Raw genomic sequence first — 72,089 nt, 5'->3', positions numbered from 1 at the left:
TACTTCAGTGCTTTTCGTTTGAAGTTTCCTGTCTACTAAGTAGGCTAAAAGGGCATGCTACCCTTCACATGGGTACTTATGAAGTTTTGAAATGAGGGACAACCTAAGGGTTTGCGTTATGGATTGGAAGAATTTCATCTTACTGCTGATTAAGGAAAAAGTTCTCTTACACAACATAAGAATTTTCACATGGTAAGGGCTAGGCCAAACCATGTCGAATGAGGATGTCGGAATTTTCTTAACGAAATAGATATTAAGTCGTTTTGGGAGGAATGATTACTAGAATGATATCCTATGTCCCTAAGTTTTAAGTGCTTCTAGTTACGAATCCCCTTTTAGATTTGAAATTGGCGGGTACTACCAATACGAGTTCTGATAATTTGAAATTATGAACTTTCATGAAATGATCCTTACTAGGTCTCTCTATAATCGCTTGGGGTATATGAGTCATGTATAATTAAGATTGGTAAGACCTTTGACTGAGCAACCCTACCCTAAATCCACAACCAAACAAGGAACATGAAATGAGGCGGGATTACTCACTCTAAGTTTACAAATCTTAATTATAACTGACCCTTATGTATACACTAAGTCATCATAGCTTACCTGTTAGGGTTTCAAAATTTATATAGATGTTGTGATTTAATTTGAACGAGAGAGTACTCATAATTATAGATAATTATCGGGGATTGCAAGCGTACCAAAATATAGAAGGGTTCTTTGATGCCTTCCCATGTATTGGGGTCAAACTCCTCCTGCTCTACCGTCGTTCTTCTCTGTTGGACAGTCCCTCTTGTAATGTCCTATTTCACCACAAAGGTGACATATGGGAATGGTTTCGACATTGGTAGTTGAAGTGATGAACTCCACCGGAGTTCTACAGATGCGGGCGGTATGCCCTTTCAGATTGCATCTATTGCAATGCAGCTCTCGGCAAACTCCATGATGATGGTAGTTGCACTTGCTGCAGTGTGGGAGGTTTCCTAAGTATGACGTGGTCGGTGCTAGAATAACAGGGCTGATGGGGGTATTGACTGCCCCAGTTTGTTGCCCTCTATTAGGTTCTAGAGTGGAACAACTCCCTTTCCTGTTCTCGAACTTTCGTTTAAGGATACTAGGCCTAATGTTCGAAATGTCCTTACAAATAGGTACTCGGTGTTGTACTTGGTCATCACCATGATCGGGGTTACCGATGCCATTACTACTAACATTTGTATTGTTAGCATTAAGGTGTGCCATGACAGCTGCTACAACTGTTGTGACTGCAGCTTGAAACGTAGCCGCATCTATTTGAAGGATTGGTGTTTTGCTGGTGGGTTGGTTACGTTCCTTCGGAGGCATGATTTTGTTTCATGATAAGAAAATGAGCTCGTGAGCGACTATCGTTGTCTCTAGATGTATTCTAACCATTTGTATCTATGTATAAATCTTTCGTTTTGTTATATTGTTCTCAATGATTCGACCTGCATCCCTATGATGCAGTCCTGGTAAGGAACAAAAACAAGTTTCTAGAATGGTTATGAACCGGGTATCATTCGAACTAAGTTACCTTCGATTGGTGGATATCGTTTTCAAACTTTCGAAAATATTCGAAACCAATTCATAACAGTGTCTACATAAAACAGACTTATGAATTTGAGAAGTAATCACCATCAATTAAGATTTCGTGATCTGATTTATTGTTATTAGCTGTGACAGGAAAAGAGGATAAGCTCAAAACCTAATGTGAGTAATGTAATCACTAACTCACTAGGTTGAATCGATTTACTAGTTATTACTTAGATAAAAAGGTGCTCAAACACTTCACATGAATCACACGTGGTTTTCTTTTGTTCTCTGTTCTATTCTGGGTGGTAATGATTTGTTCTCTCCTAGTATCTATAGGGTGTCATTCTCTTCCGTAAGTATATTGAATTCCTGAGCTGTCTTACTTCCGATTCTGACACTGATCCCCATTACTTCGTAATGAATATTTTGAATCTCGGAAGTTCATGTGAATCTCTCATTGGTGTCCTTAATAGGGTAAGGGCACTAAATGATTTCTAAAGTTTATTTACTTATCATTTATTTCTTTCTCGGAATTCTCCTAATGAAATTTTTTTGGATCCTCCTTGACTCTTCTATTGATTGCTGGAGTAACTACATATATCTAAGGGGTATACAAGAGAATGGGAATGTCTAAAGAATCTATGAGAAAATTTAAATTCTCACGAAGGTGATCCTTTCTGGTCCTTCTATAATCACATGATGTGTACCGATTATATATGATCTAGATCAAATAGACCTTCGAATAAGTAATCCTACTCTAAAACCACATCCAAACAAGGAAAAGGAAGTAGAGTGAAAATCACATATTCTAAGTCTATAAAATCTCAACTATATATAACCTTACCATATCCATTTAGTAATTATAGACCTATCAGAAAAGATCTTTGTAACATTTCCCCAAAGTTATTTATGGTATTTAAAATACCTCCATGGTATTTTAATTATAAGTTTGATTCTCGGACTTCTAGATATAAGAAGTTGATAAGTTTTCAGTTTTCTTGGTATAGCATCCTAAAATACTCCAATAGTATTTTAACCTTTATGTTTGGTTCTAGCATTATTCTGGTACTTAGGTAAGTTTTAGACCTGTTGCAACACTACAATCACTCCCCAAACACATGTTGGTCATATCTCAAATGAATATAGTTGATCAGGCTATATTGATCCCAGATATGATTACGTCACTGTCTAGGTTTAACTGTAATGTCCAACATCCAAATACTTTTGTTTTGTTCTTCTTGTGATACTCATTCTAGTATATATATTCTGCATGTACTTATACTTTTATAAAATATGGTTATATTTTTAAAGTATAACTCTTGGTCAGAGTGTTTTTATCCCATTGGGTTTATAGTTGTATATCTTTTATGACTGATATACTGAGTTCACTATAAACACTGCTCTCATACCAATCTGTCACACCCCCAAACCAGAACGGCGGAAATGTTCGGGGGCGGAGGACTTCAGGTAAGTATCACAACACATGCAATATAGTAATCAAAGTACAAACAACCATTGCATTAATAAGTATAAGTTTTACATAAGTGTTTAAACATTACATATTCAAACACCAAAGTAGGTACAGTAGAAGACTAGAGTCGCGATACGGTACTAGGTAGTCTTCTCAAAAGCTTTGGGAGTGTACCTGTCTACTGGATTCCTGAGAATACAAGTTATTTGGAAAGAGTAGATTAACATTTAAGTTGGTGAGTTCATAATTATTTTAGTTATGTTAAGTATACTCTAAGTTCTTTGGAAAAGTTCACTGATTCCTCCAGAAAATCCTATATTTCCTGAGGTGATTAACTGATAACCTCAATAGTTTCCCTCTGTAATTACTTAGTTTATACTAATTATATATAACGTAATATCGAATGGACAGTTAAATGGGTGTATCTGCCCTAAGCCCACAACCAAACAAGGAACAGTGTGACAACCCGAAATTTCTTTTCGGTACAACCATTCACTTCAATAGAAGTCAGAACTTTTTCTGCTAACTTTCAAGCTTTTAGGAATCAGTTTGAGTGTTTTAAAGTTAGTACTTCAAGAGATAACTGGAGAGAGGATGCCCTAGGATTTATTGTGCAACAATAAAGTCCCAAAACTTCAAGAGTTTGGAGTTTACGGCCCAAATGGTATTAGGGCCGTAAACCCTAATGACTATATAAATGACATAAGTAACATTTTGAAAGATGTTTATAACAAACATTTACACAATTATCATTGTGTTCAACTTATATCCCCCCCCCCCTTTAAAACAGTTAAAACAGTTAAAAGATTCATTACGGGGTATGAACTCACCTGATGTGGGTGATTCAAACGAGTATGCGTGTAAGGATTAGAAGTTCCACGAATGGTGTCCCGAGACACAATAGGTCCTAAATGACATATGAGGACACATATTGACATGAATATAGTGTTTATAAACAACTATATGAAAGGAAACACCTTCCGGGACTAGGAAACACCTTGATTCGAGTGTTATAAGTACTAAGGATTGCATCTAAGGGTTGTAGGACCTTGTATTTGAGTTTAGAGTTCAAGGGGACACTGTTTTGGAGCTTACGGTTTTGTGACCATCACCTTGGAGTTTATGGTCGTAAACCCATGAGCTTACGGCCGTAAACTCATGGTAAGTCCACCATTTTGTGTTTTGAAGTCCTAAAAGTCATAATGAAGCATTCCTTCTTCAAGTCTAAGCCTTAGGAAGTGATTGTGGCATCATTTCACCCCTTTAGGGAGTTTACGGACCATGGACCATTTCTCCATGTGTTTACGGCCGTAACCTCTAATGGTTCATGATCTTTTTGATGTTTAAGGTCCTAAGTACTTAAAGGATGGGTTCTGGGTCACTTGCCTTGCATCCTATAGGGTTTATAGCCCTAATGGCCACCAAAATGGGGTTTACGGTCTTGGTTGTTTACGGTCGTAAACTCCCTTTGATCTTGTGTTCTTTGCGTTTTCTAGATGATAACGAAGTGTAACAAGCCTCATATCACGCTAGGGTAAGAGTACTTACAATAAAGGAGCTTGAAAGGGTGTTAAAAGTCCAAGAACACTAGTGTGTGTTCTTGGTGAAACTAAGAACACTTGAAGATCTACACAAATGGTATGATTCACGGATGAAATCATGTAAGATCACTAGATTAAGCAAGAGATCAACAAAACAAGGAAGAAAACACTTACTTTCTTGAAGATTTGGAAGAAACTTTGGATGATACTTGAGAGAGAAATGGTTTTAGACTTGAAAGTGTGAAAAGAACTTAAAATTAACTAAGTGCCACTTATATAGTAATTAGGGTTTACGGCCCTAATACCATTTGGGCCGTAAACTCCAAACTCTTGAAGTTTTGGGACTTTATTGTTGCACAATAAATCCTAGGGCATCCTCTCTCCAGTTATCTCTTGAAGTACTAACTTTAAAACACTCAAACTGATTCCTAAAAGCTTGAAAGTTAGCAGAAACAGTTCTGACTTCTATTGAAGTGAATGGTTGTACAGAAAAGAAATTTATGGTTGTCACATCATCCCCCCGTTAGAAGGAATTTCGTCCCGAAATTAGCTTTCTTAGCATTACTTTTGGGGTTGCTCTCTTCTGATTGGCAGAATACCCACTCGTAGACTTGGCATCTTTGCCCTTCTGTTCATGATAGGATTCATACTTGGTCCATCTATCATTACCTCGTGTATACAAGTCGTATATAATAGGGTTAGTAAGACGGTCGGATGTGTGACTCTGCCCCAGGTCCACAACCAAACAAGGAACAGGAGATAGGGCGGAAACACACATACTAAATCTGCGTAATCATAATCATATACCACCCTCGTGTATACACTGAATAGTAATAGGTGGGCTGTATTCGTCCTTAGCCTCTGTGCTCGAACTTGGTTTGCTGGACGAGCGGTATTTCATGACGGTCTGCGGATATCTGACGATAAGGCTTCGGAGGGCAAAGTACTCTTCGCACGAGTACTTCGGGTTTTAGAATACGAAAGATAAAATTTAGGTTTAGGTCGGACTTTCGATACGAAAGACGAAATTTTTGAGAATTTGCCGATCGAGGCGATAGAAACATATGAACTTAGTATGGTGAGGACCACACCAACTCATGACGACTGAAAGCAACAGACTCTTTACCGAAAAAAGTTTTGGTGAAACGGAAGAAACGTCTGATATACGACGATGTATCCCTTGTATGTTCGCTACTGTACTCCTAGTATGTTCGACAATGTACTCTTTGTAATGTTCCCGTGTTTCCTGTTTTCTCTTTGAATTTAACACTCCTACGTATCGTACCGCTATGTGCGCATACATACGAATAAAAGTGCCTTTCTACTGGTGGGGATACTTTATTACATAAACCTCGTTGGTACCACTACCATCGCCTGCCATATACAAGTTATGAATATTTAAGATGAACCAGGCAGTGGACTGAGTAACTCTGCCTCAAATCCCCCAACCAATTAAAGGATGGGGACCTAAGCGGAGTCACTCACTCTTAGTCTGCAGCATCTTAGTTGTGCACAACCTTGGTGTATATGGTAAGCCATAATAGCTTCTCTAAACGGATCTTTTAGTTCTCTTGAATACTGTGACCTATTTCGACCTGTGAGTTGTTATAGTTACTTTTAAGTGTTATCCCCCTAAATTTTAATCTTATAAGAATATAAATAAAATTTTTAAAAGTAATTACCACTTCGAAAAACGTACCGCTACTCGTCGACGACTCCGGGGTAGATTCTCCTGCGGTGATCATCAGAATGCGTCCATTCGCTCCTGAGTTCCTTATTATTGGGCAGTCCCTCTGACGGTGTCTAGTCTCACCACAGCCATGGCAGGCTTGGTTTTCTTCAGCTCCGAGGACTTGGGAGATCGGTTGATCCGGTGCCCTGCAGAAACGGACCGTGTGTCCCTTTCCGTGGCAGTTCAGACACTGCATTTCCTGGCATACTCCGGTGTGGTGAAAATTGCACTTTCCACACTTCGGAAGGTTTCCAGCATATCGACTGGCAGGGGCTGAAGCAGTAGGCGTCGTAGCGGCGTACATAGTACTCGCTCGTTGCTCTTGTGGGGTGTCCTGTGTTGTTTGCTCTTTCTTTCTCTTGTTCCCCGACTTCGGATTATAGTCCTCTTCCCTTGGCGGCTCGGGAATAGGGACTTTTACACCATGGCGGACTCCGTGGTCGAGGAGTCGCTGAGCCAGGCATTTAGCACTATCAAACGTGGCTGGGCTAGAAGACAACACATTTCTTTGGGTCGGAGCAGTCAGACCCCAAATTTATCTTTCTATCTTCTTGCTCTCCGAGGTAATCATCCCGGGGCATAGAGTTGCTAGTTCGCTGAACCGGTCAGTGTAGGTCACTATGTCTGAGCCGACCATAGTGAGATCCCACAGTTCTTGTTCCAGTTTTTGAATTTCGCCTAACGGGCAGTATTCCTCCCGCATTAACTCTTTTAGGTTTTCCCAGCCTATTAAATTAGCCACTGATAGGGTCAGTGACTTAACATGGCTGTTCCACCATGTTAGGGCCTTGCCAGAGAAGGTGCAGGCAGCAAACTTCACCTGGCTTCCTTCTGGGCATAAACAGATTTCGAATATCGACTCTGTTTTCTCGAACCATTGCATGAGGGCAATGACTCCTTCAGTCCCATCAAAGGACAATGGCTGGCATTTGGTGAAGTCCTTGTACGAGAACTCTCTCGAGCGCATGAGGACCTCACCTCGAGTAGAATCAGTAGGCATTTCACCTCCGCTGGTACTGATGGGGTGATATTGAGCCATGGCTGTTGCCACAGCCGCAGCCACTGCAGCGTTTATAGCTACCATATCGATTTGCGAAGGAGGCGGTATTGGAGTTATCGGAGTAGTGCGTCTGATAGATCTGCGAGGAGGCATCTTTGCTAAAAGAACACAAAGATGAGACAGAATAAGTCTAAAGCAAGGAACACAAGCCAAAAGCTGAAAAGACAAGGTTATCCTAGTTCTGGATGTATCGGTTCCTGACTTCCACATGGTTCTAGAAACAATTCATAAAAGAGTCTATACCTAATAAACTCTATGAATTTGAAATAACTATCCCCGAATGAATATCTGTTTTCCTGAATAACTGTTACCAGCTGCATGTAAGAAAATAATCCATAACATATAATGTGAGCAGTGTTTTCACTCGCTCATTTAACAAGATTATTATTTATTAGTGTGACGTGTAAGACGTTTTTGGTTACTTCGGTTGATCCCTATTTGAAAACTTCTCATGTACTTGTTCTTGTTCCTCCTGGACTCTTCTGTTGTCTACTATGAGGAAGTGGTTACATCTATCTGGGCTTGTCGTGCGAGAATGAAAGTGACTAAAGAATCTATGAGCTTTAAGGTAACTTTTATGGGGTGATCCTTACGGAGTCTTCCTATAATTGTACAAGGTACACAAGTTTGTATATAATTGAAGATTAAATAGACCTTCGAATAAGTGATACTACTCCAAAACTACACCCTTAAGAGGAATGGATAGCGAAGCGTAGACCACAGATTCTAAGTCTATAAGATCTTGATTATATATATATATATATATATATATATATATATAACTTTAGGAATATACCTTGCAAGATTATAGACCTATCCGTAAGGGTCTTTTAAGTTATCACATGGTTATTTATATGGACTAAAATACTCCTATAGTATTCTAACGTAATGTACTTGTTCTGGTGCTCAGGTAAGTTTTAACATTGTTGCAACACCACATCATTCCCAAACACATGTCGGTCACATCTCGAATGAATGTAGTTGATCAGGCTATATTGATCCTAGCTATGATTACATAAGTGTTCAGGTTGACGACAGTGCCCAACCTTTAAATACTTTTAGTTCTGTTCTCCTCGTGACACTAGTTCTATTATGCACATGTATAAGCAAGTAGGTATATTTTTATAACTTGTGGTTATACTCTAAAAATATATCATTATCCAGAGCACTTAAGCCCCATTGTATTTATAGTTGTATATCTTTTATCGGTTGATATACTTAGTTCACTATAAACAATGCTCTGATACCAATCTGTCACACCCAAAAACCGGAACGGCGGAATCGTTCGGGGGTGGAGGACGTCATGTTTAGTATCACGAGATATGTATATGGTAAGCAAGTAATGAACAACCATTTCATTTCGAAAGAAATTGTTTACAATGTGTGTGTTCACAAAACATGGAATTCATACACAAATAACAAATCAAGACTTAAAGCTACAATGCTCCATCTTCTGAATCCCCAGCACGAGCACCTGCCTAATAGTCTCCTGAGAATACAAGTTATTTGAAAGAGTTTATCAGCAATTAAGCTGGTGAGTACATAAGATTTTAGTGATGTGAGTAGGTTGTAAGGTGTTGTTGAAAATGTATATGTAAAAATGGTGTAAGTTGTAAGTTCTATTTTGAAAAGTTCGCCTGTTCCTCTAGAAAATCATATATTTCCTACTTTGATGGAAGTTTAAGTAAAATGACACTACAACCCATTCTATGGGTACTAAGTGGGTACAAGTTATATAAGACTCAGAGTAAACAAAAAATCGATTGTGCGCATCTGCCTCAAGCTCACAACCAAACGAGGAACAGAAATTAAGGCGGATAGCACACATCCCATTGTTTGTTAGATCGTCATCATATATAACCCTGGTGTATTCACTTGTTACTCATGGAGTTAGTCGTGATGGTTCCTTTGTATCTAATGAAAAGTTCTTTAAGAAAACCCTTATTTCTTATAAATATAATGGTGACCACAATGACTACTTTTATAATAGCTTAGTTTATACTGATATATATAATCTAATATCGGATAGAAAGTTAATTGAGTGAATCTGCCCTAAGCCCACAACCAAACAAGGAACAGGAAGTAAGGCGGAAAGCACACATCCAACTACCTATTGGATATTAATTTTATATATAAACATGATGTATAAACTAAGGTATTATAGATTTACTCCCCCTTGAACCCTAAACTCAAATACAAGGTCCTACAACCCTTAGATGCAATCCTTAGTACTTATAACACTCGAATCAAGGTGTTTCCTAGTCCCGGAAGGTGTTTCCTTTCATATAGTTGTTTATAAACACTATATTCATGTCAATATGTGTCCTCATATGTCATTTAGGACCTATTGTGTCTCGGGACTTCATTCGTGGAACTTCTAATCCTTACACGCATACCCGTTTGAATCACCCACATCAGGTGAGTTCATACCCCGTAATGAATCTTTTAACTGTTTTAACTATTTTAAAGGGGGGGATACAAGTTGAACACACTGATAATTGTGTAAATGTTTGTTGTAAACATCTTTCAAAATGTTACTTATGGCATTTATAAGTTGTCAAAACATTTCAAAACTCTTTTAAAGTTATGTTATTTGATAGTTAGACAAAACTCTGTATTTAAAGTACAAGCATAGCTTAGTATATAAATGAGTCTTTTCAATAACAGTCCAAATAGAACATTAGTAAGCTATAATAGGTATAGTTTAGGAGAATACTTTTCATTACTTCTAGTACAATGAAGTACAGAAACAAACAATACCATACAGAGAGAACACACAATTATGAGAAACAAACAGAATGTACAATATACAATACAAACAAACAATTTAGGTTGCTATAGCATGAGAACACATAGAGGATCTAATTCTACCAATGAATCACTAACTCATTGTTTTAAACAAAAGGTGATAGTTATATTGGGTATACATGATCATATACTTTTAATGTGAATTACATGGCTTGCAAGAATTTGCAGAGGTCGTGTTTAGTTCCCCTAATCTCCTGACAGGGAGAGCGTATAGTAAGGGTTCTAGCCTTCACATTATAACCGTAATAAAAAAATACGTTTTTAGGTTATTAGTACATCCGCATGTCATTATAAATGACAACTGTGTACTTACATTTCCCATTACTTTCATAAAGTGACAGTACCACTTGAAAGTCAAACTCAAACTATTTTCGAGTCAAGATAGTTATAAAATAGGGAAAATATACATGTTTACAATCGACTAACGGAACAGTCGAGTCTAGCACGTAACAGAAGATGCCTTGGTAGAAGGCTACGTTTAAAAGATAGGACCATAATGCAAGCCTTATGATTCCTTAATGTATACACCACATGATATATATATACTAATAGGGTCCGACAGGTAATAGGATGTGTGCTCTCCGCTTCATTTCCTGTTCCTTGTTTGGTTGTGGGCTTGGAACGAATTCACCCAATCTATTATCTACCCGATTCTATATATATCTATGCTTAGTATACATCAAGTCATCATAAGGGTACCAGGTATGGGTCAGGTTATAGGACACAGAGTCAAAGCACAGTTTTTCTAGTACAAAACATACTTTCCAAAATCAGTACTTTTGGTATACAAAACTAGAAACCTCACAGTAAAGGGTTTAATTCATTTTATTAAACCAGTACAATTTAAAGGACCTTAGGTGAGAAACTCTATAATACCTTAGTTTATACATCATGTTTATATATAAAATTAATACCCAATAGGTAGTTGGATGTGTGCTTTCCGACTTACTTCCTGTTCCTTGTTTGGTTGTGGGCTTAGGGTAGATTCACTCAATTAACTTTCTATCTGATATTAGATTATATATATCAGTATAAACCAAGCTATTATAAAAGTAGTCATTGTGGTCACCATTTTATTTATAAGAAATAAGGGTTTTCTTAAAGAACTTTTCATTAGATACAAAGGAACCATCACGACTAACTCCACGAGTAACAAGTGAATACACTAGGGTTATATATGACGACGATCTAACAAACAATGGGATGTGTGCTATCCGCCTTAATTTCTGTTCCTCGTTTGGTTGTGAGCTTGAGGCAGATGCGCACAATCGATTGTTTGTTTACTCTGAGTCTTATATAACTTGTACCCACTTAGTACCCATAGAATGGGTTGTAGTGTCATTTTACTTAAACTTCCATCAAAGTAGGAAATATATGATTTTCTAGAGGAACAGTCAAACTTTTCAAAACAGAACTTACAACTTACACCATTTTTACATATACATTTTCAACAAAACCTTACAACTTACTCACATCACTAAAATCTTATGAACTCACCAGCTTAATTGCTGATCAACTCTTTCAAATAACTTGTATTCTCAGGAGACTATTAGGCAGGTGCTCGTGCTGGGGATTCAGAAGATGGAACATTGTAGCTTCAAGTCTTGTTTTGTTATTTGTGTATGAATTCCATGTTTTGTGAACACACACATTGTAAACAATTTCTTTCGAAATGAAATGGTTATTCATTACTTGCTTACCATATACATATCTCGTGATACTAAACATGACGTCCTCCACCCCCGAACGATTCCGTCGTTCCGGTTTTGGGGTGTGACAAACAGGAAGTAAGGCGGAAGTCACATTTCACTGTCAATCGGATATTACTTATGTATAACTATGATGTAGAAACTAAGGAATTATAGAATTAACCACCAAAGGTCCTTTGTGTTATACTATTTTAAAGAGATTGAATGACTAAGTTCCATTTGATAAGTAGATTAATTCCATAAACCGTTTCATTTGTAAAAGTGGTTTAATCCCATAAACCGTGTTATTTGTAAAAGTGGTTTAATCCCATAAACCGTTTCATTTGTAAAATTCGTTTAATCCCATAAACCGTTTCCTTTGTAAAAGTGGTTTAATCCAATAAATTGTTTCCTTTGTAAAAGTATTCTTAGTTATATCTATTCTACAGCAAAACATTAGTATTAACCCTGGAAAATATTATATTATCCATAATACTGCCTTGTGGTTTTAAATGTTCCAAAACCAGAAGTACAAGTATATTGACCATACTTGATTACATGATACGTAGTTTTTACTGTAAGTAAAAACTAACAGAAGGTATATTTGGTCAGGATGTAATTATCTTTTTTTACTGTTTTAAGAGAAGTATATTACGAAGTAATTTACTCGTTGTTTCGTCCATGTGAGTTCTATTAACCATACTAATATGACTGATGTGCCTGCTGTGACGTTCTTCAGGCGTCGGAAACGATATGATATTTGACACCCTAGGCCTGCCGGCCAAACTGTAGCGAACAGTAAAGGTGCGGGATTGTCAGTCCCATATAGATCTATACACAAATTCACGCCCTCCCTACAGGAGATTCTGGTTAATAAGTCAGGACTTAAGGTCGTACTTAGATAAGTACACCATGAAGAGTCTCACAAATTTATTGTCTCAACGAGATTTACAATGTATTATTACCCCGTGATTGCTAACCCTGGTACTCTGTATTGTACCTTTGTTAATGCAAGCCCGGTATGATGTACTATTACCCCGTGATTGCGAACCCTGGTACTCTGTATCGTACCTTTGTTAATGCAAACCCGGTATGATGTATTATTACCCCGTGATTGCTAAACCTGGTACTCTGTATTGTACCTTTGTTAATGCAAACCCGATATGATGTATTATTACTTCTTTAATATATTATCCTTATATTAAAAGTATTATACATATCTTTGTATAGATAAATGAATTGTTGGTAATTTCCTTGGAAAGTATATAATCGTGAATCATACTTGTATATTTAGTTTTGAATCATTAAATTATACCTATTATAATTTATATGTTCTATCTAATTAGTATTTTATCTCATGGATGACCACCTTTGCTCAACATGATACAAAGGTAATGATATTGAATGAAGTAACCTTTTATATTCATATATATATATATATATATATATATATATATATATATATATATATATATATATATATATATATATATAATTAAGAAGGAAACGACCTTCGCACAAATAACACCACCTTAATTCCACATCCAAACAAGGAAAAGGAAATAAGATAATTTATTAGTCCTAAGCCCTTCAAATCTTATTTATATATTTATACATATATAAATATGATTTTAGCAATTATAATTTGAAATAGTTTATAAAACCTTCTTCAAAGAATTTAACGGAGGTTACATGAATTTAAAGATTTAACATGGCCCTAATTCATTTTGGAAGTATTTGGTAATCCTTAAAAGCATAAGGAAACCCTTTGTGTGATTATTATCAAATACAATTATTAACACAATTTATATTCTGTTAAACTTGTATTCCCCCCCTAAAAAGCATTTAAAAACCTTTAAAAAGGTAAATTATAGGGGTATGAACCCACTTTGATGAGTGGTGATTTGGGCAGCATTTCGTTTGTATAGATGATCTTTCTTGAAGAAACCGCGAGTTTTTGAGTAAAAACCGGCTTTATGCGGGCAGCACTTCGACTGGAAAGAGCTTATCTTCTCGAGAATTCTGGGGCTCCGGGGCTTGCTTCGGGTTTTAGATACGATATCGGGGCCTTGGGGGGTCGTGAGAAAGTTTAGGGGGTGAAAAGGTGAAAAAGGGTGAAATTTTGGGTGAAAAACCTCTCAAGTCCGAGAAGTCTCGCACCCTTTATATAGGGGTGCGAGGGTTCGGCCGAAGGGTGAGTCATCGGACAGGTGGCGAATGCGAAGGCGATTCAGCTAGGCACGCGTCGGTCATGCGAAGGGGACACGGGTCCGAGGCTCGGTCGTGTTGGCTTCTGAGTGGACCGAACTTCGGTCCAATGGGGAGGTGCCACGAGGGTCTGAGGGGTGTCCGAGGGGTGTCTGCTGCGAGAGTGTCCGAAGGTAAGTGGACCGCGGCTTTAGTCGAATCAGAAGGCGCCACACGAGACTACGGTCCAATTAGAAGACGCCACGTAGCAGACACGTGGAAGCCTCGCATGCAAGGGTGACGTGGCCGAAGAGGGTCCATGCAAAAATTCTCGGTTTTCAACATTTCTTGATTTTCGTGCCAAAAACTTGCGAAATTTATAACTTTCGCATACGAGCTCCGTTTTTGGCGTTCTTTATATGCACGCGTAGGTAAAATTATACTCTACGACTTTCGTTTAGAGGCTTCGTCGGCTAATTTTGACTTTATTTTTAATATTTTTATTTTTAACAGACTGGGACAGGAAATCCGTTAGAAATTCATAACTTCTTCATCTGACGTCCGTTTTCGTCTGTCTTTTTACCGTTGTACTACTTTTTATGAGACCTTCGATTCTCGTTTAAGTTGTGTCGGCTAAATATCGATCGATTTATATTTCGAATTTTTAGCTGTCTACTGATAAACCGAAACTTAGAAAAATCATAACTTCCTCATACGAAGTCAGAGTTTTACGTTCTTTTTATGAACATTTTCGGTTTAACATATTCTACAATTTTCATTTAGATTGTTAAGGATAAAAAAGCTTTTTATCGAAAATTCACTTTTTACACTGAACAGTGTTTTGCCGGTTTTGTCGCGAATTTTCGATTGGTCATAACTTCTTTGTTATAACTCGGATTTCAGTGTTCTTTATATTTTTGGAAACCTTGTTACAATCTCTACCACTTGGTTCATCCCAATCACGATTATTGATCAATTTATTTTTGACCTAACTTTGACTGGTGTCACAATCATGGATCGAGAAGCCAAACGATTAATACAAAATCGTATTCCCATAGTGAAAGTTCGATGGAACTCTTTACGAGGAACTGATTTTACTTGGGAATGTGAAGATCAGATGAAACAAAAATACCCCCAACTATTTAAAAAAACCCCAACCACAAGATAAATTTCGGGACGAAATTATTCTAACGAGGGGAGAATGTAACACCAGTCAAAATAGTTCAATAACAATCACATTTGATTATGCCAATCATGTAATGTGATTTTGTTAAACTAGTAATGTGATAAACTTACTATAAATTCTAATACAATTATGAACTTTCATACATAATTTATGATACAACTCAAAGTATACGTCCATACGATTCCAAAAATATAGAGAACGTCTAAATCTGACTTCGGGTGAAGAAGTTATGATAAACCGTAACACTATAAATCTCTATAAAAAGAGAAATTTAAAATAGACTTAGAATTAGCTATTGGAGTCTAAATGAGAGTAGTAGTACTCGTAAATACCTACGCGTGGATATAAAGAACGTCAAAAACGGAGTTCGTATGCAAAAGTTATGACCTTCCGAAGATGCAGCTGTCTGAGAGCGTGACACGTGTCAGAAACCCTAATCTGACTGGACTCACGACGTGAGCTTTATTTCTCACGATGTGAGAATTCAAAACGCCAGATTTCGATGCTAGAAGTCTACGAAACGATAACTCAAAAGCTCACAACGTGAGCAAGGATTTCTCACGACGTGAGGAGTGAACAGACACTAATCGGAGCTAGAAAACACGTGTTAAGGCTACGGGATGACTCATGTAAGTTCACGACGTGAACCTACCATGTTCACGAATTGAATGGGCCCAGAACAGCCTATAAATAGCGATCAAATCTCATTCAATCCTTACACCTTCTCCTTTCATTCTCTCTCGTTTCCGAAGGCCGTTTCCCTTCCCGAGCCTGTCAACGACGAGCCTATGACCGTTTAGATTCTATAGATCACGCTACTAGGTTGAGTTTCACGGCCCCATTTTTTAATGTTTTCGGGGGAAAATGCATACTAAATATTATATAAAAGTTAATATTATGTTTATATGATAGTATGTTCCTATCAACGTAAATAATTATATTAACTGGGATATAGTTGTTTTATATCGTATATACTTAGAATATATCTAATATATCTAAAATATAAAACTATCTTAAACTTGTTAGGATGTTGTTATCATAGTTTATACTAATGTAGCATCGGAGTTATACTCGGGAGTTCTATATGTGTTATAGTCTCAGAGTTATACTCAGGAGTTCTATATATACTATTTGTGTTATATCCCTGAAGTTATATTCGGGTGTTATATATATATATATATATATATATATATATATATATATATATATATATATACTTGTTAAGTATGTTACTATTATTGGTTTTATGTTAGATAAAACCTGGTTTTACTTCAAGTTATAGTTGTTGTACTGCCTAAATATCATGAAATTAGGAGTACTGTTTAAAAGCATAGTCTAGTAACTTAGGGTTTTAGACACAAAAATGATTTTGTTGTTAGAACTATAGGAAGTCGACAAGTCTACATGAGCTACCTTGTTCATCAACTAAGATTGGGATCTTAGTGGAAGTCCTCTGACATGTAACCGTTAATCCCCTGTGAGCGAGGAAGTTGTATATGGATCTATTTAGGTTAACGCCCCATATGTGGTTGTTGGCTAAAACCCAATCGGTTTTACGGTGGACGATAGATCTATGCGGGTTGACGACCCCACCCATGGTTGCTAGCTACAACCCAACGGTCTGTGGGTGATGAACTGTCCTTTTATTTGTTTATTGTTTCGGCATCGATGAAGCGCTCGGTATTGTTTATATGTTGTGGAAATCGTCATGGAAATCATGAGTGAGTTGTCCTCATGGAAAGCATGAGTGGGTGTCAGAGGTTTTATATGTCATAGCAGCGGTTACGGACTTATGGTAGCAAATTGTTAGAAGCATTATACTTTGTCGTTATACAAGTGTTAATGTTAAGTATAAGTTTCCCAAACACTTATACTCTAAGTACAAGAAACTGGTAGGTATACTAGTATATTAAGTAGACAACTATAACTAGCCTACATACTCGTATAGAATTGAAATAAGATTTATACATAGCCGTTTTTATTCGTATAGTCATTGAAATAAGATTTATACATAGTAACCTTTGTTTGTATGGAATTACAAACACCTATATGCGTAGTATATGAAACTTATAGGTATACTACTAAGTAAACCATTATGCCTAGGATCTCTATATACTATATAGAAACAAGTATAAGTCAGAATAATATTTTCGAACTATGTTCTATACTTTTTGAACTCGGAAAGAGTACTATTTTTACTCAGAGTCAAAACCTGTGAACTCACCAACTTTATGTTGACGTATTTTCAAAACGCATGTGTTTTCAGGAACATGATAAGCTGAAATAATATAACTTTCTATTATCAATAAAGGTACGTAGTTTACAATAATTCTTTTGTACTTTTCAATATATATTTGATAACTATGATACAAGGAATGACGTTATACCGCCTGGTGTTTCCGCCGTCGGCTGGGGGTGTGACATTTATCGTCTTTTCTTTTCGAATAAACGAAGTTTTTTTAGTAAACGCTAGCAAAAAAACTAACAAATAGTTAAAAACGAATAAACAAAACAAGATTTATAAGCCACAACACATGACTAATACTAATGCGCTAATGCGTTATTCTGATTCACAACCTAGTTATAGGAATAGTCGATCAACCTATCAACAAAAAAAATCCGTTTGACTTTTGGTTGCTAAAAAGAATACCGTTCCGGAAGTTCCACAAAAGCCACAAACATAATGATGAATAGAGATTCCAAATCCATTCTTTTAACATTCGAAAGATAAGTCAAGTCACCATCTTAGTTTAAAAATTTAACTATGCAAATACTCACATGTTATATAGATTGAAATTATATTGCTATGATTCTAACAAATATGTTATATGAAATTATATTGCTATGATTCTAACAAATATGTTATAGATATTGATTATGTCATTGATATTAACTATTAAAATAAAATAAGCATTACTAAGTTGATATATAAAACTGCAACAACTTTGAACAAAATTACTCAATGAATGATATATAAACCTATGGCCTGACAAATTAATAAATTTATATATAATTTTCGATTTAATATTACTTTTAACTATTATTATGAATGATTAAATTCAAAATTATTTATTTGAGCATATATATATATATATATATATATATATATATATATATATATATATATATATATATATATATATATATATATATATAGTAATTAGAAAGTTGTTATGAATAGTATTGTTTTCGGAGTTTTAACTTTTACCACAAAAGGTTTTGGATTTTGACAAATGTAATACCTATAATTTTGTAAGAATAGATATGGTTTCTTTTATTATTTATATATTTATTTATTTATTGTTTACAAAACAGCGTATATGTTGGCAGGTTTGACCCCTATGAAAAAACTAAATTACAAAAGATGTCTCTATAGTTTACATAAAAGTTCATTGTGTAGTTTTTTTTAAACAAATGGTGAATGTGTTTAAAAATTACAAAAATAGTCCCTACCTAATAGAAAGTTTGGAGATTACATCCATCATACGCCCTCCCTCCAATATATTGTCATGTTTCATCCCTATACTTATTGGGTTTTCATGCTTTCGTGACATGATTTTTGTATATTTATAGGCTTGCTCCCTACACTTTTGCAGTTACACAATTCCCCCTACTACCTCTCCCCCCCCCCCCCCCCCCCCGGGTGTGAAACCTTGCATGCGTCCGAGCAATGCGAGGATGAGGTAATTTCTATTTTATTATAAAAATTAAATACAATTCTAGATTTAATGTAACTTTAAACTATTGTAATTAATACTAATGAGCTTCTAGCCTAACTATATCAGGTGTTGCTCTCCCTCCTTCATATTGAGAGTTCAAGTCTCGTCGTGGATATAAGTGAAATTAAAGAGTAGCTTATGAGTAAATTAAATTTACCGTTAAAAAAAACTATTCAAATTAATAATTTCAAAAGTACTTATATGATCATATTTAATTTTTATTATTTTTTCCTTAGAATATTAACCATTATTTTTAATCTAGTGTGATGTAATTCATATTATTATGTTACTATTATGTATTATTATTGCTATTATAGTTATTATTATTGATAGTTAGTTTTAAATCACTTATACCTATTATAATATTATAGAATATTTTTACAATTACTTATTATTGTTAAAAATTAATATTGAAATTAGAATAATAACTTATTTTTCGTATTAATATAAAAAGAAGTTGAAAACTTTTGGGATTTGTAATAAATGCGGTTAGAGTAAAATGTCTCTTTATAGTATAAAGGTTTTTCGAAAGCTCGTCATGGTTTCGTCATAACTCCAAGGCTTGTGTTTGATGTCACGCCTTTAACAAAATGTCGCCTTAAGTCATATATGTATATAAAAATAATTAATAGTAGAATATATATAAAAATATATTAATTATACACAAAATTTCCGCATTAATTCATGTCTTAGAAACGATCTGACTCGTCATGACTCGTAAAAGTTTAAGGCTTGACATTGCAACAAAATCAACGGTTAATGTTATTTTGAACCATGGTATATATAGATAGATATAGATATACATATAGATTTTGATTTTGATTTAGGTTATATATTTTAAATAATATTAAAATTAACAAATACCTATATTATATTAATATCTAATAATAATGAGTCAATTTAGAATTATTGTTAAAAAGAATTTAAAAAATCATTGAGGTTTCAAACTAACTTGGTGCAAATAAAAATGACTTTATTGTAATATGATATCGATATATAGATATAGATTTGTATTTGTATTAATAACCATTCCGTTGAGACTAAAGCACTTCAATTTTTTTTGAAAAATCCAAATAAAGATGACGATGATGATGATTTATCCATGGCATCCACTCAAAGAAATGGTAATATCAAGATATAGGCGATTATCTAGATACGATCCAATGTAGTCTTTTGTAGATAGATACTCTCAACTTTATCGAATATAACTAATTACTTTGACGTTTTTAGAAAGTTGTCTATGTTTGACAAAATTTTAAAAATAGTTCATGTGTAAAATATGTTTTATTTATTGGTCCTTACGTTCGAGAAAGTTTTAAAAAGGGTCCTCGGAAATTAATATAATGGCCCCTTTGTTTGCAAAATTATAGACATGATCCCTTCAAAACTGTCAAATGGTCCATATATTTGAAAAATTATAGAAATTATCCATATGTAAAAATTATGTTTTACCTAAACGTCTATATGTTTTAATTTGGGTATTTTAACGTATTTCATACACAATGATCACCACTTGGCCACCTTGATGGTATTTACAAGTTCGGTTTCATATATTGACACTTTTAATTACCGTCAAAATGGTCTAGAGATTATCATTTAGTATAAAATATACAAAATTGAGTTGTTCGAAATTTGAATCACACAGGCTTCAACCTTAGGATGACATGTTGTTCAAAAAAAGCACTCCTTATGTAACAGTCTCTGATCCTCCCCAACATGATTTTTGTACAACTTCAAGAGCACCTGCCGAACAAAACAAGTCACAAATAACATACATGGCCCTTACACATTGGGGACAACCCACCAAACAAACTATTATTTGTTCATCTTATTAGAAGCAATAAAAACAATAGACATGCATGTTTGCAATACAGGATGTGCGGATTACGGTCGAGCCACCACATTCACAAAAAGCCATCGTTGATGAATCAAATAGATAAATTGAATACATATAGAGTTATAAAAAATAGATATATTTGTTACTATAATAAGCACATGCAACTAAAAGAATGATGAAAACACGAATTTACCTAACATACATCGTACATAAAGGTTAGAGAAATTAAATATCATCCTAGTTATCTTCCTACCCATGTAAAATGATGACAAGTGTTTTAAAATGTAATTAATTTTATCAAAATATAACAATTGTGAGCATTTTAATGTGTAGAAGATAAGTAGGAAGAAAATATAGGAGGATATTTAATTTCTCTAAAGGTTAATAGGGATGAGATATCGAATATTGTAATAAGTGATGGGTTTTACATGCAATAACACAGATAAATCCTTATACACTTGAGGGTACACTCAACCTATTAGATCTAGTCATAACTCTATTGAAGTAACATTCTATTGAACAACACGAACTCTATAACCATAGGTAATTTTGAAATTATAAGAATTACATACATTTGTGATTGTTGTAGTAAACAATTAAACAATCCTTTCTTGAAAAACTCTTGGAAGCTAGCACCAGAAATCTCGTACTTATGATGGTTGACACCCAACCCTAGTAACAGGGAGGCTTAAAGAGAGAGGAGAGGAGAGCTTAAAATTTCGACCTTGGCTTATTAGAATGGAGTTGGAGAAATAATGAGGTCAATGAGGTGTTTATATAGCTGAAGGAAACTTAGGGCAAAAGTTAGGGTGTTTAGGATAAGGCTTAGATTAATTAATATAATAATCAAGCTGCATTATCTCCTCACACTAAACCACATGGACGAAAATTCTAGGCTATTCCTAGCCAATTTTCATCCACCCCATCCCATGGGGTTCTAGAGTCTTTCTGTTTCAACTTTCATTAACTAACCAAACAGTCCCTGCATTTTAATTAATCTGATTAATCCTAAAATTAATTCTAATTAATTTCTGATTAATTATTAGTTAAATAATACAATTTCTAATTAATATATTATTTTCATAACATATTAATAAATTCATTTTGATTTCTAATGAATTTATTAATCACATAATAAATTTATAAATCAATCCCTCTCTCTAAAAGTCATCTTTTTCAATTACTAGGTTTGAGGGCAACCCAAAAGAACTTTGGTAATAATTCAGGATTATACTAATTTAGTTATTGGCTTAGACACCTAATCCAACAGTATCCCACTTGGATAATTCTAAAACTAAATTACTGGTATAACTTCTAAATTAAACAGAAAATAGTGTTTTCATTGTAACTGCCGAACTCTGAACTAAACATATATTGGTCCAACGATAAGTGATCCAATATTCCTCCGTTCTACAAGATATCATACATACATGAGACATAGATTAGAATCAATCTCATTGTCCAAATTTTGTTTCCCTATTTCCTGATTTGTGATGACGACATAAGACTTCAAATTGAACATATCAATTGAGTCCTCGCTGGGCCCAACAATATAAGTCAACACCAAATCACCGAGGGGCCCAAAAGATATCGCTTTTCCCGTTAGGGAAAAAAACGAATAAACTTTGACTTATATTCTTGTATCCTTTACTCACCAAATCATACATGATACTTCATTTTATAACATCATGTTACCGATGCGTTTTCACAATACCAATGCACAACCGACTTGTAAATTACAACTCATATATCTCCGTTTTAAGAATATAAGATATTATCGTCTTAGAATTACTCGTGATATTATCCATGAAGTAATTATCTGAGTGCAAGATTATCCAACACTTAAATATGCATTTCTAAGTACTCATGAATGTTGTAGCAATATAATTACTATGTCTAACTCACTTATACATTATACAATCCAATTCATGACAATATTAATTCACTACTTACTTTCCAAAGTATGAGTGACTATGGAGTTTGAATAAATAAAATTATTCGGGAATATTCGGGAAGTAAAACATGCAAAACGAAACACAAGAATAAATAATTGACAAAGCCAGTAAACAAACTCATAAATAATCTCTATTATTTAATCACCAAAAATCAATTACATTTATTTTTTACAAGTTTCAAACTAATCATCTAACTACTAAAACTAATATCATCTCTCAGTCCAATGCTTCTAGCATGTTGATTGTGCTTAACCCTACTCAGAGCCTCCGTCAAAGGATCTGCAGGAATATCTTCAGACGAAACTCTCTTCAATATGGGATGACCTTCTTCAACTCTATGTCTGATATAATGGTATTTTTTTGTCAATATGTCTTGATTTTCTATGATCTCTCAGTTCTTTATTTAAAGCAACCGCTCCTTCATTATCGCAGAAAAGTTCCATTGGTTCCTGAATGGTTGGAACTGATGGGTTTTAAGCATTCTAACACTCCTAAGTGTACATGCAACCCTAAATACCTTGGATCTATGTTTTCTCTATTATACATGCAATTATGAACTTTCCAAGGTATTGCCCTATCTAGCATACAATACTTGATACTTGGGTAATCAAATGGATAGAATACATACCTTTGTTTGATGTAGCTTGTCTCCATGAAGCTTGAGTGCCTAGTGCCCCAAGTGTGACACCTCAAATGGTTCACACAACACCAAATGCACATGGAATGACTTGAGAGAAATGGAACACTCCTTGAAATCGTCTAGCCCTCATATTCACACATTAGTGCACGATTTCTTTAGCCATGGGATTCTTTTATATGGTGGCTATTAGGGTTACACCATGTAACTCATAACTTTACCCATTCCTTATGCTCCATGGATTTTAACCTCCATGGACTTAGTCCAACATAAGGAATCTTGGATCACAAGCCCACATATATAAGAATGAATGATTTACACAATCAACCCATATATTTAATTAGTCTCCTTTTGATCACTTAATTAGTTCCAAATTAATTCTTGATCAATACTAATTAAATAACCTTATTAATATATTAAAACTTATAATATATTAACCAACCTTAAGTGTTATTTCTCTCATTATAGTCTATCCAAATGCATGATGCCATGCAACCCAAATGGACCATGTCGGGTCAGGTCAAGTCTTACCAATTATAGTTATGGACTTAGACATTAATCCAACAGTCTCCCACTTGGATAAGTCTAAAAATATTATTGCGTATGACTTCAGGAACCGATCAGCAATCGTAGCTCTCAAAAGCTTCTGTCGAACTCTGACCTTGTCGATGAACTCTAACCTTTGTCAATGACTTGTCCATTAGATAAGGGATCATATATTCCTCCATTCTAGATATCATATGGACTGAGACATGGATTATCAATCATTCTCTCTGTCCATTTGTTGTTTCCCGATTTCCGATTCATGATGACTGACTGATTGAACAAATCAAATCAGTCCTGGCTTGGCCAAGCACTCACATGTATCATCTTTAAATCATCGAGGGGCCCACAGATATCGCTTTTATCCCGAAGGTAAAAGGAATGGATAAACTTCGACTCATATGGCTTGATCTACTACTTGTTGAATCATACACAAAGGCACGTTTTATAACATCGAGTTACCGAATGCGTTTTCGTGCAATCAATGTACAACCAACTCATAGTAACAACTCATATCTCTAGGTTTGAAGAATATAAGATATTATCGTCTCATGATCACTCGTGATAAAATCCATGAAGTGATTCAAATGAGCGTGGGTTGAATCCAATACTCAGAACTTATAAGCACTCATGAGTGTTGTAGCACAACTTTGTCCACCAACTTGGACCTCTACAAACCAACCCATGACAGTCTTGATTCATATCTACTTCCAACATATAACCGACTGTGGATTGTTTGAATAACTTAATCATTCAGGAAGAGCGACTTAGTTATTCTGGAAGTCAAAACATGCAAAGTGAAACACAAGAATAAATGAATCAAATATGGTATCAAACCCTATGAATATAAATAAACCCTTTTATTTATCACCATACTGATTACTCATTATTCATTGTTTCGGTTTTATCAACTTTATACTTGAATTAAAAACACTAGTTGTCCCATGCTCCAAGCATGTACACTATGTTTTTCTTAAACAATAGCTTTGCCATACACCAAGTATGCACTCTATGTTTGTCTATGATCCTTACTTTGTGAAATAAACCAATTGAACATAATTTCAATGATTCTAATTTCACACTCCCAAATCCTTATCGAAAAATGTGAGAATTTCAAATTCCGATCATTTATCGAAATCTGTTTAGATTTTAAACTTATATGCACTGACCCTCCTGTAATGAATATGTACAAAGTCACAAAGACTTGTCAACAGTCATTATAAGGTATTCCAATGGAGATCCACTCCATGGAAACTAAGTCTCATATTCAAAGTACATTGCTTTGAACATGCTTCTTGCATTAAGTTTTCTAATCTTACACAGATAACTTCCACCTATGGAGACAACTCCATATTCTCATTTTGACTATCACTTTTGAACAAGAGATGCCTCTTTTTTTTTAGAATATGTCAATATGGTCCTTCTAATATTAACAGTATACTTCCAACTGTCCTTGAGCAACCAATCTTTGGTAAACCTTAGATTATCCTCGACAATTGATTAATCCTTTTAGTCATATCCAATTCTAGACCTTTTCCCTTCTTAATGCCCCAGACATTTGGAAAATTTTAGAAAGGACAAATATTATAGCACATGCAATCGATCCTGTACCCAAAGCAAATGGGACACGATTCATGATGTCTCACATAAAGACATGATTCTAGACCGGTCTTTTGCTACAATATTTTTATTTACCATGTTTTCAAAATTTGATTATGAAGAGGGATGCCGTAATCATAATCGAATTTTGAGAACGCAATATATACAATTTGCTTAAGTTGAACCAATCCAACATGAAATTCATATATATATATTCTTGACTAAAGATGATTAAGGTCTCAATTTAAGCCTTTAGAACTGAAATGAAGTATATCCTCTCCCTTAATTATAGCAAACAACTCTTTCAACCCCTGGCTGCCTCACGAATTGAAACTTTTGTTTTCTATAATTAACATTGCTAACTTGCAATACTTATCATAATTATCATGCTCCCACTAACATGATGATTATCAGCATAATACTTATGCTCCCACTAGCTTTGACATGTATTCAGAAATTAGTGGACTTCTAGAAATCAATACTTTATTGACTTTCTTACCAAAGTTCGAATTTCTGATACTAGATTGCTTTGATAAGACTTTATCAAAATCATACACCTTATTGTAGATAGCCCAGTGGTGTGTCTAAACAATTTAAGAACTATGAAAAGGGATGCCGTAATCATAGTCTCAATTGGTTAGACCTTTGCTATTTCTCATAAGTCCATGTTAGTGTACTCTACTAACGACTTTGAGAATGCAAAGATTACTATCTACTTAAAAAACTACTTAGTGAAAGTGTTTCCCCACCATCATTTTCATGAATCGGAGAGAAACCTTATGACACTTAGATTTTTATGGTGTATGAGTTCCTACCCATATGAATTTGTCAAAACCATAATCACAAGACAAGGTTAGTGACAAATCCAAACTCATATGGATTGAACTTGTGCAATCTTAAGTTCTTGCCACCTGGCAGCACAAGGGCCTGCCATAGCTTCCAAGTAGTTATGCAACCAATTGAGAACTCTCAGAACTACTATGCAAAGTCAACTTGAATAGGCACAGAAATGTCAACACGATAGGTTATACACCTCAAGTCGTGTGCTAGTGAAGAATTCCAGGTTTTATTCTTGATTAGGTCTTGAAACTTTCAAGAGCTTTAGGACTCCCACTGTCCTCTTGACATATAAGACTCACTTGCCAAATATACAAGAGATAGTGCGGATTCTTTAGCAAGACAAACACTTCACACACTTGGTCTAAGTTGGTCTCTGTTTTATCCAAAACATCCCAACTTACCAATTTCAAATGTACAAGAGTATATAACCTTTTACTCTTCCATTTGACTAGTGTTAATAAACCTTCTTTAAGATATGTCAATCAAGTTACAATCTTGGAGTATGACTCTAAGAATTGTTTTGGAACGAAGTATGACTCATCTTTTTGATTTAACCATTTCAACAATTCATGACTCCTCTTCTTAGTCATAAAAATGCACTAAGATGACCTTAGAGGATCAATTGTGATATGGTATCTTAATCATTAAGATGATCATAAACATGATACTAAAGTACTCTCCCATCTTTTCAGATTTGAGAAACTTTTATCTTTCTGCCGAATTTGATTCTTCTCATTCGTTCTGCCATACATTGAAGTATTTTCAATGTTTTTCAGAATTATACTTAAACTTGTAAGTATAACCATATTTACTAAGCTTTAGTAAATCATGACGAATATTCTTGTCCATCTTTTGTGGTGAACTTTGACTAGTGCACATGAATGTGTACTTGATCCCTTAGTCCTTCTCTTGAGTCACATATACATGTGAACAAGTAACTAGTCTTAATTTTTCCAAAGTTGAAAATTCTCATTCATCATACTATACACCTTGTATGATTCCAAGTTTCGGTCCAATTGAAACTTGGGTGATGAGAAACTTTTCTTATTTGGTAAATTAAGACACTACCACAAATGAAAGAATCAAAACCATTTTCCTATATTACTAGCAATGGAATCATATAAGCAACAAATTTTTTTTCCACAAATGCCATTGTAAGGATACTTAAAATAAATAAAATCAAAAATTTTCTTTTATTTTTAAAAAACTTTGCGGAAAAACTCATCCTTACAATCCATATGTAAACCTTGTTGTTATCTATTCCTAAGCAATGAGTCATAACTCCTAAGTAACAGCTCAAAAATTCTGATGCGATTGAAGTCCATCTTCGCGATCAGAATCAGCATATACTTCGTTTAAGCTTTCTCTCTTTTCTTTGATTCTTATAACATCAACATGTGACCCAGTCATATCATGTAATAAGAATCTCCAAGTAGGAACTTAATAGAGTTAGACAATGGACTTTACCTGAAATAAAGTCAAACTCATTGACTTTACCATCCTTAGGTAAGTTTGGCAGCTTCGTAACCAAAGACCCTTCCTTTGGCAATAGAAACATATGGACCCTTAGGTAATAGTACATGGGACTATCTCAGACTTAGCCTTTCTCTTTACCATTTGTTCAACCAAGTTGACTATGGCCAATCCCTTTCCATTGGGAAGAGAAAGCTTTTCTGGATTTCCTATGTCACGATTTACCAATTTCCACCATGAAAAACGAAATAATGTAATTAGGTTTTTAATTGGATTTGAAACTCCTAGATCTTTTGAGATTCATTGAACTTTTCAATGGCATGTTTCAATCTCGAGTGTGCCCTTCAGGTTTTGTGACTGGGATGCCGAGGATCACAAAACAAGGTGTGAAGTAACCATGCAAATATACTTGGTACCCTTAATATTTACCCCTCAATCGATGTGCCGGTTAACCACACGAGCTCCACCGATACTATGATAAATATTAAGTTACCCTTTGCCTACTTTGTTAAATCCAGGTTAGTGTGCCGGTTAACCACACACGCTCCACTAACGGTTTAAACAAAGTGCAAAGTGTAATTTCATGGATTAGCACCTTCTTCACATTTTCCTAAGTAACTAAGATTGAGAATTTATAAGTGTTTAGTTACTTAGTATTTATCATTAATACTTTTAATGAAGGGGGAATTATAGTCCTTGTCCTACCCGTTCGGCTAACGACCCTCCACCAGTCAAGGAAGCGGTGGGTGAGAGTGGACACCCATTAAACTGCCATTTTATAGGCAGTAACCTTATACCCCCCCTTATAGACCGGCTTCGTGAATGAGGCCTACTAACGGTAAGACTGGCTTGCTCTTATACATATATTTATTATTAACTTATAATACTATAAAGTATAAGGGTTGAATTTTAACTTTTTAAAATTCTAAGGGCTAACTTGGAATTAAAGTATTCATGGGGAAAACTTTACAAATTCCAAAACTTGAGGGCAAGTTTTGAAAATATTCAAAACTAATTAATTCCATAACTTATGTGTTTAAAGTAGTTTTAATTAAAAAAAAACTCTTCAAGTTCCATAACTTGAGGACAAGTTATGGAAGACTTTAAACTAATAAAAGAATGTAACTTTTCTTTATTTTTGTAACTTATGGAACTAATTAAGGTTACACATTTTATCATTTAATGAAGTGACTCTTGAACCTCCATAACTTGAGGACAAGTTATGGAGTCATAAAACCATTTAATGAGGACAAGACTCTTCATTTTTGTAACCATTGCCAACTTTTTATGAGTTTTATGAAACTTAAATATGACTTTTCATATAACTTGAGGACAAGTTACAAAAACACATTTTAGAATCAACTCTTAGATTAAAATGGATTGAAAACACATAATCAATTAACTTTTCTATTAATCTAATAAACTCATATGAACAAAGATAATTCACATCAAATTTTTTTCAAGTAATTAGCATAACTTTTAAACTAATACAATTCGATTTTTCAGCTAATTTTGAAGTACAACAAGAAAACAAGCCTTGTCTCTGATACCACTGATGGGTTTTAAGCATTCTAACACTCCTAAGTGTACATGCAACCCTAAATACCTTGGATCTATGTTTTCTCTATTATACATGCAATTATGAACTTTCCAAGGTATTACCCTATCTAGCATACAATACTTGATACTTGGGTAATCAAATGGATAGAATACATACCTTTGTTTGATGTAGCTTGTCTCCATGAAGCTTGAGTGCCTAGTGCCCCAAGTGTGACACCTCAAATGGTTCACACAACACCAAATGCACATGGAATGACTTGAGAGAAATGGAACACTCCTTGAAATCGTCTAGCCCTCATATTCACACATTAGTGCACGATTTCTTTAGCCATGGGATTCTTTTATATGGTGGCTATTAGGGTTACACCATGTAACTCATAACTTTACCCATTCCTTATGCTCCATGGATTTTAACCTCCATGGACTTAGTCCAACATAAGGAATCTTGGATCACAAGCCCACATATATAAGAATGAATGATTTACACAATCAACCCATATATTTAATTAGTCTCCTTTTGATCACTTAATTAGTTCCAAATTAATTCTTGATCAATACTAATTAAATAACCTTATTAATATATTAGAACTTATAATATATTAACCAACCTTAAGTGTTATTTCTCTCATTATAGTCTATCCAAATGCATGATGCCATGCAACCCAAATGGACCATGTCGGGTCGGGTCAAGTCTCACCAATTATAGTTATGGACTTAGACATTAATCCAACAGGAACAACTCCAAAATCTTCGATGAAGTTCTTCAACCAACCTGCTTCCTTTGATGCTTCACTTGACACTATGTTCTCTGATTCACAAATAGAATTAGCCACTGTGTCTTGCTTGGAACTTTTCCAAGTAACTGCTCCACCATTTAATGTAAACACCCAGCCAGATTGAGAACAAAAGTTGTCTCTATCTGTTTGAAATCTAGCATCACTATACCCATGTCCTTGATTAGGTCCATGTCCTTTGTCCTTTGCAAATACTTGTTCTTAATAATTTTCCAGTGAGCTTTACCAGGATTCCCCTGATACGACTGGCCATGCTTTAATCAAAGGATACATCAGGGCTATTACATTTCATAGCATACATGATCGATCCTACAACCGAAGCATAAGGGACTTGACTCATATCAGCTATCTCTTCAGCTGTATTTGGGTTGTGAGTCTTACTCAATTTGACATTGCTCTTAATAGGTAGCTGTAACACTAGTCAGAATAGGTCAATAGACAATCACATGTGATTATGCCAATCATGTAATGTGATTTTGTTAAACTAGTAATGTGATAAGAGTGCTATGTAGTTCATGATAAATTCTAATACAAATATGAACTTTCTTCATGATACAACTCAAAGTATACGTCCATACGATTCCAAAAATATAGAGAATGTCTGAATCTGACTTCGCATGAAGAAGTTGTGATAAACTGAACACTATAAATCTCTATAATAAGAGGAATTTAAAATAGACTTAGAATTAGCTATTGGAGTCTAAATGCGAGTAGTAGTACTTGTAAATACCTACGCGTGCATATAAAGAACGTCAAAAACGGAGTTCGTATGTGAAAGTTACGACCTTCCAAAGATTCAGCTGTCAGAAACCCTAATCTGACTGAGCTCACGACGTGAGCACATAACTCACGATGTGAGGAGTCATTTATCCACATCTCAGAATCTAGAAGGTGTGTGACGAGGCTGCGAGGGGATAAGATCCAAACTCACGACGTGAGCAAGGATATCTCATGACGTGATGAGTCACATGGCCACCTTCCGAAGCTAGGGACGCGAATGGCAAGTCTACGGGGATAAGATCCAAACTCACGACATGGGTGTTGGGGGTCAGAAATGGCATCGACCAAGTCCTCGCACGATGGCCTGGAGTGCCGCAATAGAATGCCTGGTCCTGGAGGGCTGAATGCGCTATATGGGTAAGGTTGCGCCCTTTCTAACACCAATTGGTTTTAGATCAACCGGTAGCGCTGATGCTCAACAAGTGGTATCAGAGCCAGTGGCGAGGGTTCTATTCTCTCAGGGAGCAATTTCTGAGTGGGGGATTGTTGGGGGTCAGAAATGGCATCGACCAAGTCCTCGCACGATGGCCAGGAGTGCCGCAATAGAATGCCTGGTCCTGGAGGGCTGAATGCGCTATATGGGTAAGGTTGCGCCCTTTCTAACACCAATTGGTTTTAGATCAACTAGTAGCGCTGATGCTCAACAATGGGCCTTATAAAACCCACGACGTGGGGGTCCAAAATCCTTACTATAAATAGCAGGTCCGACTTCAGCCATTCATACACCTAAACTTCTTTCTCCTCTCTCCTTTGATGAGGCCATCTTGCATCCCGAGCCCCGACGACCTCGTACGCTGACCGTTTCTGCTTAGATTACATAAAATCACGCTAGGAGGGTGAGTTTCACGGCCCCACTTTCTAATATTTCGGGGGGAAATGCATGCTAAATATTATATATATGTTATTATTATGTATATATGATAGTATATAGTTATAATAGCCGGGGTATAGTTGTTCTAAATATAATATTTTGAATATATACAAATATTATCAACTTGTCAGCATGTTATTTTACTAATGTAGATCTTGAGTTATACTTAGGATTCTATATATATGTTGTGTGCGATATAGTTCCGAAGTTATATTCGGAAGTTCTATATGTTAAGTTATAAAGTATGTTGCTATTATTGGTTTTATGTTAAGATAAAACTTGGTATGTTATATGTTGTTATTGTTAGTTTTATGTCAAGATAAAACTTAGTATGTTAAATATTGTTATTGATAGTTTTATGTCAAGATAAAACTAGGAACATTATATGTTGTTATTATTGGTTTTATGTCAAGATAAAACCTGGTTTTACTTCAAGATATAGTTGTTATACTACTTAAATGTTATGAAGTTATGAGTACTGTTTAAAAGTATAGTCTAGTAACTTAGGGTTTTAGACATGAAAATGCTTTTGTTGTTAGAGCTATAGGAAGCCGTCGAAGTCTACATGAGTAATTGTATTCATCAACTAAGATTGGGGATGTTAGCGGAAATCCTCTAAACTGTAACCGTTAATCCCGTGTGAGCGAGGAAGTCGTGTATAATTAGTATACGGGTTGACCACCCCACTTGTGATTGTAAGCTACAGTCAACCAAAAGCGAGTGATGAACTATCCTTTTATTTGTTATTGTTCCGGCGTCGATAAAGCGTACGGTGTTGTTTCTCATGGTAAATCATGAGTGTGTTTTATCAGAGGTATTATGTCACAGTAGCGGTTACAGACTCATGGTAGAAAATTGTTAGAAACATTATACTTTGTCGTATACAAGTATTAATGTTAAGTATAAGTTTCCCACTACTTATACCTTAGGTTTAAGGAATGTTTAGGTATAACACTTAATTGATAAGTAAACTATTATACCTAATATACATACTAAATATTGGAGAGTCAAAATGATACTTTCAAAACTATACTTTTGAACGTGGAAAAATGTATTATTTTATGGAGTCAAAACCTGTGGACTCACCAACTTTATGTTGACGTATTTTAAAATGCATGTGTTTTCAGGAACTTGAAAAGCTGGTATGTATTCGAAGAGAAGAAGTTTTACTATTACCTTTCTGTTCATTAAGAAGTATGCCATAGTCGGATATTATGTAATATGTTCTAGAAAAATAGTTATGTAACTTTAAATTATCAATAAAGGTATGTATTTTCTTAGTACTGTTCAATGTATGTTATATAACTGTGATACGAAGAATGACGTTACACTACCCGATGTTTCCGCCGATGGCTGGGGGTGTGACAGAAATTGGTATCAGAGCTATTAACTATAGTGAACTAGTACTTTCTTAGGAAAGCACGTCTATAGTTTAGGGCTTACTCTATTAGGTTTAGGTATATCCCTTAGCCTACAATAAAAAGTATTATTAATTATCCTACTGAAGGACTACTTATGGGAGCGGTGACAAGGATATACATGTCGATTTGGGTTGCTGGATTCCAGAACGGCTATATGCTAAAATGATCCTTCCCTTTCGACTGTCCTGACTGGCCGGAGCCTTATCAGATAGACATGAAGTAACAAACAATAGTTAAAGCATGAATATAATAAATAAGAATATATTGTCATATATAAAGACTCAGACCCGTGATGAGAATACACCTTAATACCCGGAATGTTTTTTATCTCAAGGATTTAGATCAAATATTCCAACTAAAGTTTATATGTGCGTATATCCTATCATAATTAGGTGTAGGTGCGCAACTACATTTTATTATGATTAGATCACATGAACTATTTAATTTGGGAGTAATATTTGATAGACTAAAACTCTTGGTGATCCAAAACGTATAGGAATTCGACATGGCACATTCATGAGAATGGATAATCATCGAGGATACGGATGAAGAAGAGGAAGTTTCATTCCCTATGATGGTAGGCGATCCTTACTACCCTATAAATCCAACCACCTTTCATCCAATACCTTCTAACAATGGAGCACCTTTACCCTCCAACAAATGGGAAGAGAGTGAACCAATGGAAGAGAGCGAACCAATGGAGGAGACAGAATCGGTGGCATCATCTTTACCACCACTGAATACTCTTTACCGTAAAGTTCCAGGAGGAGTAAAAATGAAACGCACGACACGTAAATCCATACCAATATGGCAAAAGGTTAAGAAGAATCAGAAGGCGACATCTTCAGGAAGTCATAGAGTTCAAGATGAACCTGCACGGATCGCACAAACCGTTGATAGGTGGGTGGTGGAAGAAAGAGTTGCTAAGATGTATGAGACCGGTCAATCATCTCGACCACATCTCCCACATTCTTCTGAAGATAACACTTTATATCAATTGTTTGAGAAAAGTGTGAAAATTGAAGATAAGATGGAAATTGTCGAAGGAAGGGCTACTCATCTCTCCGGAAGAGTACGAAGGCTAGAAGGACAAAGGACGCGAGATCAGGAATCGGTGATGGATGTCCATCATCGTATAAATTTCGCTTATAACGACATGATTACCCACGATGCAAGGATTGCAGAGTTAGAGCTCTACAATCAAACCTCAAGAAATGAAGAACGCACGGGAAGTCTTGAGTAGAGAACTCAAGCACTTGAGGAGCAAGTGGTTAATGTCACTGACGTGCTAGGTCATCATTTAGGTTTCTGGTAGATAAGCTAAAACTAGTGTTGTGTAAATAGAAAAATCAGACTAGTTAAGGCGAAAAGAGGAATGTTTATAGCAAGGATGTAGAAAACCTTGCAAATTTTGCAATGTTTATAGAAACTTTTCTCTTATAAACCTAAATAAATTGATGTAACCGCTGGTAATAATATGAAGCATATATTGCAGTAATCATTGTGTTGTCCATTATGTTTTACACTTTGAAGAATAATTGAAGTATTTAGTACTCGTGTATTAAATGATTAACAAAACTCATAAAATTCTTATTATTTATAATAGGAACTAAAACAAAATGCCTAGAAGAAGTAGTGCTCGGCTAAACCCTAACCGACCATCAGAACCAAACCCCCCAATAAGTAAAGCACAATTGGAAGAAATAATAGCTCAAAGAATTGTTGCGGCTCTACCTAATGTCACAAGAGATGGAGTTAGAAATGAAGGCCATGTAGGGACCGCTAGAACATGTACATACAAAGATTTTATGAATTGCAGGCCAAAAAGCTTTCATGGAAATGAAGGGGTAGTTAATTTGACTAGGTGGATAGAAAAGACAGAGTCCGTCTTTCAAATAAGCTTTTGTCCAGATGATTGTAAAGTACGATTTGCAGCATGTACTTTCGCTGATGCAGCACTCACATGGTGGAACAGCCATGTGAATACAATGGGAATTGATACAGCAAATTCCATGAAATGGGAGGAGCTAAAAATGATGCTAGTAGAAGAGTATTGTCCTAGGGATGAGATACATAAACTGGAACAAGAATTGTGGACCCTAACCATGAAGGGTTCAGAGATAAAAGCTTATACCGCTAGATTTAATGATCTTGCAGTAATGTGTCCAACACTTGTAACCCCTGAATATAAGAAGATTTAGCGATATATCTGGGGTTTAGCATCGCAAATCAAAGGCATGGTGATCGCATCAAAGCCTACGACCTATGACAGCACCAAGAGAATAACTCATCAGCTAACCCTCACAGAGATCCAAGGAACAGAAGTGGTCTCAAAGGCTGAAAATCCCAAATCTGGAACAAAAAAGCACAAGTTTAATAGGAAGAATCCCAAACAATCATCTGAGAAAAGACAAGATGTGGCAACCAATTATGCAGCCACGACAACAGTACCTACGCAACCAAAATCTTCATGGTGCAATCAGTGCAACCGTCATCATCCAGGTGACTGTTTTGTCTGCACAAAATGCAAGAAAAAGGGGCATACTGCTAGTTACTGCAGGAGCATGACACCTGCAACAGTGAATCAGAGAACAAATACTGGAGCAGGGCATGGTGAAGGAAGAAAGTATTATGAGTGTGGAGAGGTTGGACATATCACGAAAGAATGTCCAAAGTTAAGGAGTCAAGGAGGCATAGGGTGTGACACGGCATTTGTGATCGGAAGCAGAGAGGCTATCCAGGACCCTTCGGTCATATCTGGTACGTTTCTCATAGATAATTTATATGCTACTATACTCTTCTACTCTGGAGCAGATACAAGTTTTATAACTCCGACGTTTATAAAATTGTTAAGTCATAAGTCTAGTAAATTAAAGGAAATCTATGAAGTAGAAATCGCTAATGGTCAAACCGAGAGAACACATGAAATCCTAGAAAACTGTCTGTTAACTCTTAATAACTACCTTTTTCACGTCAACCTCATGTCAATGCCTATCGGTAGTTTTGATATCATAATTGGCATGGATTGGTTATCTTCACACCGCGTCGAAATTCTATGTCATGAGAAAGCCATACGACTACCCTTACCGAACGGCGAAGCCTTGATTATCTATGGTGATAAATCTGGGAAGAACCTCAAAGTCACCTCTTGTATTAAGACCCAGAAATATCTACATAAGAAATGTAGCGCATTCTTAGCCCATATTGTAGATAGGAAGAGAAAGACAAAAGAAATCAAGGACATACCTCAAGTATGTAATTTCCTTGACGTGTTTCCTGAAGATCTACCTGGAATACCTCCCGTCCGACAAGTTGAGTTTCGAATCGACTTAATTCCAAGAGCAGCACTAGTAGCGAAATCTCCTTATCGGTTGGCTCCATTCGAAATGCAAGAATTGTCTAGCCAACTACAAGAACTTCTTGACAAAGGCTTTATCCGACCAAGTTTTTCACCTTGGGGAGCACCAATCTTGTTTGTCAAGAAGAAGGACGGATCTTTTCGAATGTGTATTGATAATCGGGAGCTGAACAAGCTAACGATCAAGAATCGTTATCCGCTTCCAAGAATTGATGATCTTTTCGATCAACTGCAAGGATCCAGCTACTACTCAAAGATAGATCTTAGATCAGGATACCATCAACTTAGAGTATAAGAAGACGACATTCCAAAAACAACATTTAGAACTCGTTATGGTCATTATGAGTTCTTAGTTATGTCTTTTGGATTGACCAATGCCCCAGCAGTGTTTATGGATCTCATGAATCGTGTTTGCAAACCATACTTGGATAAATTCGTGATCGTATTTATAGATGATATATTGATATATTCACGAACCAAGGAAGAACATGGTCAACACCTGCAAATAATCTTGGAACTACTAAGAAAGAAAAGTTGTACGCTAAATTCTCCAAATGTGAGTTTTGGATTAGAGAAGTACAATTTTTAGGTCATGTAGTTAGCAACGAAGGAATTCATGTTGACCCATCCAAAGTTGAAGCAATCAGGAATTGGGAAGCACCAAAGACGCCAACAGAGGTGCGTCAATTCCTACGACTTGCTGGCTATTACCGTAGATTCATAGAGAATTTCTCCAAAATATCCAAGCCACTTACAACACTAACCCAGAAGGATACGAAGTTCAACTGGGAAGACAAACAAGAAGCTGCTTTTCAGAAACTGAAGCAAATGTTGTGTAGTGCACCAATCCTATCCCTTCCAGATGGGACAGAAGATTTCGTCGTATACTGCGACGCATCAAATCAAGGATTGAGATGTGTGTTGATGCAAAGAGGAAAAATTATCGCCTATGCATCACGACAACTTAAGGTGCATGAGAATAATTACACTACCCATGATCTTGAATTAGGAGCTGTAGTTTTTGCACTAAAAATTTGGAGACATTACTTATACGGTACTAAGTGTACTATTTTTACTGGCCACAAGAGTCTCCAGCACATCTTCAACCAAAAAGATCTTAATATGAGACAACGAAGATGGGTCAAATTATTGAATGATTACGAATGTGAGATTCGTTATCATCCCGGAAAGGCAAACGTGGTAGCAGATGCCTTGAGCCAGAAAGAATATATTAAACCCCGTCAGGTACGAGTGTTAACTATAACTATCCATTCTAACTTTACTGCACAAATAAGAGAAGCTCAACTTGAGGCTCTAAAAGAAGAAAACATCAAGAACGAAGCTTTGCGAGGAATGGAAAAGCAACTTATACAAAGAGATGACGGAACGCGACACTTTATGAACCGAATTTGGACGCCTAAGTTCGGTGGAGTCTGGGACTTGGTCTTAGAAGAAGCCCATAAGTCCAGATATTCCGTGCATCCAGGTTCTGACAAAATGTACTTAGATTTAAAAGTACATTATTGGTGGCCAAACATGAAGGCAGAAATTGCTACTTATGTGAGCAAATGTTTGACTTGTTCTAGAGTAAAGGCAGAACATCAAAAGCCTTCAGGTTTACTTCAACAACCAGAAATACCTGAATGGAAATGGGAGCAGATATCAATGGACTTCATCACTAAGTTACCTAAAACTCCTAGTGGGCTTGACACTATTTAGGTAATAGTCGATAGATTGACTAAGTCCGCCCATTTCTTACCAATTAAGGAGAATGACAAGATGGAGAAGCTAACTAGAATCTATCTTAAGGAAATTGTCAGATTGCATGGAGTTCCAAATTCTATTATTTATGACCGAGATATTAGGTTCACTTCACGATTTTGGCAATCTCTACAAAAATCCTTAGGAACACGTCTAGATATGAGTATAGCTTACCATCCACAGACTGATGGTCAGAGTGAGAGAACCATTCAGACTTTAGAAGATATGCTTCGAGCCTGTGTAATAGACTTTGTAAATGCATGGGATACTCATTTACCGCTAATTGAGTTTTCCTACAACAATAGTCATCACACCAGCATCAAGGTTGCACCGTTTGAGGCTCTTTATGGACGAAAATGTCGTTCCCCAATATGTTGGGCAGAAGTTGGAGATACACAGATGGCCAGAGAATGTACAGGCGATATCTTACGTACTGGACCAGAAATAATCCACGAAACAACTGAAAAGATCGTGCAAATTAAGGATCGATTAAAGGCTGCACGTGATCGTCAAAAAAGCTATGCTGACGTAAGACGTAAGCCTTTAGAATTCCAAGTTGGAGATAAAGTAATATTGAAGGTCTCTCCTTGGAAAGGCATAATTCGATTTGGGAAACAAGGCAAACTAAACCCACGGTATATAGGACCTTTTGAAATTCTAGCAAGAATTGGTTCTGTCGCATACCAACTCAAGTTGCCTCAAGAGCTAACTAATGTGCATGATGTTTTTCACGTATCAAATCTCAAAAGATGTCTTTCTGATGACACTCTTGTTATACCTCTCGAAGAGATACAAGTCAATACGAAACTCAACTTTGTAGAAGAACCTGTTGAGATCATGGATCGAGAAGTCAAACGATTAAAGCAAAGTCGTATTCCCGTAGTGAAAGTTCGATGGAACTCTTTACGAGGACCTGAATTTACTTGGGAACGTGAAGATCAGATGACAGAAAATACCCCCAACTGTTTAACAAAACCCCATCCATAAGATAAATTTTGGGACGAAATTATTCTAACGGGGGAGAATGTATCACTAGTCAAAATAGGTCAATAGACAATCACATGTGATTATGCCAATCATGTAATGTGATTTTGTTAAACTAGTAATGTGATAAGAGTGCTATGTAGTTCATGATAAATTCTAATACATATATGAACTTTCTTCATGATACAACTCAAAGTATACGTCCATACGATTCCAAAAATATAGAGAATGTCTGAATCTCACTTCGCATGAAGAAGTTATGATAAACCGAACACTATAAATCTCTATAATAAGAGTAATTTAAAATAGACTTAGAGTTAGCTATTAGAGTCTAAAACAGAGTTGTAGTACTTGTAAATACCTACGCGTGCATATAAAGAACGTCAAAAACGGAGTTCGTATGTGAAAGTTACGACCTTCCGAAGATTCAGCTGTCAGAAACCTTAATCTGACTGAGCTCACGACGTGAGCACAAAACTCACGACGTGAGGAGTCATTTATCTACATCTCAGAATGTAGAAGGTGTGTAACGAGGCTGCGAGGGGATAAGATCCAAACTCACGACGTGAGCAAGGATATCTCACGACGTGATGAGTCACATGGCCACCTTCCGAAGCTAGGGAGGCAAATGGCAAGTCTACGGGGATAACATCCAAACTCACGACGTGGGCCTTATAAAACCCACGACGTGGGGGTCCAAAATCCTTACTATAAACAGCAGGTCCGACTTCAGCCATTCTTACACCTAAACTTCTTTCTCCTCTCTCCTTTGTTGACGCCATCTTGCATCCCGAGCCCCGACGACCTCGTACGCTGACCGTTTCTGCTTAGATTACATAAAATCACGCTACTAGGGTGAGTTTCACGGCCCCACTTTCTAATATTTCGGGGGAAAACGCATGCTAAATATTATATATACGTTATTATTATGTCTATATTATAGTATATAGTTATAATAGTCGGAGTATAGTTGTTCTAAATATAATATTTTGAATATATACAACTATTATCAAGTTGTCAGCATGTTATTTTACTAATGTAGATCTTGAGTTATACTTAGGATTCTATATATATATATATATATATATGTTTTGTGCGATATAGTTCCGAAGTTATATTCGGAAGTTCTATATGTTAAGTTATAAAGTATGTTTCCATTTCTGGTTTTATGTTAAGATAAAACTTGGTATGTTATATGTTTTCATTGTTAGTTTTATGTCAAGATAAAACTTAGTATGTTATAAATTGTTATTGATAGTTTTATGTCAAGATAAAACTAGGAACGTTATATGTTGTTATTATTGGTTTTATGTCAAGATAAAACCTGGTTTTACTTCGAGATATAGCTGTTATACTGCCTAAATGTTATGAAGTTAGGAGTACTGTTTAAAAGCATAGTCTAGTAACTTAAGGTTTTAGACATGAAAATGCTTTTGTTGTTAGAGCTATAGGAAGCCGTCGAAGTCTACATGAGTAATTGTATTCATCAACAAAGATTGGGGATCTTAGCGGAAATCCTCTAAACTGTAACCGTTAATCCCGTGTGAGCTAGGAAGTCGTGTATAATTAGTATACAGGTTGACCACCCCACTTGTGACTGTTAGCTACAGTCAACCAAAAGCGAGTGATGAACTATCCTTTTATTTGTCATTGTTCCGGCGTCGATGAAGCGTACGGTGTAGTTTCTCATGGTAAATCATGAGTGTGTTTGTTTCTCATGGTAAATCATGAGTGTGTTTTATCAGAGGTATTATGTCACAATAGCGGTTACAGGCTCATGGTAGCAAATTGTTAGAAACATTATACTTTGTCGTATACAAGTATTAATGTTAAGTATAAGTTTCCCACTACTTATACCTTAGGTTTAAGGAATGTTTAGGTATAACACTTAATTGATAAGTAAACTATTATACCTAATATACATACTAAATGTTGGAGAGTCAAAATGATACTTTCAAAACTATACTTTTGAACGTGGAAAAATGTATTATTTTATGGAGTCAAAACCTGTGGACTCACCAACTTTATGTTGTTGTATTTTAAAATGCATGTGTTTTCAGGATAGTCGGATATTATGTAATAGGTTCTAGAAAAACAGTTATGTAACTTTTAGTTATCAATAAAGGTATGTATTTTCTTAGTACTGTTCAATGTATGTTATATAACTGTGATACGAAGAATGACGTTACACTACCCGGTGTTTCCGCCGATGGCTGGGGGTGTGACAGTAGCTCTCCTTTCTTGGAATTTTCCATACTAAATCATTTTAGTACCTTGTCCAAGTATGTACTTTGACTAAGTCCAATTAGTCTGTTGTTTCTATCTCTTAAAATTCTTATCCCGATAATATATGCTGCCTCTCGTAGATCCTTTATAGCGAAACACTTTCCAAGCCAATATTTTACTTCTTGCAAGGTTGGAATGTCGTTTCCCATGAGTAGTATGTCATCAACATGCAATACTAGAAAAGTTACTATACTCCCACTATCTGTGACATACACACATGACTCATCTTCACTCCTAGAAAAACATAAGTCTTTGACTTTCTTATGGCAGCAAAGATTCCGGTTGCGAGATGCTTATTTCAATCCATAGATGGATTTCTCAAGCTTACACACCATATTCGGAGACTTTGCATCAACAAAACCCTCTGGCTGACTCATGTAAACATGGTCAACCAACTTCCCATTAATGAAAGCGGTTTTGACATACATATGCCAAATTTCATATTCATGAAAGGCAGTTATGGCGAGCATTATCCTAATAGATTTTATGTTAGCCACTGGTGAGAAGGTCTCATCATAGTCAACCCCTTGGGTTCGAGTAAATCCCTTCATAACCAGTCATGCCTTAAAAGTGTACGCATTTCCATCCATGTCGGTCTTCTTATTGAAGATTCATATGCAACCAACTATCTTTCGACCAGGTTGTTGATCAACCAAATTCCAAACTTGGTTGTCATACATGGACTTGACCTCGTTGTCCATTACTTCTTTCCATTTGGCTGCCTCAGAGCCTGCCATTTCTTCCTTGTAGTTAGCTGGCTCATCCAAATTTATTAGTGTTTGATCACTGATAAATGTATCACCATCTGACGTTATATGGAAACCATATAATGTTGGTGCCATGCTAACTCTACTAGAACGTCTAAGAGGTAACGAACTGTCAACGGGTTCAACAGGAGTCTCATCCTCTAGTTAACCGCTAGTATCATCTAAGGCTCCTTCATTGGTTGACTCGTGAATTTCTTCAAGGTCAATAATACTCCCACTATCCTCTTTGCATATGATCTCTCTCTCACGAAATACTCCTCTTTGTGCTACAAATACCACGTTTTCACTAGGTTTGTAGAACAAGTATCCAAAGGACTTTTGTGGGTAGCCAATGAAAATACACTTCTCACTTTTAGCTTCTAGCTTGTCATGAGTGTCTTATCTAACGAATGCTTCACAACCCCAAACTTTAATATTTTATAACGAAGGAACTTTCCATGTCCACATCTCGTGAGGTGTTTTGGAAGACTTCTGAGTAGGGACAAGGTTGAGGACATAAGCAGATGTCTCTAAGGCATACCCCCAGAAGGAAATAAGAAAAGTGCCTCGAATCATTATGAAACGAACCATGTCCAACATGGTTCGATTACGCCTCTCAGCCACACCATTAAGTTGTGGTGTCCTAGGAGGAGTCAGTTGTGAAACTATTCCACATTCCTTGAGGTAGTCGTGGAACTCGATACTAAGATACTCCCTACTCTATCAGATCGGAGCATCGATCTTCCTGCCTAATTGATTACTATTTGAACTTTTCAAAGGTTTTTGATTTATGTTTGATTAAGTAGATATAACCATATCTGCTATAATCATTCGTAAAAATTATATAAAACCGATTAGCATTTCTTGTGGTGGACCGGAAGGGCCCACAAAAATCTGTCTGTATGAGGTCCAACAAACCTTCACCTCTTTCACAAGATCCAATGAAAGGTGATTTTTTCATCTATCTCAAAAGACAAGAGTCACATTCATCATATGGACTTAGGTCAAATGATTCCAAGACTCCATCCTTTTGGAGTTTGGCGATGCGTTTCTTGTTAATGTGCCCAAGATGACAATTCCACAAGCATTCCTTGTCTAAACCATTAGACGAATCAATGTGAAATACACTATTGCTTACGCTGTCAACACAAGTCACAGTTTCATACACACCATCACAAGGTAAAGCTTGAAATATAAAAAAACCATTTTTTATAAACTAAAATTGAACCATTAAAATCATTAAACGAGTAACGAAAACCTTGTATGAGCAATGCATGAAATGAAATAATGTTTCGTGTCATTGCTGAAGAATAGAAACAATCTATCAAATATAAACTAACTTCACTACTAAGGACAAGATGATAAGTCCCAATCTTGGTAACATGAGAAGATCTCCTATTTCCCGTGATCAGATTCATTATCCCATTCTCTACCTCTTTACTTTCTTTTAGCCCCTGCAATTCAGAAAAAATGTGAAAGCCACATCCTGTATCAAGGACCCAAGAACGAGTAGATTGTGGGTTATTAGTTTGAATAGTGTATATACCTGTTGGCGATGGCTTCACCTTTCCATCTTTGATGTCTTACAAGTACTTGGGACAACTCCTTTTCCAATGACCCTTGTCATTGCAATAATAACAAGTGGCCTCTTTGGGGTCACTAACAGCTGGAATGTCTGAGTTGGGTATTTCCTTTGGACCATTGCTTGATGACCCTGCATGGCGAGAATGGCAGCATTAGTGGAAGGGGCTGGATTCTTTCCCTTCATTCCCGAATCAGCAGTCTATAGCAAGTTGTGGAGTTGAGCCAATGTGGTTTCTGTGTTGTTCAAATGATAAGCCAATATGAACTGATCATAATAACTTGGCAAGGAGTTCATGACCATGTCAATGTCTAACTCCTCGTCAAAATGCACATTGAGCCTAACAAGACGTTCCACGTATCTTTGCATTCTCTTCACGTGGTTTCACACAAACTCTCCCTCTTTCATCTTGAAAGCCATGAGAGACTTGACGACTTCATATTTCTCTTGACTTTCTCTCTTGTGGTACTTTTCCAAAAGGTCATTGTTCAACTCATATGGCAATTAGTCCTCATATAACCTTTTCAATTCAGGAGCAATTGTAGCAACCATGATGCAAGCAACTTTTGTTGCATCATCGTAGTGTTTCTTGTAGGAGGCTAGTTGTTCAGGAGTAGCAGTGGCTTCATTGATCACAACGAGTTTTTCATTAAGGAAATATTCTTTCCCTCGAATCGAAGAGCCATCTTGATATTACACATCCAATCATTGTAGTTGGTGCCATCAAAGGTCACTTTGGATACGATAGAGAGTAGGTAGAAACCCGAGTGGTGGGTAAACGACGATCGAGCACAAGCATCACCAGAAGTAGACATTTATAGAGAAAAAGAATAATTTTAGTTAGATTACAATAGTCCTTAATATTTTAAGCCATAGTAAACGATCAAGGCTAGGATCCAAAATAATAATTCACAACTAAGAAGAGGGATGCTATAATCTTATTGCGAATTTATGAAGGTAGGTAAAAGCAATTTACCAATTTCGAAATATGAAATTCCTAGATCCTTTGAGATTCATTGAATCTATCAATGACATGTTTAATCTTAGATTATTCTCTTCTATTTGTGACTGGGATACCGAGGATCACAAACAAGATGTGAATAACCATACAAATATTCTTGGCACTCTTGATGTCATTTATCATCTCATATTAATGTGTCGGTTAACCACAAAGCTCCATTAATCAAGGATAATTTTCGAGATGCCCATTATTACTCTTTATAGTCACTATTACTGTGTCGGTTAACCACACATGCTCCACTAACTACTATAAAGTATAATGTTCAACTTTATGGATTAGCATACCTTTCACATTTTTCCTAAAGTAACTAAGAGTGGGATTTTATAAAAAGGTTTAGTTACTCTTATAGTATTATAATTATTAATGAGATTATGTCCTATCAAATCCGTTCGGCTAACGACCCTCCACAATACAAGAGAGCGGTGGGTAAGAATGGATACCTAATGCCCGTCATTTTATAGGCCACTTCCTTAAACTTCCCTTATAGTATGACTTCGTGAACGAGGCGTACTAACGATTTGACTGACTTTGTTTTATACATATAGTATATATCAAACCTTTAATTATATAAATAGTATAAGGTGTATTTTAAAACTTCTCTAAAATACTAGGTTTAATTTAAAATTTTCAAAATTAATAGTATAATTTAAAATAAACCAATTATGATTTATTATCTTTTAATTAATCAAATAATTAAATGTAATTAAAACAAAAGGATAATTCACAAATTCAAGATAAGGATATCTGATTACAAATATAATTATTCAGTTTTACACAATTAAAAAACATTATCAAAGCAATTATCATAATCAATTTGGAATTAAGTAAAACCAATTTTTGCTTATCAGGGGGTTCACAATGTCGTGGCGGACAATAACCATGTCGTGGTAGAACGAACAAAAACGCGGATCCAAAGATCTCCACGTCGTGGCTGAAGAACACTATGATGTGGCACCGCAACGGAATGATGATTATGTTTTTCCTCCAGTTAGGGTTTTTTTCAACTTCAAGCAATGTACATTCAATTGTTAGGTAACCATACGCTCTGATACCACTTATGGGTTCTACATGCAACAATGCGGATAAATCCTTATACTCTTAAGGGTACATGTAACCTATTAGATCTAGCAATAACTCCATTGAAGTAACATTATATTGAAAACCAAGAACTCTATAACCCTAGGTAATTTTGAAATTATAAGAATTACATACCTTTGTGATTGTTGTAGTAAACAATCAAAGAATTATTTCTTGAAAAACTCTTGGAAGCTAGCACCAGAAATCTCGTACTTATGATGGTTGACACCCAACCCTAGTAACAGGGAGGCTTAAAGAGAGAGAGGAGAGGGGAGCTCAAAATTTCGGCCTTGGCTTATTATAAAGGAGTTGGTGAAATAATAAGGCGAGTGAGGTGTTTTTATAGCTGAAGGAAACTTGGGGTCAAAGTTAGGGTTTTCGGGATAAGGCTTAGATTAATTAATGTAATAATTAAGCTGCATTATGTCCTTATCCTAACCCCTATGGCTGAAAATTTTAGGCTATTCCTAGCCAATTTTTGTCCACCCCATCCCATGGGGTTCTAGAGTCTTCCTGCTTCAACTTTCAATAAAAAACCACACTGTCCCTACACTTTTAATTAATATGGTTAATCCCAAAACTAATTCTAATTAATTTCTGATTAATTATTAATTAAATAATACAATTTCTAATTAATATATTATTTTAATAACATATTAATAAATTCATTTTGATTTCTAATTAATTTATTCATCATATAATAAATATATAAATCAATTCCTCTCTCTAAAAGTCATTATTTTCAATTACTAGGTTTGACACCTAATCTAACAATAAGGGACCAAATATCCTACAAAAAAAATAAAATTAGGAAAAAAAAATAAAACAAGCAGATTATATGGATCGTTCTTTCATTTCATCAGACACCACCTAAACAATTATTATATTTAATAATAATAATAATTATTATTATTATTATAATAGTGGATTTACTTTGAGGCTGTTCAATAATAATAATAAGTGTAAAATACAGTTTTGGTCCATGTGGTTTGTACAAATCACCACTTTTGGTCTTCGTATTGCGATTTGATCATAGATGGTCCTTATTTCACTGTTTTCCAACACCATTGGTCCTCAGACGTAACAAGGAAAACCTAATGACTGTTAAAATTTTAAAATGGCAATATTGCCATTATACTATATAAACAAAAATGATAAATAAGGACTATTTTTTTTTTTTGTAAAACCGTTAATTTTACACTACACTGCACAAACATTATTGCCCAAAGAACCTCCACAACACCTCCAATAGAACTACCACGCCACCAATAACTAAAATGAATTTAGGAGAAAAAGACAAATATGACCTCAAATGAAACTATATCTTTTGACCATAATTGCTTTAAATCCTACACACCCACCATCAATCTCACTACAAAAGACACAATAAAAATAAAAATCCAAGGGCAATAACACACATCTTTCATTAAATGCAATTTTAACAAAATAACTTTATAGACTTTTCTCTATTATATCCAATTAACTTCAATGACTTTTCATTATCTTGGATTACCCTCTAAATAAGATTGCAATTTTAACATTCTTACCTAAAGATTCTCTACAAATCTGATTGCAAGCAAAAAAAACACTATCGTATTACCTTCTTCGAGAAAATAACAACAAGAAATCAAAAAATGGTTGACTTGAAAATCAAGGCAATTTACAGCTCCATCTGAGCTGTATGGTTTTTATAATGTCATGTATTTCAACATCAAATTCGTTCATAGGGGTTATTTCACATTTTTACAGAGCATTTTTACTTTATATATATTGTTAATTATGATGAATATGCGATAAACATAAATAATTTCACCCTAATGCTAGAAGTTATTCCACAATCATTGGGGTATCATGATAAGGTTCGCTGTTATTGGTTAGAATTGAATGATTAATTAAATTATGGACTCATCGTACTACAAAACAAAACTGACCTCAATCAATTTAAAGACAACATTTACCCAAATCGTTGCAAGATCATTCAATATTTCTATGTCGAACGATATCCAGTAACTGTATACAATTTTTTATCTAAACACCCGTAAATAGCACTTGCAAAAAAGATTCAGAAGTTAATATTATAGTTAGTGGAAGAAAAATATGGTGCAACAATTGAAGATGCGAGACAATTCATGTCTGATATATATATATATATATATATATATATATATATATATATATATATATATATATATATATATATATATATATATATATATATATATATATATATATATATATATATATCATTTTTAGATTCTAAAGTTTAATATGGTAACAGGGCTAAGTCATGCAAGGGAGATGGTGAGATGTTTGATGATAGATGATTGTTTGATTTAGGGACTAGTTTTTTGTGTTTTCCAAGATTTTGTGTGGTATGTTCTTTTTCTATAATTAAATGATTTTTGGATTTTGATCAATGTCGTAGGTCAATCTTTTTTATATGTTTTTGTGTTTCACTATTTCTCATTTAGGCATTATTTCAGTATGTGTGTGTCCAATCTTTTTCATTTAGGCAGTATACCTTGAAAGTATGTTTTCATAATTGTGTAGAATAGACGAATAGTAAATCTATTAAAACAAATAAATTCCTACCAAGAAAAAAATAATAAGATAATGAGTATAAGTATTGAGTTACCTCTTTAATGGTGTATGGGGGGTCAACCCATACACAAAGGCGATACAACACCATCAAAAGCAGCCCAACCACGTATAATAAGTCCATAGCTTACTAGGCCTGTACTCCTTAACAAAAGCAAACCGACCACTTAAAATAGGAAGAAATATATTACGACAACAAAATCACCCGTACAAATCGTTATGCAACATTACGAGGAACACAAAAAAGGCAGTATTATTATATTGAAGGTTACGACCCTTGCAACATATGAATAGAAGCACCACCCTGTTAAAGAAGCAAGAACCCAAACCATCCCATATGTATATAAGAACTTTGATGCACACCGGTAAAGGAATAACTTTCTAATCTTAATCAATTTTACTACACTTCCAATGAACATCTAACTTAGGGATCGGAGAGCAATACCGAGGTCCATCCCTCGATATCCATTTCTAACCTAGTGTGTGTCTATCTCTTGCAGCGTATCATCCACATTATGAATTAGACGAGGATTCATGTGATTTCCAATCATACATTCGAAAGGCCACGCAACAACATTAGCCGCTTCCGTATTATATATGCAAGAATAACAACAAACTTCACATCCCTTATTAGACTTGCCCTTTAGCGCGATTAACATAATCCCAACATTCACCCTAATTATAGTGACCACACCAAGAACTACACCACTAGAGGTAAGTCCATCTCAACCTATGACACATAATTCTTCTGTGGCACAAAAGAGGAGCCAAATACACAGCCACCATCAAAAGGAAAAAAGGCTAGACAAACAATATCGGTCACGGTGGAAATGATAGATAGCTCTAGCACGGGAGGACTAAACACGTCCAAAAGACCATCAAAATTGGTCTCTATAAATATCGAGTTAACTGTGCATATCCTACCACCTTTGATACAAGAACATTTAACAACAACATCAAGATCGATGTAACAAGGCATACAGCCGTAAATACCACTACCACCCATATTCCCGTATGCACACTACCATACATTTTGGCCACTGCAACCATAACCAACACATGCTCCTCAGACTATCTTGGTAAATCAAACAAATCTGCAAATCCAATAGATACTGCAAACAACAAACAATAATGCAATTTCAGAGGTGAATAGAAATGGTAATCGATGTCGTGTTTTGAGGTTAAATAACTCGCATCTCATAGGAAGTATAAAAGAATATCGATTATCAACAGGAACAAGTATACCCAAAATTTCAAAGTACGATGGTTCGGACAATCCATATGACCACATAGAAAATTACAAATGGACGATGCACGCATATTAACTGGATGAAAAATATCGGTGCATTTTTTTCCATCCACGTTGTCCGGACCAACACGATTATGGTACAAAAGTCTACCAGCCGAGAGTATACACAATTTCAATCAACTCCGATAAAAATTTGCTGGTCACTTCATACAGCAAAGAGGTACACAATGGATGCATAATCCATTCTAGGATGTAGAAAGTCGGAAGATGAATCGTTAAATGCCTTCATGTATCGATTCAATAAAACAAATATTAACGTCCTAGAAAGGGAAAGTAGTATGGTAATTGATTCCTTTACATACAAGTTATGTCCAAGAGTTTTGTTCAAAAATATTATTGGCAAACCACCAAAATCAAGGAAGGAATTGATGGAAAGAGTCCAGCAGTACATGAAGCAGGAGGAAACAACATCCAAGAAAATGAAGAGTGACCAAGGAGAAAGGATTTATGTTCAAAAGGACAACCGAGCACCTTACGTGAAAGTTTGAGTTCAAGAAAGTCAAATATATAGCAATACAAGGATGAAACGTCTGACTTTTGTTGTGCAACAAGGCCAAAGCTATCAATTACCAAGAAATTGTGGAAGAAATGATATAGCAATAATAGTTGAAGGAAAAAAGAATAACATGGAAAATCGGGGGATACATCAAGCAACAGAGAGCGGGGAAAGTATTGTGAGTTTCACGATTCCATCAAGCATGATACCATTGAATGCACTATGCTTCGAAGAGAGTTGGAAAACAAAATGCAGGTCGGGCAACTAAGCCATCTAATATGAGGACTCCGCGCTAAGCAGTTAGAAAGCATTTCCCCAATAGAACCTACGGTCAAAGGCTCCGGAAAAGTGAATTTTTGATGTTCCATTAGAAAGAACAATCATAAGCTAATCAAGAATGGGACGAGGACAAGTTCATATTTGACGAAAGGGATTACAACAGACACAAACACAGAGGAGACAAACCTGTGGTTGTTGGGGGATTCGTAGGAAAAATTTATGTGAAAGATATTTACATGGATAGTGATAGCTCCACACACGTCATGTACAAACAATTCTACAAACAGCTCCCAAGTCAATTGCAAAGGAAAACAAAACCACCTGAGACACATCTAACTAGTTTTCCGGACAAAATGTATATTTAACGCCCACAATTTCGGGCTAGACGTTTTGAGTATAACAATAATAGTAATTATACATTTTATCGAACAATTAAAATCGTTAATTGGAGTAATTATTCTTCATATGTGTTACGAGCTAATAAATTTATCGTATACACGTTATGTGGACAAAGTATATAATATTTGTAGAAAATTTTAATATAAAAATTATCGTTAAGCGATAAAATAACATTAAAAAATAAAAAATATATTTAGGATAAATAATCATAATGAAAATTGATGTAGTCATAATTATGAGTGCATGGATATAAATAATGCTTAAATTTAACAGCATATGAGGCAGTTATGATATATCTAAGTTTCGTGTTCAACCAGATATGACAACGTGTGTCGTAAAGTATGAATTTGAGATAATTTGCTTATTAGCTTAAGTGATCTAAATGAAAATCGTAGTAATCGAAATTACAAAAGTGTACATATAAAGAACAACAAAATCTGACTTCGTATAAGGAAGTTAAGATTTTTTGAAGTTTTGGTGCGACACATTATAGTAGTTTGGGACACAGAATTCAAAATTAAACCGGTTGATTGTTAGAAAAAACAGTTTAATTGTGATTTGAAGATCTCCTAAATACAAATTCATCATATAAAGACAGTCGAGAACGGAGCTCGTATGCGAAAAATATGAGCGAAACTTGGTTCTTAAGTTTTGAATGCGGCAAAATCTGTACACATTTGTAAAATTGAAATAGAATGAGAATTAGTCGAGGGAGTCTAAATGAAAGTTGTAGTACTCATCAATGCAAAGTCAGGAATATAAGGAATGTCGAAAACGGAGTTCATATGAAGACGTTATGAATTTTGCAACGTTATTTATAGTGTTAGTCCTCTCGGACTGTAAATGTAAAATAAATTAAAAATTAGCCGACGATGTCTAAACGAAAGTTGTACTACTCGTCGATATCTATGTGTGAATATAAAAACCTTCGAAAACGAAGTCTGTATGAGAAAGTTATGAATTTTAGAAAAATAATTAATTCGGACCGTCGAGATCCCGATACATGGAATTACGGATGAGCGACACTTGCCACCATCCTACTCCACCATTCCTCCCCAATGCTTTAGCCTACATCCTGAAACATGTCAAGGCATGGCGCTTCCCTTGAGAATTTCTATAAATTGGTTCGTTTTTCTATGTTTTTGGGATCCAATTCCTTTCATTTTTCTCCCAAACTCTCCAAATTTCTCGACGCCCAATCTTGGGACTTCTTAGGTGTTTGTAGAGAAGTTATAGAGTGACAGAGAGCCCTAAGAAATAGAGCTTTCGGTTTTGAAATTCTGCCCGCGTAATCTCTATTTTTTTGTTAAACAACCTGTAAGTTGATTTATGTTTTCCGTACATTAAGTATAACATATATTTATGTTCGTAAATGTTATTATGAACTTATAAATAAGACTTATTAGTAATACCAGTCGTTATAATGATCAATATATTTATCAGAATGATGTCAAGGCTAAATCAGTGAGGTATTTCAAGTGGATTTTCCAAACAATATATATTTATATGCCCAATGGATCCTACCTATGATAAATTTGATAAAAAGATATAAACGATTAGACTTTATAAATCCGAACGAAATACTAAGGCTTAGTAATATTCATATTAAGGTCGTTTTAAAGGGAATATGAAGTGTCAGTCAAAGAGTTGACTTTCCCGCAATTGTTCCACCTATGTAAGGTGAGTGTATAGTTATTTTCATGTATAAATTTTAATACAAAGTATTTATTAAAAACTATTAGTTATCTGTTAAAACTTTATTTGTGAATTAATTGGTTATTATCTAGAATAATTGTTAAATTTATATTTGGCAACATATATTGCGTTAACCTGATATAGTTCATTATGTGTTAAAATGTTTATATGATATTATTACATGATAATCTTAAAAATACATATTACTATTACTCAAAAGTTTACTGTATATTAAAATACGTGATACCCTGTGTTAAATATATACACTAAATAACGATAGTGTCGTCTAAACAGAGTTAGTATTTGAAGGTCGAATTCAAGGATTGTAATATTGTCTACGTTTAAAACCATGATGTATAAAGAATATGTGGATCCAATTAATTTTGATAAAATAATCTTCGCATACTGTATTGCGATAGTATGATATGAATAGGAAAATGGTTTTGGAAATTGATTAAAAATATTATAGTCTTACCTTGTAATGAAATAAGATTTATAAACGATGTTTAGTTCGAGTTAAATGAAAAGAGTGTTTAGTTGCACCATGTATTGTAAAACTATTACATAGGCATGAAATTGTGTTGATTACAGACATTGTAATCTTGTCTAGTTATACACCAGGACTTAAAACCGATGCTTAGTTCAATTACCTATGGGTATTTGGTAGCCTCATATTAAGGATGTGTGTGTTATAAGAACGAAGAGTAGAACTCTGTTATGTAAGACTATAAGGTGTCGATGTACGGATTTCATACCTGAGTACAATAAAGTATTCCTTTGGATGACCAGAAATTTTGGGTCCATATCAGGAAATTGTAACGGTATGTCTAGTCATCTCCCAAAGTAAGATAACAACACTTAAATATTCTAGACAGTCTTGTGAATTACGTTGTTAGTGTGGGCTCATAAACCACAGATGTTGATGAAATGGGATACCATATTCGTCAAATACTCTGATGGATTAAGTGCCTTTAAGACTTACACTGGACAAGGAAATCCCTAGCTATGTAGTCAAACCATTGCTCTAAACGATTCACTAGGCGAGTTGATTCTTCCTGATAATCGTGGAATAGGATTTTTTAGAATTAGTTAGGATGGGTATGTATAGGTGTAAGGTTTTATAGATATCTGTGACAACCGTCAAATTCAAGTCAAAGTCAAAGTCAAAGTCAACGAGTCAAACCGGTCAAACATAACTAGTACTTTTATGTTAAAAGTTATTCTATGTATAAAAATGTGCATCCGTATGTCAAGAATCCAAGTGTCTCGGAGAATCTATGTGTTTATCAATGTGAAACCCTAAGAAGGGAGTTAAACGCATCAAAACGCGACTATGGACCCTTTTGGGGACTTAAAATGATCATAAACGAAGCATAACGGGGTTCACGAACCTTGCATTGCGAAGCATTACGGTAATATTGACTAAAAATGAATCTCTCCCAAATCTCTCTCAAAATCTCTCTCAACTTTTTATAGTCATCCGGGTCATCCCGACCCTTAACTTGGCCAAAAATCACTCAAAACGGGAAGTTTACTTGAAAAACAACCCTTTAGGACCGAAACCCTTCTTAAGGACCGAACCTCTTGGAAGCGAAACCCTAAGAAGCGAAACACCTTAAGAGGACCGAAGCTTCTCAGAAACGAACTCATCTCTTCAGGACCGAAGGTCCCCTTCATAACCGAACCTTCCCTTCAGAACCGAACTGAAGTCAACTAGGACCGAAACCTCTCGCAGCCGAAATGAACCGAGCCCTCGGACCATTTCGCTTCCCTCCTGCCTTCGGATCCGAGCCTCGCTTCCTTCCTCCCTTCGGGCCCGAGCCCCTTCCTTTGGTTCCCTTGTTGCCTCTCTCGGTCCTCAGCTATAGGAACCGAACCCTCGCAGGTTCGCTCCTATTATCCAGTTTTCGACAACTTTCGCCTGTTAAGCCCGTTTTTGACATTTTTGACGGGGATATTTCACCAAATTCATATTTTTATCATTTTAAACTCCCTAAACTCATATTTTATTCATATCTCAAGGATTCATTAATCATAAATTATTATTTTACATTAAAAAGAGTATTCTACACCAAAAGTGGGTCAAGTGTGCCCACTTGTCTCCATGTGTCATCTTCTCATTAGTCCAACCCAATCCACATCACACAAACCAATGCAAACATCCTTTCAACTTTGCAAATTGCTCCAGAAACATCTATATAAAGAAATCCCTGGAGGATTTCTTGGTTCACTTTGATCACTTCCAAAACTTGTACACTTTCTTACCTTTCTAGAGAGCCTCTTTTTCCCTCTACTTCCAACCACTTTTTGAAGGAGTTCTTGAGCTATTACTTCACTTTTTGGTAAGTATTCCATCTAAACTCAAGTGTTATTCCATGTTTTCATAACATCCTTGAATCATCTACAAACATTTTAACATCAAAAATCGCCTTTAGGATCATCTAACACTTCACGTGTTCATCGAGTGTTCTTGACTTGATACTCCACGTCTTCGACCTTCCACTATTCAAGAAATCACTCAATGTGAGTTCATACCCATATATTTTCCAGTTTTCTTTAGTTTTCAGGGGGGGGGGAATAAAAGTTAAAACACCAAAACATATCTAAAACTTAACTTGACAGCTTACAACAGAAACGTTGTGACCCGTTCACGAACTGTTTTACCTAACTTAAACTTAATATTTTTCAAAACTGTTTAATACGCAAATAGTTCAGGTTTATACCTTTAAAATGACTACTTTCACATCTCCATACGATTTTGCTACAATTTATGGTGATTTTTACAAAACTGCCTATCACTGCAGTAACAAAATCGGACCAAGCTGTGAAGATGAACATTTTCACACTGGTTTGGGACCACCAAAAATTATAGGAAAATTTATGAATATAGTAGACTCTTTTTCCAAATTCTTTGAGTTTACGGATGCAGTTTTCGACTTACGATGATTATACTATAAATACTCTAAAACAGCGACAGTTAAGGGTAAAACTGACAAAACAAGTTTAAGGGTTATTCACACCTTGTAACATGCTGAGCAAGGTGTGTAAGATTTACACTTAGTATGTTCAATGTCATTTCTACTGAAATACAAAGTCTTACATATCAAGGTTTCATCAAATCATAACACACTACTGATAAACTATAACAGGTATAGCTTGATCACTTCGTTTATCAAAGAAACAATAATACAATCGATTTACAAAACAAGTATTTTACAAACTACGTGAACTTGTTAATGAATAAATTTGTGAGACATTCACCTTCGGGGTACTCTTAAGTGCCACAGAAAAGTCCTGTAGTTATAATCAGAATCTCCTGGAGGGAGAGCGTGATAGTTGTGTATAGATCTATATTGGGTCTGACAAACCCGCACCTAAGCTGCTTGCAACAGCTAGACCGACAGGTCTGGGGTGACAAGTGTCATAACATTCCGACGCCTGAAGAACGTCGAGTACGAGGTCCTCGAGTCTTAGCATGGTTATAACAACTCACATGGGGAATTAACAAAACACACAGTTCACGGGAATTTAAGGATTTCACAAAAAGGAGTTTTATTTAAATATAAAACTACACATAAGTATGACGATTTACATACATATACTAAGTCTTCGTTCAGTTAAGACTACAACAAACCTTTTAGAAAATATTGGATTTTCTAGAAACAAAGTTGTAAAAAACTTTAAGGAACAACATTCATTTTTCATTCGTAAATTTCTTATGAACTCACCAGCTTTAATGCTGATACTCTTTCAAAAACAACTTGTATTCTCAGGTATTCAGTAATACAGGTAACCACAAGATTTTTGACGGCAAGACGCTAAGGCGCAAATTTCTTTTGAACTATCTTGACATCATATGTAATTTATTTGGAAACATGTATTTTTGCAACAATGTAACCTTTTAAATTATATTTATGATGGTTGTGTTTGCTTTCTTCACTATGATTATGATACTGAGCATGACGTCCTCCGCCCCCGAATGTTTCCGCGGTTCCGGTTTGGGGGTGTGACAATATCTAAGTTATGGGATATATCTATATCTTTTTGGAAATAGTTGGTTTTGTAGTTTTGATAATTATAAATTATTATCATACTAATATTATGGGATTGAAAACCTATGTATCTCTCTAGGTTTGCCAACTTGACCCACTCAAATTATATGCATCACAGGTAACAAGGTTATAGTTGCTGGAACTTGATTATGATGACGAGTGATTAAGAGACAACTTGCAATAATATTCAGGACTAGTAGGTATTTACGTTGTAACATATGTTGTGTATTGATTATGACATCCTTGAGGTTTTGTATTGCAAATCACAATCTTTACACACAGATATTTTAATAAAACAAAACAGTTTTCGCGAAATCTTTTATTATACTGGAATTTTTCGCAAACAAATATATTATGATTTTAAAGCATAAAGAAAAAGTTTTTTTTGTTCTAAAAAATAAGGGATGTCACAGTTGATATCAGAGCATTGGTTAAAGTGAACTAGGAATACTTATTATTTCTAGACTTAAACTTAAAGGTTAAGCACTGATGGTGAGAAATGTGTCTAGAATATTTTAGATTGTATACCTAAATTAAATATTATAAAGGCATAAGCACTAGAATATTTTAGGATAAATGGCTTAGCTAAAATTATGTGATAATAAAGTTATTTTATAGCATGTCTTAGATTGTACACGTTACTTCCAATTAAGCACACTGGCATACTTGAAGAGTAATGTCTTACGTGCTAATATGTGCTAAATCATATATGTTATAGCATGCTTTAGGTTGCCTACTTAGATTGCTATTACCTGAAGGAGTTTAAGGTCTATTTCTAACCTTGATTTGTAAAAAAGAAATTTTATATGTACAACAGTTTAAACATTTAATATCTATATTAGAACTGGCATGTAACTTTTCAAAGAAATAAGGAGACTTACAGTACTTAACATCCGTAACTTCGTCAATAGTGCATTAATACCTATAGAGTGGTATCGTACTTTAGAGTGTGTTTGGTAAAATATAAGAACCTTGGAGGAGTATTGTAACGTCCGCAACTTCGGGCTAGACATTTAAGGTATAATAGGTAATGATTATAATATAAATCCTCGATAAAGATTATCATTAGTCATGCGCGTTGCAGAATACGTATTCTCAAGCCATTTTTGTAATTTATCGATAAGTGACGAAATGACAATCTTGATTGAAGATAATTTAGGAGAAATAATCTTGATAGAAAATGTAGGAGGTGCGATATGAATCCTGTACGCATAAAGCACATTCAAAACTAACCTCGTATGCAAAAGTTTTAGACTTATGAAAGTTTCACGATCAGACAATGTTTAAAAGATGTTACGGAATTTGTTCCCAAAACAAAACATGATAAAAGTTTATCAAAACCTTTCTTTAAGAAATATATAATTTCCTTTTATATCAAAACCTCGGGATGTCATGTTCCGATACAGATGAAAAACATAAACAAGATATTATAAGCCTTACAACAGTTATTTACAACTACTGGCCTATAATCCAAAAATCACTCATCATCATCATCCAACTATGCTCGGGGTCCACTACCTGTAATATAAAAAGCTGAGTGGGTCAGGCTTGGGAGCCTGGTGAGCATATAGGGTTTTCAACCCATAAATAATAAATTTATTATGCTTAAACATCAAACAATCAACCAAATTACCCCAACCCCATTATCTTATTTATTTCTTAAGGATTTACCCTAAGAATCAACTATCACTCATTCCTAAGGATTCATCCTAAGGAATAGGTACGAAGTCACATCGTCGCCAGGGTTTATACAACAGGCCGTAAGTCCATAGCTGCCAGGGTTTATACAACATGTGCTAAGTCCATAGCTCTTATTTATCGACAGTATTATTCACGGGAATCCCCCCTGCAATACATGTCAATGGGTTTTTAGAGTACAGCTGATGAACATATAGTTCACACACTTACAGGTTGCGAGCCTCCTAGTGTTCCACAGATCATCTAGAATAGTCCATGGTTGTCATTCATACTCTGCTGAATGACGGGGGCCAACGTTTGGGTAAGTGATTCTCTCATAATTCACCACTCACCCACAACTCATGATCTATATCACTGATCATCTCATTTATCCAACTCATCTTTCATCACACACCCACTATTTCATCCACCCATGTTTTACCCAACATTTTTGTAGATAAAAATACATATACAGTTTAAACTATTTAAAAACCTGTATAAATCATTCCTTCAACATCCATCTCAAATAAACAAACAATATATATTCACACATCACGTATTTTATATAAAATACTTCATATCTTTGTGTAAGGTGAAAGTAACTACACACTCACATGATTTAATGATAATCGGGCATCACTTCGTTTCGTAAAACGATCGTTTGTAATAAAACGGAGAGTTTTATTGAGAAACCGGGCTCTGCGTGTGTCGGGCTTTGAAACCGAAAAGATAAAGTTTTCCGGGTCTTCGGGTACTTCGGGGTGTGTTCCGGGTGTTTGGTAAAATACCGGGGCTTTAGGGGAAGTGAAAATAGCTAAAATATGAAATTAAGGGTGAAAGGTGGCAAATTTTCAAAGTTACCTGGGAAGGCTCGCAGCCTTCTATTTATACGCGAGGTCCTAAGGTTGGCTAAGAAGGGTGAGTCAGCAGCGAAGGCGCGTGGCAGCAGGAGGCGAATGTTGGATTAATGTCTAAGTCCATAACTATATTTGGTATGTACTTGACCCGACCCGGCATGGTCCATTTGGGTTGCACTTCACCGGCACAATTTATATGGATAGTCTTTTGAGAATAGTATATTTATGATTTATATTAATATATTATAAGTTCTAATATATTAATATGGAATCATATTATTTAATTAGTATTGATCAAGAATTAATTTAGAATTAATTAAGTGATCAAAAAGAACTAATTAAATATGGACTCTTATATATATGGAATGCGCCAAGTTCATTTAGGTTGGGCTAATTCATGGATGGTCCATGGAGCTTTTAACCCATGGATCCTATGTAAATGAAAGGTCATGGGTATTAGGGTTTACATGGATGTAACCCTAATCCTCCATAATATATAAAGGGGTCCTTGGCTCACAAAATTGGCACAAGTGTGTGAAAATAAGAGTGGACCGATTTTAGTGTGCATACATATTCTCTCAAGTTCTTCCAAGGTGTTTTGGTGATTTGAAATTCCATTTGAGGCTTCCACACTATTGGGGCTAAGCTCTTAAAGCTTGAAGACATCAAGCTACATCAAAAGGTATGTCATCTAACTAGAACTTTGTAGTATAGGTGCTTCATAATATGCTAGTTAGGATGAAACCTTGGAATAGTTAATATTTGCATGTATAATAGAGAAAACATAGATCCAATGTTTATAGGGTTGCATGTACACCATAGGAGTGTTAGAATGCTCAAAACCCAACAGTGGTATCAGAGCCATGGGTTGTTTTCTGTTATATTGAATTAGGTCAAATTTAGTAAAAGATAAAATGATATGATTATTTTATTAGTTTTAAAAGTTTGATCTAAATGTTTTAAGGAGTTACATATTTTGTCATAAAATTTTGGAGCTCAAAAGTTTTTTTTAAAGTTGTGATCTTAAGGGTTTTTGAAACTTCCATAAGTTATGGATATGAAAGTTTTTTTAAAAAAAAAAAAAATTTGATTCAAAGTTTTTATGGAGTTACAAAATTTGGTGTTAATGTTTTAAAGAATTCCATAACTTGTTCTTAAGTTATGGAACATGGAATGTTTCATCATAAAACACCATTAATTCCATAAGCTATGGAATCCAAAGGTTTTCAAGAATTACAAAACTTGCCCTCAAGTTTTGGAATTTGAGAAAAGTTTTTTATGAAAAAAAGAATTGAATTCTAAAACTCTTGGGTTCATAACTTAAACAATTAATTAAATGGTTTTAATTTTGAGTTTAATAATTGGAATTATGATGTTTTGTTGAATAGTTCAAATTAACTCTTATGGACTTTATTAATAGTTAATTAAAGCGTTTAATTAAAAGAGTATTATTAATCCATGAATATATGGTTTGAGTTTAATTAAATTAAAAGTCTAGTTTAATTAATAAATTAAACCACCAAGTATTTTAAATGTCTAAAATACACCCTTATACTATTATAATATTAAAAGTTTAATATATTATATGTATAAGAGCAAGTCGTCTTACCATTAGTAGGCCTCATTAACGAAGCCGGTCTATAAGGGAGGTATAAGGTTACTGCCTATAAAATGGAAGTTTAATGAGTGTCGACTCTCACTCACCGCTTCCTTGACCGGTGGAGGGTCGTTAGCCGAACAGGTAGGACAAGGACTATAATTCTCCCTTCATTATAAGTATAATGATAAATACTAAGTAACTAAACACTTATAAATTCCCAATCTTAGTTACTTAGGAAAATGTGAATAAGGTGCTAATCCATGAAATTACACTTTGCACTTTGTTTAAGCTGTTAGTGGAGCGTGTGTGGTTAACCGGCACACTAACCTGGACTTAACAAGGTAGGCAAAGGGTAACTTAATGTTTATCATAGTATCGTTGGAGCGTGTGTGGTTAACCGGCACATCGATTGAGGGGTAAATATTAAGGGTACCAAGTATATTTGCATGGTTACTTCACACCTTGTTTTGTGATCCTCGGCATCCCAGTCACAAAACCTGAAGGGCACACTCGAGATTGAAACATGCCATTGAAAAGTTCAATGAATCTCAAAAGAATATAGGAGTTTCAAAACCAATTAAAACCTAATAATACATTTCGTTTATCTTGGTGGAAATTGGTGAACCGTCATTCACCTACCTTCAAATATTTTATAGCTTGGATTACGGCATCCCTCTTCCAAGTTATAAAATAGTTTGTTGGGTCCTAGCCTTAATATATCATATTGGGTGTTATATTAAGGACTTAAATCAACTTTACGTGAATTTCTCCCATTGTTGATGTCTGGTTTAGACAACAATGATCTTCCCAAACCAAGCTTTCCTAATGAATATGACTTCCCGACTTTGGCTCATGGAAGTCATACTTCTCTTCCTCCACCTCCTCCAATTATTCTCCCTAACCCACAAGTTCAAGGTCACTCAAGCCCTAATGGCAAGAAAGGTCTATGTGTGATCACATCTTAGAGATGAAGTCACATATTGACAAGCCGGGAGAGTTGGGTGTCAACGTCTTGAGAAAGTTGGATGTTCAATCACTTTCTAAGTCACATAGTGAGTTCCTTTGGGACTACTATGAAACAGACTATGACATGAACCTTAATGATCATATCTATTTGCTTGGTGCTGCTGAATCAGCAATGATTTGGAACGATAGTAAAGCAAATTTGATTAGAAGATCAACTTCCCAAAAACTTTATGGATAGTGACAATGGTGACACTGGAAATCCAGAAAAAGCATTCTCTTCCCAATGGAAAGGGATTGGCCATAGTCAACCCGGTTGACCAAATGGTAAAGAGAAAGGCTAAGTCTGAGATAGTCCCATTACCAAAGGGTCCATATGTTTATTTTGCCAAAGGAAGGGGCGTTGATTGCAAAGCTGCCAAATTTACCTAAGGATGTTAAAGTCAATAAGTTTGACTCTACATCAGGTAGAGCCCATTATCTAACTCTGTTAAGTTCTATTCTGAGATTCTCATTACATGATGTGACTGGGTCACATGTTGATGTTTTAAGAATCAAAGAATAGAGAGAAATCTTAAAGGAAGTATATGCTGATTCTGATTGCGAAGGTGGATTTCGATCGCATCAGAATTTTGAGCAGTTGCTTAAGAAGTTATGATATATTGCTAAGGAATAGATAACAACAATTTTCCATGTGGATTGTAACGATAAGTTTTTACACAAAGTTTTAAAATAAAAGAAAATTGTTTAATTTTATTTATTTGAAGTATCCTTACAATGGCATTTGTGGAAAATTGTTGCTTAAAGAATCCGCACTATCCCTTGAATATTTGACAAGAGAGTCTTATATGTCAAGAGGACAGTGGGAGTCTTAAAGGTCTTGAAAGTCTCAAGAACTAATCAAGAGTAAAACCTGAGGTTCTTCACTAGCACACGACTTGAGGTTTATAACCTATCGTGTTGACATACTTCTATTTCTGTGCCCATTCCAGTTAAAGTTGGTTTTGCATATGAGTTCTTAGAGTTCTCAATTGGTTGCATAACAACTTGGAAGCAATGGCAGGCTCCTGTACTGCCAGGTGGCAAGAAATTAAGATTTAGTTCAGTCCATATGAGTTTGGATTTGTCACTAACCTTGTCTTGTGATTATGGTTTTGACATATTCACATGGATAAGAACACATACACCATAAAATCTAAGGGTCATAAGGTTTCTCTTTGATTCATGAAAATGATGGTGAGGAAACACTTCCACCAAGTAGATTTGAAGCATATGGCAAAAGGTCTAAACAATTGAGACTATGATTACGGCAACCCTTTTCATAGTTCTGAAATTGTTTAGACACACATTCATGCTATCTAAGGAAAGGTGTATGATTTTGATAAAGTTTTATCAAAGCATCTCGTATCAGAAATCTGAACTTTGGTAAGAAAGTCAATAAAGTATTGATTTCTAGAAGTCCAGCTGATTTCTGAGTACATGTTAAAGCTAGTGGGAGCATAAGTGTTATGCTAATAATCATCATGTTAGTGGGAGCATGATAATTATTGTTAGTGTTGCAAGTTAGCAATGTTAATTATAGAAAACAAAAGTTTCAATTCGTGAGGCTGCAGGGATTGAAAAAGTTGTTTTGCTATAATTAAGGGAGAGGATATACTTCATTTCAGTTCTAAAGGCTTAGACTGAGACCTTAATCATCTTTAGTCAAGAATATATATATGAATTTCATGTTGGATTGGTTCAACTTAAGGAAATTCTATATATTGCGTTCTCAAAATTCGATTATGATTACGACATCCCTCTTCATAGTCAAATTTTGAAAACATGGCAAATAAAAATATTGTAGCAAAAGACTGGTCTAGAATCATGTCTTTATGTGAGACATCATGAATCGTGTACCATTTGCTTTGGGTACAGGATCGATTGCATGTGCTATAATATTTGTCATTTCTAAATTTTTCCAAATGCCCAGAGACATTAAGAAGGGAAAAGGTCTAGAATTGGATATGACTAAAATGATTAAGCAATTGTCGAGGACAATCTGAGGTTTACCAAAGATTAGTTGCTCAGGGACAGTTGGAAGCATAGTGCTAATTTTGGAAGGACCATATTGACATATTCTGAAAAGAGGCATCTCTTATTCAGAAGTGATAGTCAAAATGAGAATATGGAGTTGTCTCCATAGGTGGAAGTTATCTGTGTAAGATTAGAAAACTTAATGCAAGAAGCATGTCCAAAGCAATGTACTTTGAATATGAGACTTAGTTTCCATGGAGTTGATCTCCATTGGAATACCTTATAATGACTGTTGACAAGTCTTTGTGACTTTGTACATATTCATTACAGGAGGGTCAGTGCATATAAGTTTAAAATCTAAACAGATTTTGATAAATGATAGGAATTTGAAATTCTCACATTTTTCGATAAGGATTTGGGAGTGTGAAATTAGAATCATTGAAATTATGTTCAATTGGTTTATTTCACAAAGTAAGGAACATAGACAAACATAGAGTGCATACTTGGTGTATGGCAAAGCTATTGTTTAAGAAAAACATAGTGTACATGCTTGGAGCATGGGACAACTAGTGTTTTTAATTCAAGTATAAAGTTGATAAAACCGAAACAATGAATAATGAGTAATCAGTATGGTGATAAATAAAAGTGTTTATTTATATTCATAGGGTTTGATACCATATTTGATTCATTTATTCTTGTGTTTCACTTTGCATGTTTTGACTTCCAGAATAACTAAGTTGCTCTTCCTGAATGATTAAGTTATTCAAACCATCCACAGTCGGTCATATGTTGGAAGTAGATATGAATGAAGACTGTCATGGGTTGGTTTGTAGAGGTCCAAGTTGGTGGACAAAGTGGTGCTACAACACTCATGAGTGCTCATAAGTTCTGAGTATTGGATTCAACCCGCGCTCATTTGAATCACTTCATGGATTTTATCACGAGTGATCATGAGACGATAATATCTTATATTCTTCAAACCTAGAGATATAAGTTGTTACTATGAGTTGGTTATACATTGATTGCACGAAAACGCATTTGGTAACTCGATGTTATAAAACGTGCCTTTGTGTATGATTCAACAAGTAGTAGAACAATCCATATGAGTCGAAGTTTGTCCATTCCTTTTACCTTCGGGATAAAAGCGATATCTGTGGGCCCCTCGATGATTTAGCGATGACACATGTGAGTGCTTGGCCAAGCCAGGACTGATTTGATTTGTTCAATCAGTCAGTCATCATAAATCGAAAATCGGGAAACAACAAATGGATAGAGAGAATGATTATAATCCATGTCTCAGTCCATATGATATCTAGAATTGAGGAATATACGATCCCTTATCTAATGGACAAGTCATTGACAATGTCAGAGTTCGACAGCGGCTTTAAGAGCTACGATTGCCAGTTAGGTTTTGAAGTCATACTCAATAATAGTTTTAGACTTATCCAAGTGGGAGACTGTTGGATTAATGTCTAAGTCCATAACTATATTTGGTATGTACTTGACCCGACCCGTTATGGTCCATTTGGGTTGCACTTCACCGGCACAATTTATATGGATAGTCTTTTGAGAATAGTATATTTATGATTTATATTAATATATTATAAGTTCTAATATATTAATATGGAATCATATTATTTAATTAGTATTGATCAAGAATTAATTTAGAATTAATTAAGTGATCAAAAAGAACTAATTAAATATGGACTCTTATAAATATGGAATGGGCCAAGTTCATTTAGGTTGGGCTAAGCTTTCATGGATGGTCCATGGAGCTTTTCACCCATGGATCCTATGTAAATGATAGGTCATGGGTATTAGGGTTTACATGGATGTAACCCTAATCCTCCATAATATATGAAGGGGTCCTTGGCTCACAAAATTGGCACAAGTGTGTGAAAATAAGAGTGGGCCGATTTTAGTGTGCATACATATTCTCTCAAGTTCTTCCAAGGTGTTTTGGTGATTTGTGATTCCATTTGAGGCTTCCACACTATTGGGGCTAAGCTCTTAAAGCTTGAAGACATCAAGCTACATCAAAAGGTATGTCATCTAACTAGAACTTTGTAGTATAGGTGCTTCATAATATGCTAGTTAGGATGAAACCTTGGAATAGTTAATATTTGCATGTATAATAGAGAAAACATAGATCCAAGGTTTATAGGGTTGCATGTACACCATAGGAGTGTTAGAATGCTCAAAACCCAACAGCGAAGGAACGCAGATGGTTCGCACGTGCAAGGGGTGAGCTGTTAGCCTCTGATTGGACCGAGGTCTTGGTCCGAGGGTTGGGTTCGTGGCGCACCATGCGAAGCTCGGATACGTCAGGAGAGGCACGCGTCGGACTGCTACTGGACCGCACTTCGGATGCGAGGGAAGGCGACACGCCTCGCCAGCTGGCCTCAGTGACTCAGCATTTTATGACACGTGGCGCGTTATGAGCGAGGGTGACGTGGCCGAAGTCCCACCTTGCGAAATTTCTCGGATTTGACATTTTTTCTCGATTTTTGTGCCAAAACTTCTAAAACCCATAACTTTCGCATACGAGCTCCGTTTTTGACGTTCTTTATATGCACGCGTAGGTAAAATTTCGTTCTACAACTTCCGTTTATACTTCGTCGGCTAATTTTGACTTTAATTTTTATATTATTATTTTTAACAGACCGGGACAGGAAATCCTTTAAAAATTTATAACTTCTTCATCCGACGTCCGTTTTCGTCTGTCTTTTTACCGTTGTACTTCTATTGATGAGACCTTCGATTCTCGTTTAGGTTGTGTCAGCTAAAAATCACTCGATCTAAAATTCGAGTTTTTAGTTGTCTACTGCTAAGTTGAAACTTAGAAAAATCATAACTTCCTCATATGAAGTCAGATTTGCACGTTCTTTTTATACATACTCTCGGTTTAACGAACACTACGACTTTTGTTTAGATCACGAAGGCTAAAAAGTAGTTTATCAAAAACTCACCTTTTACGTCATTTGGCGCCGTGTCGGTTTTGTCGCGAAACTTCGACAGGTCATAACTTATTCGTTATAACTCGGATTTCGGTATTCTTTATATATCCGTAATCCTTGTCACGACCACTACAACTTTCTTAATAGATATCGGCTTTAGCTAATAGTTATTTTCGACGCTTGTTTTTATTCTTAATTAATTAAACCCTAATAATTAAGCATAAAACACATAATTTTCACATAATATTCACATAATTCCTTTTCATTTCTTCAAAATGAGTTACAAAGGTTAACCTAGACTATCACGTTAATATTAATGCCTAGCCTAGAAACACGGGCGTTACAATTCTCTCCCCCTTAGGATGATTCCGTTCCCGGAATCACACATCAAAAAACAACTGCGGGTAGGGACTCATCATGTCACTCTCCGTTTCGCAGGTGAGATTTGGCCTATTTGTATGTTTCCAACGCACAAACACTAAATCGACCGTCTTGCGTCGCAACTTCTTAGTCTTATGGTCAATGATTGTCTCAGGTTCTTCAATTAACCTCTTGTTTTCATCCAACCTTAATTCAGAAATGGGAATTATGTCGGGCACATCTCCCGTGAACAACTTTTTCAAATAACACACATGAAAGGTACTATGAATACCCTCTAGTTCTTCTGGTAATTCTAGCTTGTAAGTTTGATTCCCAATCCTCTGAAGAACTTTAATTGGTCCAATAAACCTTGGACTCAACTTTCCCCTTTTACTAAATCTTATAGGTCCCTTCCACGGTGAGACTTTAAGTAAAACCGAATCTCCAACTTCGAAGGATATCGGTTGTCTTTTCTTGTTAGCATAGGTATTTTGACGATCTTGAGAAGCTAACATCCTTTCCCTAATCACTTTCAACTTTTCAGCAGTCTGATGGACTATTTCAGGTCCCATAAACTGCTTTTCCCCAACTTCCAGCCAACATGACGGCGTTCGACACTTTTCTTCATACAAAGCGTGATAAGGTGCCATCTTGATGCTCGAGTGGAAACTATTATTATAGGAAAATTCTACTAGAGTTAAGTGTTCATCCCAGTTACCTTGGAATTCCAGGGTACATGCTCTCAGCATATCCTCCAATGTTTGAATTGTTCGTTCGCTCTAACCATCGGTTTGCGGATGGTAAGCTATACTCAAACACAACTTGGTACCAAATTCCTCTTGTAGACTCCTCCAAAACCTTGAGGTAAAACGGCTGTCACGATCGGATACAATCGTTAACGGAACAGCGTGAAGCCTCACAATTTCCTTCACGTAAGAATTCGCAAGTTTATCCATAGACTATTTCTCGTTGGCGGCTATGAAATGCGCACTCTTAGTGAAGCGATCAACGACCACCCAAATCATGTCGTGACCGTTCCTTGATCTTGGCAGTTTAGTCACAAAATCCATGGTGATGTCTTCCCATTTACCCATGGGTACAGGTAAAGGTTCTAAACTCCCATACGGTTTCTGATGTTGTGCCTTAACCCTAGCACATGTTACACACTCGGCCACATACTTAGCAACATCGAGCTTCATCGTCGGCCACCAGTAATAGGGTTTTAGATCCGTATACATTTTTGTACTGCCGGGGTGAATCGAGTACATGGTCTTGTGAGCTTCTTCCATCAAAAGATCTCTTACTCCTCCCGTCTTAGGTACCCAAATCCTATCTTTGAATACCTTTAGTCCTTGGCCGTTTATATCAAACACCAACGTTTTGCCCCAAACGTTCTTCCTTTCGGTCATTTTTCTCTAAAGCTTCCTCTTGAGCTTTCATTATACTTTCCACAATTGTCGAAACAACTTCAATCCTCAACGCTCTTGGCCTTTTATTTTCAAGATTTACCTTCCGACTGAGAGCATCAGTAACAATATTTGCTTTACCAGGGTAGTAAAGTATCTCACAGTCGTAGTCCTTGAGTAACTCTAGCCAACGTCGTTGCCTCATGTTCAATTCCTTCTGATTAAAGAGATATTGAAGACTCTTATGATCAGTGAAAAGTTTGCATTTAGTACCATAAAGATAGTGCCTCCATATCTTTAAGGCGAATACTAACGCTGCCAACTCCAAATAATGAGTGGGGTAGTTGTTTTCATGCTCTTTCAATTGCCTCGATGCATACGCTATCACTTTGTCCCTTTGGGTCAGAACACAACCTAACCCAACTCCAGAGGCATCACTATAAACTGCGACGTCATCAACTCCTTCAGGTAACAAAAGAATCGGTGCTTCACACAACTTCTTCTTTAACTTCTCAAAAGCTTCCTTATGCTTCTCATTCCAAGTATAAATAGCTCCTTTGTGGGTCAAAGTTGTTAATGGAGTCGCGATCGAAGAAAAGCCTTGGATAAGTCTTCGATAATATCCGACGAATCCTAAAAAGCTTCAGATCTCCGTAGGACTTTCAATTGTAAGCTTCAAGTTACAAAATAAATCCTTATTGAGGACTTCTTCTTCTTCTTAGAATAAGTACTTTCCTTCATTTATTGTAACAGACCGATGGGTCGTGTTCTAATGATCTCTCATCGTATAATGCACTACTTAGACTCAGGTCTCTTAGAGACAATTACGGAATAAACTATACCTTCCTTCATGTTCTAATGTGATACAATCACAGTTCAACATGTATCATTTCAAACTACCAACTTCTTTAACAATGAGTGCGATACTTCTATTGATCGCTTTGATCATCTTTCACTTCAATCTTCTAGCTTAAGTCAAATGCTACATCGAACTTGGTTCTCTGAACCACGTGACATACTTATCTTAGTCGGACTCGATTCGATATGACCTCTAAGGTCGGAATAACAATTATCTTCTTAGTCATTACCGAAACGATGGTAACGACAGACTAGAACAAGACGGAATCAATTACTATCTCCTTGGTAACCTTGTGACTTTCCTTGATCCAAATACGAGTCCTGTGCTTCCGATAGTATAGGCCTCTACTACCATTCACACCTACTCATACTCGTCCCAAGTATTGTCTCGTGGTTCTCCAAATCACCATAAAATAATTTCACATAGTCGTTCAATTAATTAGATGACAAAACCAGGGTTTATATTATTTCCTTGAAACGATTACACAGAGGTTCAAGTTTACCCTATACTATGCCTCTAATAGGTTAAAACACTTGTTACTATTCACATTACTACTTCCTAACTTGATCTTCGGGTATGAAGTCTTTACTTCTAATTCCTAGCGTTGTTATTTGCTTCGTCAAGGATATTCTGAAATTCCCTTGGCGTTGGCGGTGTGCTTGGCCTTGTTACTTCGTTTTTCTTCAGACAGTCCTTAGAAATATGGCCTTCTTCCTTACATCCGTAACACACCTCCTTGGGAATCGTACACTCATTGGCCTAATGGCCAATTTCTCCACACTTAAAGCAATTCACCTTCCTGCCATAATTCCTAGAGTGTTTATTTTTGCACTTCCCGTACCATTTTCCTTTACCTCCTCTTTTTCCAGACTTTGAGAATATGTTGCTCATGTTGGGACTTGAAGACCCCTCAAATTTACTCTTCTTGCCAACTTCAACCTTGTTGGCGATCCTGTCATTGATCATTTCTTCAATAGACTTAGCAAACCAGATAGTTGCCTCAAGAGCAGATGCCTGACGTACTGGCACAGTAAGTTAATCCTTACTTTGTTGAAGTAAACATTTTGTTTCTTCCATCTGTTGATCCAACATCGTATGCACCATTGCCTGCACCCCAACCATCGTGATTGGCTCAGGCTGCGGATTATCGTTTCCGAATCCACTTTGAGTACTCGCCATTTCGATCTATACACCAATCGTAGGTGAATTTAGATCTTTATTTTCGATAGATGTTAAATGTTCGTTATTACTCCGAAACATTTGTATGTTAGTTCTAATATCGTAGTCATACGTTTAGAATCCTACACACATAAGGTTTCCAAATCCGGTCGGCAACAGACCATAGATCCGAACAATTAACGGCATATATGGCAAACATATAGCATTTAGCACATAAAAGCATTTTAGGCGTCTTTCCTAAAATAAACTAGTGCTCGTGTCGAAAGTATGGTAGACACTCATCTCACAATCATCACTTAGCATTCTAAGTTTAAGTCTAGAAATCCTACAATTTCTTAGTTCGCTTAAACTAATGCTCTGATACCAATTGTGACATCCCAAAATTTCTCGGCCAGAAAAGACCGATTTAAGTTATGCTTTTAAAATAAAATCAGAGTAATCCTTTTAAAAGATGTTACGGAATTTGTTCCCAAAACAAAACATGATAAAAGTTTATCAAAACCTTTCTTTAAGAAATATTTAATTTCCTGTTATATCAAAACCTCGGGATGTCATGTTCCGATACAGATCAAAAGCATAAACAAGACATTATAAGCCTTACAACAGTTATTTACAACTACTGGCCTATAATCCAAAAATCTCTCATCATCATCATCCGACTATGCTCGGGGTCCACTACCTGTAATATAAAAACCTGAGTGGGTCAGGCTTGGGAGCCTGGTGAGCATATAGGGTTTTCAACCCACAAATAATAAATTTATTATGATTAAACATCAAACAATCAACCAAATTACCCCAACCCCATTATCTTATTTATTTCTTAAGGATTTACCGTAAGAATCAACTATCACTCATTCCTAAGGATTCATCCTAAGGAATAGGCATGAAGTCACATCGTCCCCAGTGTTTATACAACATGCACTAAGTCCATAGCTGCCAGGGTTTATACAACATGTGCTAAGTCCATAGCTCTTATTTATCGACAGTATTATTCACGGGAATCCCCCCTGCAATACATGTCAATGGGTTTTTAGAGTACAGCTGATGAACATATAGTTCACACACTTATAGGTTGCGAGCCTGCTAGTGTTCCACATATCATCTAGAATAGTCCATGGTTGTCATTCATACTCTGCTGAATGACGGGGGCCAACGTTTGGGTAAGTGATTCTCTCATAATTCACCACTCACCCTCAACACATGATCTATATCACTGATCATCTCATTTATCCAACTCATTTTTCATCACACACCCACTATTTCATCTACCCATGTTTTACCCAACATTTTTGTAGATAAAAATACATATATACAGTTTAAAT

Source organism: Lactuca virosa, chromosome 6 (genome assembly GCF_052849685.1).
Source record: "Lactuca virosa cultivar CGN04683 chromosome 6, Lactuca_virosa_CGN04683_v6, whole genome shotgun sequence".
Lineage (NCBI taxonomy): Eukaryota > Viridiplantae > Streptophyta > Magnoliopsida > Asterales > Asteraceae > Lactuca > Lactuca virosa.
The sequence above is the reverse complement of the archived record's forward strand: the minus strand, read 5'-3'. Positions refer to the sequence as shown.